At 43.4% G+C, this 70,974-nt stretch overlaps 4 protein-coding genes and 1 long non-coding RNA gene across 8 annotated transcripts in view; 4 read left to right on the top strand and 1 right to left on the bottom strand.

Moving 5' to 3' along the window:
- Positions 1-5,416: 5,416 nt before the first annotated feature.
- Positions 5,417-19,418, top strand: LOC124872136. The gene is made up of 11 exons (XM_047371852.1): positions 5,417-5,534; positions 14,172-14,375; positions 14,450-14,645; positions 14,730-14,898; positions 15,138-15,231; positions 15,314-15,349; positions 15,904-15,954; positions 16,232-16,359; positions 16,526-16,661; positions 16,865-16,935; positions 19,112-19,418. The coding sequence occupies exons 2-11, from the start codon at positions 14,177-14,179 to the stop codon at positions 19,328-19,330; spliced, it is 1,299 nt and encodes a 432-aa protein (XP_047227808.1). The 5' UTR covers positions 5,417-5,534; positions 14,172-14,176; the 3' UTR covers positions 19,331-19,418.
- Positions 19,419-24,761: 5,343 nt separating this feature from the next.
- On the top strand, positions 24,762-27,032 carry LOC124872158. 2 transcript variants are annotated; one of them, XR_007039206.1, is made up of 3 exons: positions 24,762-25,268; positions 25,343-25,460; positions 26,527-27,032. It is a non-coding gene; the product is annotated as an uncharacterized LOC124872158 (long non-coding RNA). The 2 variants fall into 2 exon arrangements; XR_007039207.1 differs by lacking the exon at positions 26,527-27,032 and adding an exon at positions 25,989-26,432.
- Positions 26,562-34,291, bottom strand: LOC124872135. The gene is made up of 11 exons (XM_047371851.1): positions 34,093-34,291; positions 32,173-32,377; positions 31,904-32,105; positions 31,651-31,819; positions 30,934-31,027; positions 30,823-30,861; positions 29,887-29,940; positions 28,102-28,229; positions 27,874-28,009; positions 27,686-27,756; positions 26,562-26,780 (listed from the first exon to the last, which is right to left on the bottom strand). Exons 2-11 carry the CDS (start codon positions 32,372-32,374, stop codon positions 26,562-26,564), a joined length of 1,314 nt encoding a protein of 437 aa, XP_047227807.1. The 5' UTR covers positions 32,375-32,377; positions 34,093-34,291.
- A 6,297-nt stretch (positions 34,292-40,588) lies between these two features.
- LOC124872143 (deoxyribonuclease-2-beta-like) lies at positions 40,589-51,604 on the top strand. 3 transcript variants are annotated; one of them, XM_047371860.1, is made up of 7 exons: positions 40,589-40,680; positions 43,188-43,285; positions 43,681-43,843; positions 44,154-44,235; positions 46,815-46,979; positions 47,067-47,264; positions 50,984-51,604. In XM_047371860.1, exons 2-7 carry the CDS (start codon positions 43,194-43,196, stop codon positions 51,370-51,372), a joined length of 1,089 nt encoding a protein of 362 aa, XP_047227816.1. In that variant the 5' UTR covers positions 40,589-40,680; positions 43,188-43,193; the 3' UTR covers positions 51,373-51,604. The 3 variants fall into 3 exon arrangements, with proteins under 3 accessions (XP_047227816.1, XP_047227818.1, XP_047227817.1); XM_047371861.1 differs by having other exon boundaries at positions 40,613-40,680; positions 43,170-43,285; XM_047371862.1 differs by lacking the exon at positions 43,188-43,285.
- An 11,807-nt stretch (positions 51,605-63,411) lies between these two features.
- The window catches only part of LOC124872141 (deoxyribonuclease-2-alpha-like), an 11,308-nt gene continuing 3,745 nt past the window's right edge, over positions 63,412-70,974 (top strand). The window contains exons 1-6 of the mRNA XM_047371858.1: positions 63,412-63,458; positions 63,527-63,718; positions 64,606-64,756; positions 64,991-65,117; positions 66,826-66,990; positions 67,072-67,257. Coding sequence (XP_047227814.1) covers positions 63,609-63,718; positions 64,606-64,756; positions 64,991-65,117; positions 66,826-66,990; positions 67,072-67,257 — 739 coding nt within the window. The 5' untranslated portion in view covers positions 63,412-63,458; positions 63,527-63,608. The remainder of the gene's footprint in view (positions 63,459-63,526; positions 63,719-64,605; positions 64,757-64,990; positions 65,118-66,825; positions 66,991-67,071; positions 67,258-70,974) is intronic.

Here is a 70,974-nt window from a genome sequence, read left to right on the forward strand (position 1 = left end):
CGCACCGCTGGTGCTCATATAAACATTAATATTTGTATTATTGGTATTTCAGGTACATGTGAACTAATAGGGATGTAAATAATCTACTTTCCTTTGTTAACCAAAACGCTAGTGCTAGCACCAGGAAGGTCAAATATTTACATGCAACTCGTCGCCATTTTGTAAGAATCCATAGATGTTCCTCTCCTCTATTTTAGTAGTCCATTACTCCATGTGATGACTGGTTAAAATAACATTAAATGTCCAAAAGATTGTTTATCTCTAATACGGGTTTTTACTAAAATAATGGTAGCTGATTGAGAATTATATAAATTCACAGATTATTGACTTCCAATTTGGCAAATCATTCTTTAGAATATTATTTTAGTAAAATTATGTTTTACTAACCTTCTAATTTTGCATTTTGACTGGTTGTTTAAAGACATACCAGATGTTGTCCTTAATTACTTTTAAAACTAATTTGACCTCATTTTCAAATACCTGAAAATAAACATTGGTTCTTGAACATAAATATCCACATTGAAATGTCTGATTATTGCAGCGTTTTATTTGTTCCCTTGTTCCTTTATTTGTACATAGTTCACTAGGTTTCTTAATTCCTTTATTTTGCTTGGTAGTTTTAGTTCAATTGTTCTAGCCTAGTAAAGAGTTTGTTAATTGAAAAATGTTTAAATTGGTTAAAGTGTTAAGAAATTCTTATATTTTGAGGAGACATTGTGAATTTGTTCCATATGTGTGCAGAGTTTACTGTTCAGTAGTTGGAAAATACTTGACAGACTGAATGGGTATTTAATACAAAATTAAATAATTGAGTGCTCGAGGGTTCATGGAAGAACAAAATATTGAGGCACATGACGTCGCCCGGTACGGCGGAGCCGGGGTCCCACCCTAGAGCCAGTCCTGGGGTCGGGACTCGTCGGAGAGCGCCTGGTGGCCGGGTTGCTCCTCGCGGGACCCGGCCGGGCCAAGCCCGAACGAGAGACGCAAGGCCATCCCCCAGTGGGCCCACCACCTGCAGGGAGAACCGTGAGGGACCGGTGCAAAGAGGATTGGGTGGCGGACGAAGGTGAAGACCTCAGCGGCCCGATCCCCAGATACTTAGGCTGGCTCTAGGGACGTGGAATGTCACCTCGCTGGGGGGGAAGGAGCCTGAGCTTGTGCAGGAGGTCGAGAGATATCGACTAGAAAGTCGGGCTCGCCTCCACGCACATGGGAGTTTGCCCAACCGGTTCACATGTGTTTTGTGGACCTGGAGAAGGCATTCGACTGTGTCCCTCATGATGCCCTGTGGGGGGTGCTCCAGGAGTATGGAATCGGGGGCCCTTTATTAGGGGCCATCCGGTCCCTGTACGAGCGGAACAGGAGTTTGGTCCGCATTGCCGGCACTAAGTTGGACCTGTTCCTGGTGCATGTTGGACTCCGGCAGGGCTGCCCTTTGTCACCGGTCCTGTTCATAACTTTTATGGACAGGATTTCTAGACGCTGCCAAGGGCCGGAGGGGGTCTGGTTTGGGGACCAGTGGATTTCGTCTCTTCTTTTTGCAGATGACGTGGTCCTGCTGGCCCCCTCTAGCCAAGACCAACAGCTGGGGCGGTTCGCAGCCGAGTGTGAAGCGGCTGGGATGAAGATCGGCTCCTCCAAGTCCGAGGCCGTGGTTCTCGACCGGAAAAGGGTGGCTTGTCCTCTTCAGGTTGGAGGGTAGTTCCTGCCTCAAGGGGAGGAGTTTAAGTATCTCGGGGTCTTGTTCACGAGTGAAGGAAGAATGGAGCGGGAGATCGACAGACGGATCGGTGCGGCTGCCACAGTAATGGGGGCGCTGTGCCGGTCCGTTGTGGTGAAGAGAGAACTGAGCCGAAAAGCAGAGAACTGAGCCGAAAAGCAAAGCTCTCAATTTACCTGTCTCTCGGCTGGCCTGGGAACGCCTTGGGCTCCCCCTGGAGGAACTGGAGGAGCTGTCCGGGGAGAGGGACATCTGGGCGTCTCTGCTGAGTCTGCTGCCCCCGCGACCCGGTCCCAGATAAGCGGAAGACGACGAGTACGAGTACGAGCAAATTATTTCACGACAGATGCCGTGTGTCTGTCTGCCTGGGGCGACTGTGGCCTTCTGGAGTCGGGTCCACTGGTTCTTTGCTGCTCTTGGGTGCTGAGTGTTCAACTTTTCATTCAGGTCAGCCTGCATTTGGTTCCCATAAAACACCTAACATGACACATTTAACAGGTCAGTGAAATGGAAAAGACTCAAGAAATGACATTTTAAACAATATTCACCTTCATTTTGTCAGAGTTCAGGAAGGTTTGTGAAAAATTATATACATGTGAGAAACTTACAAAGAAGGTAAATCACTTTATTAAATGTTAAGTATTATGTAATTATTGATTGTGGACTCAGAGGACTTCCTGATTTCTGGAGGAAACTTCATATTCAAACTGTTTCTTGCTGGCCTCGTCCAAATTCCAGTTTGCTAGAAGATAAAAAACACACAAATAAGTGTAGAAATAGGTATGTCCACAGCAACCAGCCCAACACACCTCTGGGAGCCATATGCTCACAGACGGGGTCCCAACACTCTGGGACGTGGCTCAAGCACCCACACAAAGGCAGGCAGCCACTGTGGGCCCCCCCATAGCACTATCAGAAACCCCCAGTCCCTGCCAAGCCAGCACAGGCAAACCCTCTCAAATATAAACCCAGAGACCTGTATGACCACTCACAGATATATCTTTATCAAATGTGAGGTGCTCAAGAATTTCCTGAAAAACATGATAATGCTGCAGTGTCCTCAGCTGTCTAATGAGAAGCAGCAAGAGTTCTGATGAAAATTAAAAAGAGAGATCATATTTCTCCTATTTTAGCTTCCCTTCATTGGCTCCCTGTTAAATCCAGAATAGAATTTAAAATTCTCCTCCTCACATATAAAGCCCTTAATGATCTAGCTCCATCATACATCAGAGATCTGATTGGTCCATATGTTCCTAACAGAGCACTTTGTTCTCAGACTGCAGGTTTACTGGTGGTTCCTAGAGTCTCTAGAAGTAGAATGGATCAGAGTTTATCTGTTCTTTCTTTCTAGATGAAACGACTAAAGGAGCTACATCCATTAACATTTACTTTTCCTTCCCATAGAAAGTACTCCTGGATCAGTGCTTCTTTGTTCTCTTTGTGTCTCTGCTCTGTTCTCTCTAACCCCCAGTGGGTCGTGGCAGATGGCCGCTCACACTGAGCCTGGTTCTGGTTCTGCTGGAGGTTTCTTCCTGTTAAAAGGGAGTTTTTCCTCTCCACTGTCGCTACATGCATGCTCAGTATGAGGGATTGCTGCAAAGTCAACACCAGTGACTGTCTACTGTCTCTACATGCTCATCCAGGAGGAGTGAATGCTGCAAGTCACTGACTGGATGCAATCTGCTGGGTTTCCTTAGATAGAAAAACTTTTTATCCAATTTGAATAAATAACTGAATCTGACTGAACTGTTCAATGATTACGATTAATTGGAACGTATGAACGTGACTGTTGTGAAGAACCTTGAGACAACATGTGTTGTGAATTGGGGCTATATAAATAAACTGAATTGAACTGAATTGAATTAATGAGAAGCTGGTAAAGCTGGACTTAGAGAAGAGTCATTGGCTACAGTAGCTCTAGTGTAAAGCACTTTGACTGGAAAGGTGCTATATAAAATTCAGTCCATTTACCATTTAAAGCATAACCAAATCCAAAAAAACTAACTTGGCAAAACATAAAGACAAAAACTAAAGCATGACCAGGAAAATAATAAACAGAAGCATGATTCAAAACCTATCAAGAATAATAATAATAAGATGAAGAAGAACCCAAAAACACCCACAATTCATGACAGGTATGAAATTGTTGTAATACAATCCTTCTAAGAAATCTAAAAATTTCTGGTCATTGGTGTAAAAATGCTTTAGTCAAATTTTTATATACTAATAATTATTGGCTTTTGCTGGAAATCCTTCTGAGAAATCTGAAAATCTATGAAAAGTAATGAAATCACACATTTAGGTAAAGTAAGATAGGAGGGAAAAATAAATCATATTTCAGACTCTATTCTTAGCAGAACAGAGTCTGAAATGGTACAAAAAACCTCAGCAGGGGTAAGCAACACACACATAAGTAAAGATTTAGCAAGGATACGGTGGAAACTTGAGGGTGTGAATATATAAGTCTGAGTGTGTTTGCAAGAATTAGACTCTCAACACTGATAGAAGCACCATTGTCCTTGAGAAGAGAGGTGGAAGTTTTATCAATCATAGTCCTATCAGCACACAGCTGGTAGGGGAGTGCTGGGGAAGAGCGACGTGTTTATATAACATCCAGGAGATATTTTATCGACAGCCAGTTAGCAGAAGTTGCCAAGGCCACATTGGGGCGCCAGATTTAGAAAAACAATAAATGTTGTGGTTCAGGCAGTTGTGAATTTCCAACCACCTTAAGAGTTTTACTGGTATGTCTCAATTCCAAATCCAAATAGCCAAATTTATGGTACTTTCTGCAGATCTGGAGCGTACAACGTCTCCAAGATTATATTATTTAACCTCTGAGTCCAACTGCTGCCAGGCTGCGATTCTGTTCAAGAATCGTGTCCAGCTTGCGATTGTTCATCGCTCTACAGACGCCATCCAACATCGCAGGCAGCTTTGGAATGCTTTGAACTACGTTTTGCGAATCACTCGATAAGCCAGGTAACCACCAACTCCAAAAAGCAGAAATCCTGTTATCAAAAGTCCAAATATGTAGACATCTTCTACATCGTCGACCGACATCGTAGTCAGGAACACAATCTTCCACTGCTGCCAAGAATCCATTGTGTATCTACAGAAGAACGTCCTGTCTGGACAAGAGGGTCTCCTTTACCCTGTCTTCCCGTCGAAAACATTTGATAAATTGCGATGAGAGTCCAGCTGACCAAATCCATAATTTACAAGTTTGGAGGATATGCAAAGCAAGGCTCTGAGAAAAACAAAGATAAAACGCAGAAGCAGGGATCAGCAGGGAGGGAGGGAGCAAGTAAGGGAGACCATGCAGACTCCATGCAGAAAGAGGCCAGGCTGGGAATTTAACCAAGAACTGCCTTGCTGCCACGCAACAACACTAACCGCTGCCGCACCATGCAGCCCTACAACATTTTAGGATTCTTTATAACTGTTTATAAAATAAGAAATGCCAGTTAATGTTTATAATAGTGGATCAGCAGCGGATGAATGTGTGATCATTTTAGCTTTGTAGAACAGAAGAGTTGCACAAAACATTTTTTACCTTTTTGTTGTTAGTTGAGGTTGGAAACGTAGAATAATTTCCTCTGTGGTTAACCTTTACAACAGAACAGTTCTGGTAGCGTGAGACCGTGGTGTGACTCTGCAGTGGAACGTGACGTGGATCCAGGAAATCCTGCACTTTAAGTATAAACACTCACACAGCTGGAGCTGCAGAGCACAGAAGGCTGCAGAGGAGTCCCAACGACTTACAGCTTGAACTCAACAATGTCCTGCTGCTGTTGCTGAAACAAGCATCAAGGTAACACCTCAATGTTTTAGCTTCAGGTTATAATGTTGGTTTAGCTGCTGGATAGTTTAAAACTGACTCACACTGTTGTAATGTGAGACTATCCTGCAAACTCTGTTACTATCTTAGTCACTTTCAACTCGGTTGACATTCCTGCTAAATGTAGATGTTGAAGTTTACAAAAACACTCCGGTTTAGTTTTTACAAAGACCCTGCACCCGGTGTTATAGTATACAGTATATTATTATCCGAAAGAAGGCAACGTGCTTTACAAAAGAAGGTATAGGAAAAGAAAATACTTTAAAACACAAGAATTACATTGAAACATCAGTATGAAGTTTAGTCATGAAAGAACAAATGCAACTTTAAACAGATAAACCCACTGACTCAGAGACGGTAGGCATCAGGGATCATGTGGTGACACAGAAATATTAAACTGTGAGTCATCAGCATACAAATAGGAAGAAAAGTTGTAATACTGTTAAATCTGACCGAGCAGCATCATGCAGATGTTGCATAAATATGGCTCGAGGATAGAGCCTTGAGGTACCCCACATGTGGTCATTGTTTGCTCCGATATGTAATTACTGAATGACACAGAGTGGTTCTGTCCACCACATAACACCAGATATATATCAATGTCCAGAGGCTTCATGTCCTAAACAGTGCGTAGCAACTTCTGGATGAGACCGACCCCTATGGCTGGCATGGCCCGGTTCAGGGAATTTAAATACCCGTTCTGTCGGTCAGCTCCCTCTGAGACGCTCCGGTTGAAAGGACCGCAGGGTAGTGAGAACTGGAACTGGTACCGGTGGTTTTGTTTCCCTCTGTACCACTGAAGCCAGCTCCATGCAGAGCTCCGAAATAATTGCCCTAGGCAATCTAAACCAGCTGATGAGTCATGCATCATCATGTGCAAGCAGGTCAGTAGGATCTCTGAAAAAAATGCTCCCTCTTCCATCAGTGATGTCCTCCAGGTGAACCAAAGCTGTCATCGTTCCACAATAACGCACAACTTTAGCAGCTATTTATGGACATGTGAGACTGTCTCCAGCTTGTCCACCTCAGGACTCAACAAACCAAACCAGTTAGGAGTTAATCTGCTGATTCGACACCGTATAATTCTTGGTGAGAATGAAAGTGGCCCCGTGCAGATGCGGTGCAGATGCAGTGCGGTCGTGCTGCAGAAAGCCACTAACAGTGGGCCAGCCCGGCCCAGCTCTGGCTGCGGGAACGGCGCTCCCGAGACCAGAAGTTTACGTGGGTTCAAGTGCTTTCGTGGAGTTCACGCGAGAATTAGATGATTCTCTTGCATTTTATGCTCCTCAGCGCTCTGACCGATGAGCATTTCCATCTACAGGTGACTGTAGATGGAAATGGAGGTGACTCCATCCGACTGAGGTTGTTTCCATCATTTTCTGAGGTGTGTTCTGTTATTGAGGCTGAATGTGATTCAGTTTCATTGTTCTGGTTTAAACCATAAAAGCTCAAACTCATTGATGGAGTCATATTTCAGTGGAGGTAGGTGAGTTTTAGTTAATTTTTGTAAATGCCAAGCTCTGTGTAAAACATTGCACCCCAAGATTTTTGTGCATAATTACGCTTCGTACATGGGGCCCCTGAGCAATTCTGTCAGCCCTGACATCCAATAAATCCCAGACAGAATTTTTTGATGCTTTGCTGTTAAGACGCTTGTAGTTAAAAACCTCCGGATGGCGTCTTAGTGCTGCTGTGTGGAAAACCTGACTGAAAGTTTTGGAAATATTCTGTTTTGGTAAAGGAGGGAATTTGTTGATGAATAAAATTTTCAATGATGTCCAAGACTGTTCGATTGGAGCTGGGCCAGCATTCACATAGTATTGAGGGATCCAGATTAGGTTTTTCAGAACCATAGGGAAATAAACTGATGGGTTTACTATCTGCAATATTTCAGAGAGAAAAAAACTGGTGGTGGGTTGAAGGACATGAACGATGCCTTTAAGAAATCCTTCAGCAGTTAAAAATAATCTGGATAAATGAGACATTCTTGCATGACAGGAGAGATCACCTAGCTACCATGAAACCAAATGCTGCTGGCTTGGTACCAATAAAGTCACTGCAGAACAAGTTTGTTGAGATTTCAGGAGGTACAGGTGGGGAGGACTAAGCGCACTGCTGGGGCATGTTTCTGGCATCAAAGAAGGTTTTGTTCCAAACTGCATGAGCAAATCTGACTGGCAGAGAGTATATAGCTCACATATTGGGAAAATAATAATAATTTTCCCTGTTTTGGGGAAGAAATTACATAATTAAATGCAGACTGGATTCTGCCTAAACCATTATTAATGATACAGTCTGAGCTCTACCTGCTGGTAGGCCAGCTGACAGATCTGGACTGGGTACAAAATCATCTGAGATGAGCTCCACCCACAGCGTTCTGTAACTAAATTAACATTTATCACATAAAGACATGGTTGATAGACATAGATATTTCTCCTTCTTTCTTCGTCCTTGTTCTCCCTTTCCTCTGCCTCCTTCTCCTCCTATTTGCTCCATGTTTTCAGATTTTTGAGTTATCCTCCTAAGAACATTTTCTAGATGGTACTCCTGCTCTAGAAGGGTTAGTAGGAAGAGTAGTCGTCTTGCAATCGGAAGGTTGTGGGTTCAATTCCAGCTTCCTCCTGCTGTATGTCGATGTGCCCCTGGGCAAGGCACTTAACCTCAAGTTGCCTACCGATCTGCGTATCGGTGTTTGAATGTGTGATTGGGTGAATGTGGCTCTAGTGTGAAGCGCTTTGAGCGATCTGTATGACTGGAAAAGTTCTATATAAGTTCAGTCCGTTTACTTTTTGGTAAACATTTTATCACAATCTGCGTTCCAGTGAAGTTTGGACATTGTTTAAAACCTGAACAAAACCAGAATCCAATGACCTGCTAATTCTGTTCAACCAGCAGCTGAATCCACCATGAAGACCAGATATTAAATGTTCAAACTCATAAACTTTATAGTTTTATTGCTAATATTCCCTCATGTTGAGTTAGATGCAACAAAGCTGGACTGGGTCATGTCCACCACTGTGTTTCATCACCTTTCCTTCTAACACTCAGTCAGCGTTTGGGAACCGAGGACTAAATGTTGGAGCTTTGGAGGAGAAACTATATCCCATTCTTGCTTGATGAACATCTTCAGTTGCTCAACAGCTGTCATATTCTGATCTTCATAATACTCAACACATGTAAAATGGGAGACAGATCTGGACTGCAGGCAAGCCAGTCTAGAACCAGAACTCTGTTAGAACGAAGCCACGCTGGTGGAACATGAGCAGAATGTGGCTTGGCATCGTCTGGCTGAAATAAGCAAGGATGTACCTGAAGATATGTCGAGAATCATTGTTGTTGAACCGTTGGACTATTTGCTGACACAGTTGTTCACAAAGTGGTGAATATCACCCCATCCTTGCTTGTGAACGACTCAGCCTTTCAATGCTCCTTTTAGACCCAATCATGACACTCACCTGTTTCCAGATAACCTGTGAGATTATCCAAACAACATTCTTCAACTTTCCCAGTCTGTTGTTGTCCCAGCAAAATAAATGAATGTTTGCAATAAAGTTGATTAATTTGAACAGTAATTATTTTGTCTTTGTGGTGGTTTCAGTTGCATACAGGATGAACAGGGTTAGCAGGTCATTATATTCTGTCTTTAGGTTTTACACAAGGTCTAATTGGAACTGGGGCTGTAAATCTTTTCATGGGACAACACTGAAGTTTGTTTATTTATTTAAAACAAACAGAGACAGCGCACATTAATAAACATCTTAGTTTATTAATGTTATCTTAGCCGCATTTTCAGCCGTAGTCTCTGGTGCAGGTGACATGAGCACTACAACAGTTCAAATACAATATGTTCCAGTGTATGTTACTGGGTCCTGCCGTAGTGAATGGCCTTTACTCTCCACCTTTAAACTGGACTATATTCTTCTTCCATCTGAATTAATGCGGCCCGAACCATAGCGCGCACCCCCACAGTATGTATATATATCAAAACGGTCTCGAGATGTGTGATATTGCTTTTATTGCTGTTTCGAGTTACCATGGCAACATTATTAGCGAAAAACCATGCCCCAAAAAAAACCCATAGAAATGAATGGAGTCGGGGGAGAAAGGAATCATAAAAATGTATTGTTTTTGAGGCTCTGGTGTGTGGCCATACTTTCACCTAAAAACACAGTTTAGCTTTCAGTTTATAGAGAAATCCCTCATTTTTTAAGAATTGAAAACGGTATGTTGATACCTGCTACAGATTCCCTAAACTTAGACTTCAAGCGCCTCAAAGCTTGCCAGATAATCCCACTGCTACGGTGGAGATGCCAGTTAACTAGAATGTAGGAAGCTGGTTTTTTTTCAGGGGAAATTATTTTTAACTCGTCCTCATGGGCACAAATCTTGCTCTACAGTCACTATTTTCGGTCAGTTTGAAGGACCGGGCCTCTGGTTTCACACAATCTCTTTGTAATTGCTCTAGGTCTCATGGTTTTCCATCAAAACCTTCCCGATCGCCAGGAATCAAAGAATTCCAAAGACCTTTCTCATGTATTTTCAGTGATTGGGGAGTGTTATGTCCCGGGGGCTCAGGTCTCTGGGTTCATGGCTGGATCTGCTCGGGCGTAGACGGCTGCCGGCAGAGCTTATGGGCTCGTTGCTGCAGCTCCCTGGGGCTTCTGCACTGTGGCTGCTGGGTGGTTCCCCTGAAACTCTCCCCTGCTCTTCTCTGTGAGGGTTGTGGTAGTCCCGGCGATGGTTCTCCTGGGGTTCCTGTGCTCTGGGGGGCATTTGGATGTCTATGGCACGGATCTCCTCAGGTCCCAGGTCCAGGGGGGCAGGTCTGTGGCTCCTCACACTCGCTATTGCATATTTTTAAGGAGAAACCTTGTATACACAAGCGCTCTCACACTCAGACCCACAGGTGTTTAGATTCAGGTGTCAACAGATACACAAATGTTCTATATTGAGCAGCATTTACCTCTAAATACATCGTGCATTCATTAGTACCGTGCACTTTTCGGTAAAAAACCTGTTAATATGAACGTTTCTGCAGGTGTAGAAGCAAGCAGGGTGTTATTTTGTATTCGCTTCATCCTTCTTCCTCTCCTCCATTATTTTCTCATTCTCTCCCTTTTTTCTTTTTGCCCCATCTCTCTCTCTTTCGTGCTTCTTTTTTTTCCCTTTCCATATCTGTCTCCGTGTCCGTAACAAGTGAAATAATCCCAAAGCAGTTTCTAATAAAGTTTCTTTTTATAAATATCAAGCAGAGCTTTAAAGCGTTAGCTGTAATGCTCCACTTGTGAAAGTAAATCTGTTGGGCTTTTTCTTGGCACTCAGACAACAATTCTGAGCGCTTCTCTGCCAGAAAGGACTCTGTAAAAAAAGAAAAAGATCAAAACATCCTCTACAAAATAAAAGCCTTCATATGTAACACATCCGATAATTACAGCATTTGTCTTAATAATACTGCTGAGAGTCAATCAGTGATGGAAATGGGTCTACTTTATCCGTTCAAAACAAGGCTTCCTGACTTCAAAATAAAAGCATCAGCATTCCTTAGTTACTTTTGGCATTTTAAGCCTATAATACAATGTGATTTTAGCATAGTTCTCACACATTGGATGCAATCCTACACTTAGCCCAATGCAAGTAGTCAAACAAGAACAGGTCTAGGTGGACATCTTTGCCTTCTACTCTCCATCCTGATGCACAATGGTACTACCTCAGCCTAAGAACCTTTGGCTTTGGTCTGAGAAGCACACATCTAGAGGCAGGCCCTATCTAAATTCCTTCAGAAACTTTCTACTTGTTGTCACCTTTGTTTCAGTAATTTAACTTAACTCAAAAACAGGTTGATCGTGATCCACTGGAAACATACTCAAATTGGTTTGCTTTGTTGCAGAGTTCACACTGACTCCACAAAGCAAGAATAAAAACTTTCTGCAGTTTGAGCCCCATCTTGTGTGATATTATCTTTCACAAAAATGTCTAGGCACTTTTTTCCTTCACTATGTTTCCTCTTCAACTTATTCATGTTCTCCCAAATCCATTTGGAATTGCCTTTTGCTTGACAAAAGAATAGCCTTTGCTTTGCTTATTTCTCTTGCAACCTTTCTCCGAAGTCTAACAAATTTTAATTGATCTGTGGTGAGCTTGGATAAATCACCAGTAAATCACCTCCTATCGATTACTAGCTTTTATTTTTCTTGTAAAAGTATTCTTTACAGCTTTGACTGTGGACAAAAGTGCCTGACAATCCGAAATTGTATCAGAACAGTACAGAATATGGTTCCATCTATTCCTTTATTGCATTTTTAAGTTATTTTGATGCCCCTTAGGTATTGTTAATCGAGTAGCATTTCTTGCTCCAAGACTAAAACACCTTTTAGACAATTTCCTAAGAATAAGCGTTAAATTATGGTCAGATCATGTTAATTATGTTGAAGGTTTTAACAATTCTCTCTGGTTTTTTTGTGAATGTTAAGTCCATCAGTGTTCTAGAGGATTGGCTGATTCTTGTTGACCCCTTAACTAACTGTGTCAGGTCAAAGGTTTTTCTAATTCATTGAAGATGTCATGATTTGATGGTTTTTTGCGTCTTTGTTTGGGTTCAAGATATTCTTATTTCTAGTTTACGTTTTGGATCTTGTTTCTGTTTATTATTTTCCTGGCTGTGCTTTAGTTTCTTATTGTGTTCTAGTTCATGTTCTTCTTGATTAGATTGTGTCCTTGAATTTCTGTTTTGCTCCAGCCACGTGTTCTTCTCTCCGGTCTGTTTGCAATTAGCTTCATTCGGTCCACCATGAGGTGGATCTTCACCTTCATTCCGTCCACCTCATGGCAGAGGAGCACTTTTGCTGCACTTATCTTCCCAATTACAGTTTGATATCACATCTTTATCAAAACAACACTTGTAGTAGAAGGTCAAATTGGTCAAAAATAGTAAAGACATTTGAGCAGGTAGTGTAAAGTTCAGCCCATTGCATTCGAGACCACTTTGTCCACTCAGTCTGAGTGCCACTAATGGTGTCTGGAACAATGGTGTCTGATAACTTTGTTGCTCTCACATTTAATATTACAATTTACATAATTGCTCACATCTATTGTGATAAAAATCATGACCAGCAGTGGATAACTACCACAGGAACCTGGGCCTGGTGGTGGATAACTACCACTGGAACGTGGGCCCGGTGGTGGATAACTACCACTGGAACGTGGGCCCGGTGGTGGATAACTACCACAGGAACCTGGGCCCGGTGGTGGATAACTACCTCTGGAACCTGGGCCCGGTGGTGGATAACTACCTCTGGAACGTGGGCCCGGTGGTGGATAACTACCACTGGAACGTGGGCCCGGTTGTGGATAACTACCACTGGAACCTGGGCCCGGTGGTGGATAACTACCATTGGAACCTTGGCCCGGTGGTGGATAACTACCACTGGAACCTGGGCCCGGTGGTGGATAACTACCACTGGAACCTGGGCCCGGTGGTGGATAACTACCATTGGAACCTTGGCCCGGTGGTGGATAACTACCACTGGAACCTGGGCCCGGTGGTGGATAACTACCACTGGAATCTGGGCCTGGTGGTGGATAACTACCTCTGGAACGTGGGCCCGGTGGTGGATAACTACCATTGGAACCTTGGCCCGGTGGTGGATAACTACCACTGGAACCTGGGCCCGGTGGTGGATAACTACCACTGGAATCTGGGCCTGGTGGTGGATAACTACCACTGGAACCTGGGCCCAGTGGTGGATAACTACCACTGGAATCTGGGCCTGGTGGTGGATAACTACCACTGGAATCTGGGCCTGTTGGTGGATAACTACCTCTGGAACGTGGGCCCGGTGGTGGATAACTGCCAATGGAACCTGGTCCGGTATTTGAAAACATCCCGGTCTCCGTGATCATGGAGACTGTAGATGGGAAAACTTGAATCTTTCTTACGGGGAAGAGATGAGACTTTGAAACATTGTAAAGTAGTCAGTGTACAACTTGTATGACAGTGTAACTCAACACAAAACCGCAGGCAACAAAAGTTATTGCACCCCTAAGTGAAAATGTCTAAACTGTGCCCAAAGTGTAAATATTTTGTGTGGCCTCCATTGTTTCCATCACTGCCTTAATTCTCTGGGCCATGAAGTTCACTAGAGCTTCACAGGTTGCCACTAGTGTCCTCTTCCACTTCTCCATGAGGGCATCATGGTGCTGGTGGATGTCAGAGACCTTGGCCTCCTCCACCTTCTGTTTGAGGATGCCCCACAGATGCTCAGTAGGGTTTAGGTCTGGAGACATGCTTGGCCAGTACAGCACCTTCAACCTCAGGTTTTTTAGCAAGGCAGTGGTCGTCTTGGAGGTGTTTGGGGTTGTTATGTTGGAATACTGCCCTGCCCTGGCTAATTGGCTAACAACTCACCTGTTGTTTTGAGAGGAAAACAAATTCACACAGCTAAACAAGCTGTACACTGACTTCAGTGTTGTCCATTGAAAACATATAATAAAATGTTTACCAAAATGTAGTGGGGTGTACTCACTTGTGAGATACTCCCCTACACTGATAACTGACTTTAGTGTAAGCAGCCAACCTGTAGCTTTAACTGTCTGCTTCACTTCTGTATCCAGAGACGATGTTCGCTGCTGAAACCAAAGCAATTATCAGATCTGTGGGAGCTGAGAAGAATCTCATTTCCAACACCAATTTAAATAAACAAATGGACCTTCTGACTGTAGTTAGAATCAAGAGGGGTCATTTCTGGGAATTTCCTAAGTACAAGAAGATCGATTGCACCTTACCTGATCTCCTGGGTGAGGAGAAGTTTTCACCAGGTGAGTAATTTGAAGCAAACTGACATGAAAACATTAGAATCCGATGTTTTCTTGACATTACCATTTCCTGCCAGACTCTGAGGAGAAGGTCTTGGTGGAGGATTTCCAGACTCGGGTAGAAACTGGTGGGAGCGGCAAACTGGAGGGCGGATATGAAGGTAAGGCTGAAGTCTCAGTCAGCTCTGACATTGTGGATGGTCTGGTTCAGCCCGTTAGCATCAAGATAAAGAAAGTCAACCTTACAGCTGTGAGGAGCAAGTTCAGCGGAAGGTACCGCCTGTTTTACCTCAGTTGTAATATGCTCTGGGTCACAACAGGTTCTAACTGCTTTCTGGTGCTCATGTTCTCCTTCAGGACAATTAATAAACAGACCCTGAAGCTGCTGAAACTGAAGGAAAAAGACAAACTGGCATTCGTTTATGAGACAGTTTACAACACTGGACCTGTGACGATGATCAGGAAGGGAAATCAGCAGGGATGCCTCTCAGCATCGTTTCAAAAAATGGCAAAAATGTGTGTGTCGGTGAGTAAAAAATGCTGAAAGATCATCTGAAGATCTGCCTGCTAAAGCTGAAAGGGGTCATTAATAATAATCTGGTCCTGGCTGTAAGAACACATCTTTGGTTGTTTGCAGCTGGCCAAGAATGCACAGCTTCTCAGCTTCTCTCCTGGATCCAGAATCTCCTCCCTACAGCAGAGTCATTTCAGTTTTTCTGTAGAGATTTATAAACAAAACTTTCTGGGTTTGACTTGTTCTGTCAGGTCACTAAGAAGGAAGACACCACCTTCACTGTGCCAGAAAACTCCACCTTCGCTTTCAGCCTGGTGGAGATCAACCTGGAGGATGGGGAGATGGGTAGGAGCATTTACCATGCTTATCTTCACAGAGCTGTAGATGTTGTTTTGGGTGGTTAATTGTTTCTTCTTGTGTTCTGTAGAAATCCAGTTACAGAGCTGGGATCACAAACGAGGAGGTAGACCTGAGCTTAATTTGATGTTTCTTTTACTGTGTAAAGCCTTGATTTGTGGTCATTAAGGGTCCAAATGCAGGCATGAGACAGGAAAGATCACCATACAGTGGAGTTTTTCATGATGAATCAAAACAACAAACCCACAGAAGTGCAGGTGATAGGATGAGGAAGCAACATGGACGCAAGAAACAGAAGAATCTAACATTAGCTGGGAGAATCCTCAAGAGTCCAGAAAATCACAAGAAATAACCCGAAGCTGCGAGCAGAGGGTTTCAAAGAAGTAGGGCCAGAAACATGAGATGTCAGACCTGAGAATGGCCAGAGGACAGGCCAGTGGCCGATAGGTCACCAGAACGAATAAAGAGTCTTTGGAAGGTGACCCAAAGGCCACTAGATCCAACAAAGAATTTCTGCAAGAAAACAAGCTTGTTTCTTATTATTTGGAGGCCTAAATTGAACGAACACTCTGAGAATGGTCTACAGAACGTGAGCTCCTTCTGGTTCGAAGACCAGATGTTGTTCTGATTTTAAATTGCCGTCATCCTTTCTGTTTGCAGGTCTGACCAGCGACGCCCTAAACTGTGAGATAATGGAACAAGTCCGAGACAGTAAGAACTGGACTTTAACTGTTTATGTGAAAATTGCTCTGTGTCTTCTATCTTTCATCAAATCCTTAAAGATCTCACAGACACTGAGATATCCTGGTAAAATAGAGAAATAAGTCCAAACTTCACAGGTTTGACTCTTTTCCTCACATTAGTTGTTTAGTTTTTTCTAAAACTGAGGAACATTTATGCCTAAGTTGTCTTGTTATCCCAATAAATGTTTAATTTATCAGACTGAAGGTTTATTAGAGGAAACCAGTCAAACTGTTCTTATATGCAGGGATTGAGATGAAGGAAAGTCTTCTGATGCCGCTTGAAGGTCTTCCTGAGTCGACTCGTGGTGATCTGCTGAAAAGCCTCAGAGAGGTTCTAAAGGAAGAAGATGCTCTGAGTGAACTGGAGGAGACAGTAAGAACTCCTTAGAACAGAAGCATCTCTAAGTGCAGCAGCATCATGTCCCACACAAATCTCCATCACATCTTCTCAGTCTGGATCAGTTTCTAACCTCCAGACTGTAATTATTCTGGTCTGGATCAGTGGATCATTATCTTCTTCCTCATTCTCTTCATCTCAGCTGGATCAGAGCAGCAAGGGGTCCTATGAGTGTCCTCAGTCTGTGGCTGTCTCTTCCTTCATGGACCTCCTGGACAAGTCCAAGGTGTCCACACAGGTGAAGGATGCAGTTCTCCTGCTGGTCAGTGCCATGGAGGGTGAGTCAGCTGAAACGTTAATGCTCTTCTTTGATCAGAATAAGCACAGAAGCTTTAGCTTTAAGTTGTTTTCAGATCTGAAGCTGCAGAAAGTCTCTGATGTTTGTCTGTCCTTATCTGGAGACATCTATGATGTAACATCTATCTGTGTAGATTCAAAGAACTCTGAATTTTCCTTACTGAAAATCTTCTTGTTCCTGCAGCTCTGCCAGAGGAAATGCTGCGACCTCTAACCTCTTGTGGACCTGAGATTCTAACAGTCCTCAGCCAGCTGGTTCGTCCACTCTCACTCAGAAACTTTCACGTTTCACCAAAGCATCTCACAGTTTTTACCTCACTGACCTGGACATAAAAACTACAGATCAGATCATGTTGAATGAATTTAAATTCAAACAGAACCAAACATGAAACCATCACCATTTAGAAAAACCACCATGTTTGTTTTAGTTATTGAATGAATCATAAAACAAATAAGAGTCAAGATTCATTATTGTCATTGTGTCACCATAAGGAAATATATTTCACAACGGTTAAATTCCTGATATAGTTATCTGGACGCTGAGGATCAGTGTCCCCCAGCAAGACCAGAAAACCAGGAGAGATTCATTGATGGATGCCAGCAGGTGGTGGGAGAAGATCTGAGCTGTAGAAACGGACAAGTCATCAAAACATGAGAAGAACATGGTGGGCAATAGCACCACAGTAGGCATGGCCACCTTTACGACATAGTTGTGGTCCTCATGTTGGAGGAAGACTCAGGAGACATCCCAGAGAGATGACCACTGATGGTCTTTGGGAGGTGCAGGAGAAAGACCAATCTGGGTCCTGAAGCAGTGACGATAGAAGGTCTCCAATAAGCTCAGAGCAGTGGTGGCAGACGATGTTAGAAATCACAGAATGACCATTAATGCGGCTCCTCTAATGTTTCAATCAAATCTCAGGAGAACATCTGTAGCCTCAATCATTTGGACTTTCCACAAGAGTCTTTAACAGGTTCTGCAGTGGCCTTCACTGGTTCCTGTATTTTACTCTGCATTAGCTGTCAGTGTAGAACAAACCCATTTATGGTTAGAAACTTTTGGAAGAACATGTTCCTCCACTGTACTGTAGATGTGGAGTGCACTGGTTGAACTGGTCACTGTATTTAGAATGAAGTTGTGCTGAATCTGGTTCTGGTTAGAAATGAGACATTGTCCAGATGTTTTCAGTAATGTGCTGTCCATTGGCCGACAAACTGCTTACCTTCTGAGAGGAACACCAAGAGAGTGAAGACCCTCAGCATGTTTTGCTTTGTTTGTGGTGCGAAAGCTAAACTATCTAAGGGTTAGCAGGCTGTCTGTTCAGCTGGTGTGAACATACCTCTCAGCCTGAGGCCAGTTATTTGTTCTGTGTTGCGTTCTAAAGTTGTGAAAACTTGATTTAAAGTGTGGTTTTTATCACGGATCGGCCATAACGCGCCGTCAACGCTCATATGCATATCGATCTTTATTAATGGTATTTCAAGGTACAAGACTGACTTCAAGAAGTGGTGAACTAGCCTTTGTTAGCTACAGCTGCTAACGCTTGATGCTAGCACCAATAAAGTCAGATGTTTACACCTGACTCATCGCCATCTAATGAGTCTGTAGACGTTCCTCGTCGCCATGTTAGTACTCCATCTCCCCATGTGTTGGCTGGTTAAAACTTTAATAATCAACTGTCCAGAAAAGTTTTAAGTTTCTTATCTACAAAATAAGATTTGCTTAAATATTATATTACCAAATGAGGACAGCTAATTAAACAATAAGAATCATTTATTTAGCACATTGTTGTTTCATTCAACAAATCATCCTTTATAATATTTTATTAAAATAAGGTTTTATCTGCTCTTCTGATCTTGGATTGTGATTGGTTGTTTGGAGGTATACCAACTATTGTTTTTAATTAGTTCTAAGACCAACCTAACCTCATTTCCAGGTTCCTCAAGATAAACATTGGTTCTCAAACATAGATAAAACTGAATGGTAATATTGCATCGTTTTATTGGTTATGGTTTTAACATTGGCCCATTTCCCTTGTTCCTTCATTTGAACATAGTTTATTAGTTTCTTTATTCCTTCATTTTGCTTAGTAGTTTAGTTGAACTGTTTTAGTCTAGTAAAGAGTTTGTTAACTGTAATATGTTTAACTTGGAGTTTGATTATTTTTGTATTTGTCTATTTCCTCTATTTTGGAGAGTAATTGCTGTGAATTTATTCCAGAGTGTTCAGTTTTCTGTTCAGTAATGCCAGTGCTCAAATCACTCTTTCATCTACTATTCTAATACCATGTGTTAGAACAACACACATGTGTCTGTGTTGGGCATGTGTTCCCAGGACCATACTTGACAGACCCAATGGTTATTTAATTAAATATTAACTGATAGAAGCATCCTGATTGCACAACAACCACGCATCTATGTGTGTCTTCAGGTGGAAAGCCTGAAGGACGAAGGTGAAGCCTGTCTCCCAGAGTCTCCACCCGTCCCCCTGCAGCAGGATGGGGAGCTGCACTGGGCAGCTAAGCTGCTCTGCTCCTGTGATGAGACGCTAACAGAACTAGGTGAGATTTTGGACCAACCACCTGAGGTTCTGCTGGAGGTTCTGGCTCTGACTGTGTTGGGAGTCCACATGCTGCAGCCCAGAGAGTAAAGCTGGTTCTACTGATTAAGGTTTTACAGTGAAGACTTTTTAAATAAGGCAAATATTCAGTTAATAACGGGCAACTTCCTGTTCATATTTCTGTCACAGTGCCACCGTCTGTCAGAAAGGTTAAACGGCACTAAAAGCTACGTTTCTGTAGTTTCTATTCATTTTCTACAAAGACAGAAACAGATTTTGTGTATTTGTTATGCAATGAATGAAACCTGGATTTGAATGAAAATAAAAATATTTTCTGTCTCCTCTAGATGATTATTAAAGGCATTAAAATATGGAACATCTTCACTGATTAACTTCTTCATGAAGAGTTAAGAAACAGTTTCATTTAGTAAACATAAACCAGAGTATAAATACCTCAGATCGATATGAATATAAAATTTAAACTAAACACACACCATTTAAAAATGTTAAATAATCTTTAAACAATGAAAAGCATGAATGAATCCTTTAATTCTTAGTGGGGATTTCACTACAATAATCTGTTTATCGCATCTACACAAGAACACAGAAGGATTGTCCTGGATGGTCCTCTATATTAAAACACCATTAGTGTCATCATGTTCTTTATAACAGTGCAGACCAGATGCAGCTGAACAACAAGGATACCTGCTGGTGAAAGGTGAGAAGCTGCAGAACCAGATGTTTTACACTGAGGTGTGGAATTGGACTCTAGATGGCTTTAGGTGCGCTCTCTGTGGTTACACACTTGTTTAATAATTCTGCTAGAACTCGGGTCAAAGCTCCTGCCTGTCCGGCACCGATCTGAACAATCATTCAGAAGGTCTGTTGTAGAAGAGAAGAAAGATTTCTTAAAACACAAAAAAACTTTTAAAATCCTCTAAATTTCTTCTTTAACTTCAGCTTAAATAAAACTGAATGATTAATTTCCAGAGACCTTCACCAGATTACCAGCTCAGGTCCATTAGAGAAAGACAAATATTTGGAGATGTGGAGATGAGGAGGCCTAGGTCTTTCAATGTTTCCAGCAAGATGTTGCAGATCTTCTATAAGTCTGTTGTGGAGAGTCTGATCTCTTCTCCATCATCTGCTGGTGAAGCAGCATCAGAACCAGGGACTTACAAAAGCTCAACAAGCTGATAAAGAAGGCTGGTTCTGTTCTGGAGACTCCTCTGGAACCTCTGGAGATCATTGTGGAAAGAAGGATTCTTCATAAAATGAAGAACATGATGGAGAACCCTGAGCATCCTCTTCATCAGACTGTCCTACAAAAACAGGGTGTCTTCAGTCAGTAACTTCTTCAGATCTGCTGTAAGACGGAGCGCTACAGGAGATCCTTCCTGCCCACAGCCATCAGCATCTACAGGGGTTGAACAATGAAACTGAAACACCTGTTATTTTAGTGTGGGAGGTTTCATGGCTAAATTGGACCAGCCTGGTAGCCAGTCTTCATTGATTGCACATTGCACCAGTAAGAGCAGAGTGTGAAGGTTCAATTAGCAGGGTAAGAGCACAGTTTTACTCAAAATATTGAAATGCACACAACATTATGGGTGACATACCAGAGTTCAAAAGAGGATAAATTGTTGGAGCACGTCTTGCTGGCGCATCTGTGACCAAGACATCAAGTCTTTGTGATGTATCAAGAGCCACGGTATCCAGGGTAATGTCAGCATACCACCAAGAAGGACGAACCACATCCAACAGGATTAACTGTGGACGCAAGAGGAAGCTGAAGGGATGTTCGGGTGCTAACCCGGATTGTATCCAAAAAACATAAAACCACGGCTGCCCAAATCATGGCAGAATTAAATGTGCACCTCAACTCTCCTGTTTCCACCAGAACTGTCCGTCAGGAGCTCCACAGGGTCAATATACACGGCCGGGCTGCTATAGCCAAACCTTTGGTCACTCATGCCAATGCCAAATGTTGGTTTCAATGGTGCAAGGAGCGCAAATCTTGGGCTGTGGACAATGTGAAACATGTATTGTTCTCTGATGAGTCCACCTTTACTGTTTTCCCCACATCCAGGAGAGTTACGGTGTGGAGAAGCCCCAAAGAAGCGTACCACCCAGACTGTTGCATGCCCAGAGTGAAGCATGGGGGTGGATCAATGAGGGTTTGGGCTGCCATATCATGGCATTCCCTTGGCCCAATACTTGTGCTAGATGGGCGCGTCACTGCCAAGGACTACCGAACCATTCTTGAGGACCATGTGCATCCAATGGTTCAAACATTGTATCCTGAAGGAGGTGCCGTGTATCAGGATGACAATGCACCAATACACACAGCAAGACTGGTGAAAGATTGGTTTGATGAACATGAAAGTGAAGTTGAACATCTCCCATGGCCTGCACAGTCACCAGATCTAAATATTATTGAGCCACTTTGGGGTGTTTTGGAGGAGCGAGTCAGGAAACGTTTTCCTCCACCAGCATCACGTAGTGACCTGGCCACTATCCTGCAAGAAGAATGGCTTAAAATCCCTCTGACCACTGTGCAGGACTTGTATATGTCATTCCCAAAATGAATTGATGCTGTATTGGCTGCAAAAGGAGGCCCTACACCATACTAATAAATTATTGTGGTCTAAAACCAGGTGTTTCAGTTTCATTGTCCAACCTCTGTAGAACAGTCCTTTGAAGAAACCTGCATAATGTGAACTACAAGAACATTTAATTTCCCACTGGGATTAATAAATGATTTATGAATTGAATTTGAGATGATCACTTCTGTCTGGGTCGTGTTCTGATTGGCTGATTCTGGAATGAGCTCAGTGATGCATCATTAGAGCAGGAGGATTAATTACAGACAGGATTCTCATCCTGGAGGTTGGACTTTCAGGAGGAGGAGAATCTCCTCCTCACGAGGCCACACCTCTGACTCCTCTCTGGTTGCATCTATATCCTCCTGTTCTTCCTGGGGAAACCGCTTGCTCCAGATCACAGGTCAGTCCTCACTCCTCTGATAACCGGGCCCAGCTGGGCCTGCAGCTCTGCTGCTTCTCCTTGAGCAGAACCAGAAAGATACTTTTAACATATCACCTGAGAACAAAAGGATGTGCATTTATTTTAGCCCATACAGTGCTAGCCTTGGGGCCTAGTCTAAAAGTACCAAAAGAATCCTGTTACTTTGAACCAGAAGAACCTTCAGAACAAATGGACCTCCTCTGGAGCATCAAATTGAGCTGAGCACTTCTAAAACACACAGAGAAGCTGGAGATCAGGAAAGCTCCTCCAGAAGTGAAGACCAGTAGGTTCTAAAGAGCCTTTTCGGCTGGTTCTGGTCATGTTTTCATCCCAGTTCGTCTGATCACTTCCATCTGGATCAGAACCTATCTCTGTTACACAGTAAGTATTTAAACTGAGACACCAAGACAGAATAATGTGTATATGTATGTAAAAGTAAGCCCAGAATTATTCATACCCCTGGCAGCTTTAGACTGAAGATCATTTTTATTTAACCAGGAAGTTGGTATCTACCAGGAAATGAGGCGGGCTTCTCCCAGAAGATACTAAAACAATATTAATGGAGGAATATTTAACTCTTAGCTGTTTTATTTAAATTTTAATAAACTGGTTAAAAATGAACCTTCTTCTAATTACTGAGCAGCTTTTGTCCTGTTTCCTCTGGTGTTCTGATGATTCATCTTTGGTGATGAGCTCCAGGTCTTAGAAGTTTGGAATTCCTCCTCACCTTCACCCTTCAGGAAGACCTGCCTGGGTCCAAGATTTACCATCCTGGGCGATGTCTTCAAATGTTGTTTCAATATTTCCATATAATGTTCTTTGCTCATGAGGTCATCTATTCTAGGAAGGGGACCAGCCCCTCCTGCAGCAAAGCAACCCCACAACATGATGCTGCCACCTCTGTACTTCCTAGTTAGGATGGTGTTTTAAGGCTTGAAGGCTTCTCCCTTTTTCCTGCAAATGGACATCAGGTCCAAACTCTTCAGTTTTAGTCTCATCAGATCACCGGACCAGTGCATCTGCAAACTGTAATCTGGCTCTTTATGACGGTTTCTTCCTCTCTGAATAGCCTTTCAGCCCATGTTGGTACAGGACTCAAAATGATGCTCTGAGCAGCTTCACAACGTCTGTAGCTGTTGTTCTGGGTTACACACAAATTTCCCACCCGAATCCATCGATCTCAGGGGCACATAACCTATCTCCTTCTTGAAGCAAGATGGCTGGACTGTTCCATCCTGTTAATTGCAGCATATACACTCACCGGCCTCTTTATTAGGTACACCTTGCTAGTACCGGGTTGGACTCCTTTTTGCCTTCAGAACTTCCTTAATCCTTCATGGCATAGATTCAACAAGGTACTGGAAACATTCCTCAGAGAGTTTGGTCCATATTGACACGATAGCATCACACAGATGCTGCAGATTTGTCGGCTGCATCCATGATGAGAATCTCCGGTTCCACCACATCCCAAAGGTGATCTATTGGTCTGAGATCTGGTGACTGGAGACCATTTGAGTCCAGTGAACTCATTGTCATGTTCCAGAAACCAGTCTGAGCTGATTCGTGCTTTATGACATGGCGCGTTATCCTGCTGGAAGTAACCATCAGAAGATGGGTCCACTGTGGTCATAAAGGGATGGACATGGTCAGCAACAATACTCAGGTAGACTGTGGCATTGACACGATGCTCAGTTGGTACTAAGGGCCCCAAAGAGTGCCAAGAAAATATCCCCCACACCATTATACCACTACCAGCCTGAACCGTTGATACAAGGCAGGATGGATCCATGCTTTCATGATGTTGACACCAAATTCTGACCCGACCATCCGAATGTCGCAGCAGAAATAGAGATTCATCAGACCAGGCAACGTTTTTCCAATCTTCTATTGTCCAACTTTGGTGAGCCTGTGTGAATTGTAGCCTCAGTTTCCTGTTCTTAGCTGACAGGAGTGGCACCCGGTGTGGTCTTCTGCTGCTGTAGCCCATCTGCCTCAAGGTTAGACGTGTTGTACGTTCAGAAATGCTCTTCTGCATTCCTTGGTTGTAACGAGTGGTTATTTGAGTTACTGTTGCCTTTCTATCAGCTCGAACCAGTCTGGCCATTCTCCTCTGACCTCTGACATCAACAAGGCATTTGTGTCCACAGAACTGCCGCTCACTGGATATTTTCTCTTTTTTGAACCATTCTCTGTAAACCCTAGAGATGGTAGTGCGTGAAAATCCCAGTAGATCAGCAGTTTCTGAAATACTCAGACCAGCCTGTCTGGCACCAACAACCATGCTACGTTCAAAGTCACTTAAATCACCTTTCTTCTCCATTCTGATGCTCGGTTTGAACTGCAGCAGATCGTCTTGACCATGTCTACATGCCTAAATGCATTGAGTTGCTGCCATGTGATTGGCTGATTAGGAATCTGCGTTAACGAGCAGTTGGACAGGTGTACCTAATAAAGTGGGTGGTGAGTGTTATGATTCTGGCCCGTCTGCCTGCTCTGTCTTCATGTAATCAGCTAATCTGCTTCACCTGTCTGCTGCTGCACTGGAGTGCAATCAATCATGCCATGCACCTGTTTTTCTGCAGTTATATTCAGCCCTCAGACAGGCAGACGGTGCCAGATTTTCGAAAACCTACCAGTTAGTAGAAGTCCAGCATTCCTTCCTGCCTGACCACGTTTTTTGACCACTTTTTGCATCTTGGATTTCCCTGTCTTGCTTGACCCTCATTGGATGTCTCTCGCCTCTGGATTACGACCTTGTTTCTGCCTCTCGACCAAAGCCTCCTGCTTCGCCCCAGGATTTGTCTGCCTGAGTCTGCCTCCCTGGTTTCACCCAGTTACTGCCCTCCCTTGACCACCGAGTCTTGGATCTTTCCCCCTGTCGGCAATCCGACTTCTGGCTGCGGCGTGTTCTGCACCGACCCCCCCAGTCTGGAGATCGCCAGGACCGCACCCCGCAAAGGAGCCTATTCTGATTCCTCCGTCCTACACGGACTCTGTTAAGGTAGGTGGCTTCTTTGGATTCATATATATTTACCCAAGCTTTTTCAAGCCACTAACCTGCCTCTCTGTTCCCAGTGATCCTGGGTCCCCGGCTGGTGGAGTCCTGAGTATCTGTGCGCTGCTCCTGAATAAATCTTTTAACTTTTATTCTGTTTCTGGCTGAAATTCTGGGTCCTCCGTCCTGAACCTCACAGTGAGTGTAAATGTTTGAACAAATTTGTCCATGATGTCACACAAGGTGTGTGTGAGGTGTGTCTCCAGTTAACTCAAATGATCTGAATTAACCTATCGAAATGGCTAAGCCATGACATCATCATCATCTGGGCGGTCCCAAACAGTTTAAAGGCACAATATAAACCTTTGGTTTTGAAGGAAGTGACAGTGGATCTCATTATTCTGGTATTTAGCAACAAATAATTATTGTTATCCTAATTGAGTTGAAATGAGGTTCGGCCCAATTGAAGATCCGACACTGAGGAAACAAAGTTAAGTGTCTTTTGTGTAAATATCTGATTTTCATTGTACTGAATGCAGTATGATACCAGAACACATTTTAGTAAATATTAGTTGTTTCTGTTTCGCCAACATTAGAGCATAAAGCTCCCAGATCCCTGACATTACTGTCATATAATAACTTCATTTTACTGATTCATCAGAATCAGTTTTATTAGCCAACATTGGAGTTCATTCAATGTTTCTCTCTTAACTTTGGAACCACCAGAACCTGCTGCTCTGCCTCGATCGTTAGAGGAGAACAGCTGGTTGGACCCGACCTAATGGGCCCATCAGTTGGCTGTAAGAACTGAGGAAGCAGAGCAGATGAAGGCACTCAGAGGGCTGCAAGTCAGTGAGACCTTTCAGAGACTCTGACTATCATGACTTGAGGACCACAGTGGCAGCAGGACATCGACAGACGCATGACGCTAGATGAACATTTTGATGAAGAGAACCAGGACATGTGCAACCGTCAGTTAAGATCTGTTGGACCTGGAACCACTATGTTGCCATGGTTACACCTGGGAAGCATCAATGTGTCTTTCTCCAGGATGAGAAACGATCAACCAGAAAATTATTTAAAACCAAGAAAAATACAGAAAATCTGTTTGAACCAAAACTTGATTTTAATGAAGAAAATAAAGAAAATCAGTAAAATTTTATAAAATTATATAAATATATAAAATTTCTTCTGGAAAATTTATATTTGTCTCATTTTTATACAGAGACAGATTATTCATGAAGTATATTTCCTTGATTTAAAGACTTCAGTGTGAAACCTCCACCAGTAGAACCAGCTTTACACTCTGGGCTGCAGCATGTGGACTCCCAGCACGGTCAGAGCCAGAACCTCCAGCAGAACCTCAGGTGGTCGGTCCCAGCTGTTGCTCAGCTCTGTCAGCGTCTCATCGCAGGAACAGAGGAGCTCAGCTGCCCAGCGCAGCTCCCCGTCCTGCTGCAATGGGGCAGGTGGAGACTCTGGGAGACAGGCTTCACCTTTGTCCTTCAGGCTGTCCACCTGGAGACACGTGGAGACAGACAGAGGCAGGTGAACAGGCAGAAAGACATGAAGAAAAGTAGAGACACACTGAAACATGGAGAAAGATGGAGACAAAGACAATGTCCCACAGTCTAACCCTAACTTTGGTCATTTAGTCCCTCTGATGTCTTTATGTCATAGTTTCACTCATTTTCTTCTCTCATTTAAATATCTTCAGGTTTGTTTGTATTTCTGGAGTTTAGACAAACTAAAAATAAAAAATAAAATGTTTACTGATTTGTTTTTAACAAAAATTACAATATTTATGTGGGCTGCACGGTGGTGCAGTTGGTAGCACTGTTGCCTTGCAGCAAGAAGGTCCTGGGTTCGATTCCCGGCCGGGGGTCTTTCTGCATGGAGTTTGCATGTTCTCCCCGTGCATGCGTGGGTTCTCACCAGGTACTCCGGCTTCCTCCCACAGTCCAAAGACATGCCTGTTAGGTTAATTGGTAACTCTAAATTGCCCTTAGGTTTATGAATGAGTGTGTGCATGGTTGTATGTGTGATGGACTAGTGACCTGTCCAGGGTGAACCCCACCTGTAAACTGGTGAACATAGGCACCAGCTTCCCTGCGACCCACTATGGAATAAGCGGTAGAAAATGACTGACAATAATTATGTGACTCCAGAAGATTTTCCACAAACTAATCAGAGACTTTTTCTGTTACTACAACTACTGATTTTGCAGAAAATGATCCAAAAAACAAACATACTTCATTTTCAGACCTCAAATATCACAAAACCCGAGTTCAACTTCTCTGTCGTATAAACTTAAGTGTATAGAAGTCAATATTTGATTAATGATTTCAGGCAATGATAAATAATAAATAAATAAGATTCAGCTGAGACATGACGTGGACGTCTCTGAGTGAAAATGGACGAACCAGCTGGCTGAGGACTGTCAGAGTTTCAGGACAGCAGGAGGTCAAAGGTTGCAGTTTCACCTCTGGCAGAGCTGCAGGAAACAGAAGAAGAGTTAAAAGATGCAGAGCTCAGAGTTATGAGTCACAGACAGAGGATATTACATCTACTGAACAGCTTCTTCTGATGATGCCAGCCTCAGGTGACTCACCATCCATGGCACTGACCAGAAGATGAACCGCATCCTTCACCTTTGTGGACACTTTGGACTCATCCAGGAGGTCCATGAAGGATGAGACGACCTTGGACTGAGGACGCTCATACTCTCCTTTGCTGCACTGATCCAGCTGAGATGTAGAGGAGGAGAAAAATGTTCCAATGATCCAGAACAAATAATTTACTGGAGGCTACACAAGCTGAGAAAAAACATCAACCATACGGTTTCCTCCAGCAGACTGAGAGCATCTCCTTCCTCCAGAACCTCTTGGAGCTTCTTTAGCAGATCCTGGCGAGTCGACTCAGGAAGAACTGTAAGCGGCTTCAGGAGAAACTCCTTCATCTTGATCCCTGCAGGAGAAACAGGACAAGTTGACTGAATCTGATCCATTCTGGATTTATTACGGAGCTAAAATAAAAGTTTAATTCATGATATAACTTTTATGTAATTGAAATGATTTATGGGACGGTGTGAGCAGAGTTGTGCAGCAGAATCAGTATCACCCAGTACTTATGATGATGAAGATGATAGACAAGTCTGTTTAATCACATTCATACAGATAAGTGCCTTAAAGAGAAACAAAGGTCACGACAATTACGTTTTAAAAATTAGCATCACAGTAAAACAGTGAAGATGAATTCATTTGGTTTTTGCTGTCAAGCAGATTCTTGTTCATGTGAATGAAGGACATAGTAATAGAACATTTAGGTATGCTGCAAATAAGCATAATAATAATTAATTTCCAATAGATAATTTTATCAAAGTTGCTGTTGCTAAGCAGGGCTTTGAAACTGAATAACAATATCAGTTTCTCTACAACCATTAAGGTCCCTGATCACAGTATTTTACATATAGTACTGTGCAGTACAGTACTATATAGTTCTGTGTGTTTTTATCAATCTACAAAATGCTAAGTGAGTGAACCCAAACATACAGCCAAAGTCATTAAGAACGACCTTCAACAAACAAGACATACTGGAAGTGATGGTCTGGTCCCACAGAGCCCTGATCTCAACATCATGGAGTGTTTCTGGGATTACATGAAGACACAGAAGGATGTGAAAAAGCCTCCATCCACAGAAGATCTGTGGTTAGTTCTCCAAGATGTTTGGAACAACCTACCAGCCGAGTTCCTTCAAGAACTGTGTGCAAGTCTACCTAGAAGAACTGATGCTGTTCTGAATTCAAAGGGTGGTCACTGGTCACACCAAATATTGATTTGATTTAGATTTCTCTTTTGTTCTTCACTGCATTTTGTTGATTGATGAAAATAAATGATTAAAGCATTTCTGAAAGCTTTCTTTGTTTACAGCATTTTTTCACACCTGCCTAAAACTTTTGCACAGTACTTTACATGATGATACTGACTTACAGTCAGGACTGTGATCATGAGGTGACACAGAAATATAAGTGGTGTGTCATCAGCATACGAACAGTCAGAGATTTTGTAGTACTATCTAATGTGAGCTAGGGGGAGCAAATGGAGGACTAAAAGGTGCCCGAGGAGGGAGCCTTGAGAACTCCATGTGATCCTCGTTTGCTAAGAGGCATCGAGGCTTCTTACCTGCAGCAAACCCTCACCTAGAGGACATTCGTTGGCTACTTAGATAACTTTTTACCAGCTGGAATCATAAACTGAACTTGTCTGAGCTGCACTGTTACAAGCATTTAACTGGAATACGTGCAGCAGAACCTGGGTCAGTCTCTATGATGGATCTGATCATATTTTACAGGATCTGAATAAAACCCGTTGCTCCTGTAAAGTGCTGTGAGATCACATTTGTTGGGAATTGATGCTATGCTGATAAACTGAATAAAATTTAATTGGACTAAAACATTTAAGATGACATAAACTAGTCTGATGAAGATCTGAACCAATGTAGCACCAAACCAGACGACCCGCCCAGATTCCAATTGACCAATCAGGATGAACTGTACTGAATACAGCACCGAGGTCCAGTGATGACAAGTGTTTAGTAAAATGTTCCCAGGAAGCGGCTCTCTTACCTTCTCTGACTTGCTGCATGAGATCTGAGTCAATGCTGTCATGGGAGAACAGACCTGGAAACAGCGTGGAAGCAGATGATAGGAGGAGGAGCTCCTGTTAATTATGGATTCATTTCCAGCTCAACTGAATTCATGAGATTGTTGTCATTAATTATACAAAAGTAATTTTGTACATGAAAGTCAAACAAAATAAAAATAAAATGTCTTCAAATAGAAAAGCTGGAAGCTTAAAACCCACCAGATCTCTGAATATCTGATCTGTAACATCATAACAACCATGTCCTCAGATGAGAAGATCTCAGTTGCTCGTGTTCAGTTACAAACTGTCAGCTTAACATGAGCTTCTGAGGATCTTGACAGAATCACATCATTTCCAAAAAGAAGATGAGACATTGAAGACACCCTCATCCCCATTACTAGGTCTATAAAATCTGTCCATGAACACCACAAACAGCACTGCAGACACTGAGTCCAACCTTCACCAGCAGTGCTCTGTCAAGAACATGGGCACAGCTCCAGTTTTGGTTGGATTGGGATGTGAGAAGAATCCAACTGGAAGCCTTCACCTCCTAATCAGTCTGCTGCAGAAACTCCAACAGGGCATTGTCCTAAGGCTTTTTGAAACACCTGCGGACTGGACCACCACCTCAATAGGGTCAAAGGTCTCAAGAAGGTGACCTAGTTGCTCACCAAGGAGACCTCCAACCTTCAAGCACGCAGTTGCATACATTGGCTGATGGTTCTCCTCTGAAAGGTCAGAGCTTCTTCTGCAGGAATCTGCTTCTAGAACCCAAACTACACTTGCATCTGAGCCCAGCTAGTCCAGATGGTACCGCTCAGCTCCACACTCACACCAGCTAAGGTCAGTGTGGGATTTCAACATAAACTGGATCGGCTGGACTCATCAGCCTCAGACAAACAGTTGAAGGAACTTACCTGAATTCTTCTTGTAAGTCCAGGATTCAAACGGTATTTCTAAACACAAGAAGAAACGATGACAAAACTGCTAGAACAAATACAGCAAAGTCAGGGAGAAATTGTTCTTACCCATCTTCTCCTTCTCAAACATGATCTCCTGAAGTCCAAAAGCAAAGGTGGCTTTTTCTGGGATAGTGAAGGTCGTCTCCTCCTTCCTGCTGACCTGAAAACCAGTTAAATAACAGGTTGTCTTCAGTTACACAAACAACACAAACCAACGTTTTCCTGCAGCCAGCAGAACATTTGACAACAATGATGCTGTTCTTTCATACAGAGTCCTGAACACGTTATTCAAGATGTTCTGAGGTCCTCATGTGTTGAGTGATGAAGGTTCTTCAATCTCTGTCCTTCAGAGGCATCATAAGAAACCAAAGATCTTTCCTGCTCTAGGTACATCCTTTGAGACGAGCTCAGACCAGCTTCAGACTGAAAAATACTTTAATCCTCAAATATCCCGTCCACCACTGGAGGATGATCACAGACGGTTGGTAATGATCCATTTACCACCAACCTGCTCATACGTTGGTTTAAAGAACCTATGGGTTAGAAGGTGGTTTCAAGTGAGGATTGATCTCCTCTCCTACATTCACCTTAGAATTTAAACATTTTACTTGGCAGCTGATGATGAAGTGGAGAAATGATGGAATGGATGGAGGAGGTTCAGCTGAGCTGGTGGGCCGACAGACCTGACCCATAGAAGGTTTTTGATTTCTTCTATGAAACATTCTGATTTGTTTCTGTTCTGCTGTGTTGGTAATATTTCAAACTTTCTGCAGGTTCACTCACCTTGAAGAGCAGATTCATGATCTTCTGATATGACGCTGAGATGGATCCTCCCTGATCAGACGTTTTGATCATTTGCACAGGTTCTGTGTTATAAACCGTCTGATGAACAAACGCCAGCTTGTCTTTTTCCTTCAGTTTCAGCAGCTTTATACTTTCATTTTTAAGCTTCCTGAGAAAGAGCATCAGCAGAGGAACCCATGAGAACCAGTTCAGGACAACAGCTTGATAGGACACATGCTACATCATGCTGTACCTGCCGCTGAAAGTCTTCCTCACAGCTTTAAGGTTGGCTTTCTTCTTCATGATGTTGACTGACTTAAACAGACCATCCACAGAATCACATTTTGCAGAGATTGCAGCTTCACCAACAACTTCGTGGCTCCCCTTCAGTTCAGCAGTCCCATGGGTCTCTGAAGAAGTCTTGAAGTGCTCCACTAAAAGTTCTTCCTCGACCTCTGGCAGAAAGGTTAAAGGTCACAGAAATGGTTCAGGTATTGTTTGTGTGTCTGTCAGATTACTCACCTGGAGAAAACTCCTCCTGTTCCTCCATGAGCTCAGGTAAGGTGCACTGCATCATTGTGTACTTGGGGTACTGGAAGAACTTTCCCTCGCTGACTCGGACCAGAGTCAGAAGATCAACTTTCTGACTTAAATTGGAGTTGGAAATCAGATCCCCCTCAGCTCCGACACTTTTAAGAACTGCACTGGTTTTAGCTGCAAACATCTTCTGTTGGGATCAAATGTTCTGTTATTCTGTTGTTGCCACTGAGCACATCAGAGTCAAAACAGATTCAGTTTATAAATTTATATTCAGCTGAGACAGATTAACATTTTATTTCTAAATGAAAACAGTTTTATCTCAAACATTAAATACTTTCAGATTCCTTCTCCTGTCTGAAGACCCGAGGTTAGACAGGCTAAAGTTGCCCGTCTCCGTCCTGCCAGCTTCAATGAACACACAACGGACATTAGTTACTGCCAGGTGCCAGAGAAGAACAGAGCGAGCAGACTCAAGACAACCCGTGAGGGATACCAAAGAGGAAGCTGCCTGTCTTCTTGGAAGATGACAAGATGTTTGACCTTCTGGAGAGGTCATTTATAGAGTGGACGGCAGCGCACTGAGTGGGGATATGAAACAGAGCAGCTGAGGACGACTTACTGAGCATCAAATAGCAGAGAATGGACCAGTGTGGTGGGTTGAAGCCGCAAAGCCTGCTAGAAACCACATGCAGGGCAGAACCCAGTCCAAGAATCATCTGTGCAGTTATTTAGGTTCCAGTTAAGATGGGGGGAGCCGGTCCTGGTTGCATCTAGCAGGAGATACTCTGCTGCTGCCTGTGGAGGGCCTTGCTGTATTGGAGGCTACTGCGTTGGCACCGACACCAGAACCGAAACTTGGACCCCAGCAAATCTAAACTTAGTAGACCTTCTCCATTCTATTCTGTCTGCTGTTTGGTTGGTTGGCTTAATTAGTTTAGATTACAGCTGCTCCTCCAAACACACACACACTGATTAGTACATCCTGCCCAGGAGATAAGACCCCAACAGACTGCTCACTAAACTCAAAAGAGGACTTTGGATCACTGAGCAACAGTCCGGTTCTGTTTCTCCTCAGCCCAGACCCGTCTGAGTGTATGTTACTAATTTTCTGAGATGTACCTATAGTCTGATCTTGGAGAATCTGAGTTCGATCCTCCAATAAAAACGTTGGTTTTGCCCGTTTCTGCTGAGTCCGTGAGCCAATCAGAAGAGTTTATTCTGGTGGGTCCGACCAGACTCCACCAGAACGCTGCGAGGCCGATGGGAGGGAGACAGATGCAGGTCTGGTAGAAGATTTTAAAACTGATTGAGACCAGTTTAATTTTGCTCTGACTGAACAGTTTGTTTTCTTCACAGTTTAATTAAATTTACTGAACGATCTGGGTCAGAACATGGGGAAAGTTTGCTGTCCTGCTTTCAGATGTAAGGAGCAGCTGCTCCACTTTCTCTGTTGTTCAGGGACTTCTGGTGCAGTTGTGGTGCTCTACAGGTGTGTTCCTCTGGTTTGTCTCTTGGCTGGAGAACCTGTGAGGGTTTTGGACCTGGACGGTTTCTCTACTCTGGACTTAAGTTTGTGAGCTGCCAGAGCTCAACAACTGTTAGTAAAGATTCATATTTTAAAACTATTGGGTCTTCTTCTCTACCACTGATCTTAAATGAAGGTTTGCTGATAAAAAGAAGTTAATTAGAAACGTGGGGAAAGCTGCTTTAGACCGTGTTGCTGCCTAACACCGGTTTAACACATGAACTCAGTTATAAAAGCTGAAGATCTCTGCTGTCCCTGTTTAACACACTGGTTACAGCAACCTTCCAGTGTTGCCTTGAAGCCCTCAAGCAATATATGAACCAGAGAGGAACCAGGCAGAAACCTCCCAGCAGGTAATATTTAACATTCAGTCTTACCTTGGTGTTTGTCTTGGTGCCAGTAGCAGGTAGACGTTTAGCTGAAGTTGTGCGTGTTCCTCCTCTGCAGCTTTTGAAGCCTGACAGCTTCTGCAGGGTTATTAGGAAGAATTAAAGTGAAAGACTTCTGCAGCAGAACAATTTTTCTCCTGAACCCAAATGTTTCCTGTATTTAGAGCAGAGGAATGCTGCACCATGATGCTGCCAAAAATGTTCTGCATGGGGGAGGAACGTTCAGCCAGAGCCTGGACTGGTTCTGTCCTTTTGCTCCTGTGATGGACTGGCAGTCTGTTTAGGCTTATCTGCAGAGAACCGACACAGGACCAGTTGAGGTGGAAAATGTTTCCAACCTCGAGAGAGTCTAAGATGAATAATGTGGAAAATACCTAGAAGAAGTTCAGTCAGTTTCTGTCTTCCTGTAGGATCATCAGCTGCTGGTTAAATACTAGAAATATTATCAGCTAATCTGGAACTGCAGCCTTTACAATCCAACAACCATTTCTGCTCTCAGATCACTAAAATAAAACTTGTTTAGAGCTGCAAATCTGACATGACAGCTTTTTAAACAAAGAAAAATACAAAACTTTAGCAAGAACAAGATGGATCCATTTTCTTCTCTGGTATGTTGATATTTATGGAAAAGCCTTTTAAAAAAGCAGATAGTTTCCAACCTGAGGGCAAGGAAAACAGTTTTACTACTGCCTTTAGTTCTTCTTCCAACACTGCTAAATCCTGCATTACATCTACATTAAAAATGGTAAATGGACTGAACTTATATAGTCTTTCCAGTCATACTGACCACTCAAAGCACTTTACCCTAGAGCCACATTCACATTCATTCAATGATACGAACATTTGAGGTTAAGTACCTTGCCCAGGGGCACATGGACATGTGGAAGGCAGAATCAAACCCACAATCCTCAGACTGCAAGAAGACCGCTCTTCTCACTGAGCCACAGCTCCTAATGTAAAACCATTAGTTAGTTCTTCATCATCTTCAGCCACAGTTGGTTATAGCCAATGTGGAAGGTCCAAAGAACCACTTTGTCTCCAGAGCCACAGGTTCCAGAACCCTGGTTCAGAACCAAAAGGAACTGTTCTGACCCCAAGACATGTTCTCATTTACAGTTTTTAATGAACCAGAACAGTTGAAGAAAAATCTCCAGAAGCTGCCAATCTTCCCAGGAGTGGACATCCACGCAGATTCAGCTTAAGGTCAGAGCATGAAGCTCAGAGAAATGACCAGAAACCCAAGAGCTCCATCACAGACTCTACAGACCTCAGTTAGCAGGTTAAAGGTCATGACACTGAACCACTACGGCTGTTTGGAAGGGCTGCAGGAGAAAGTATCTTCTCTTTAAAAACAAGATGCCAGCAGGAGTTAGGCTGGCCCAAGCATCACGTTGGAGGGCTGATGATTTTGGTTTGTTTTGAATCCACAGGACCAAGACATGGACATAGTTAAATGGACCACGAAGTTCTCATTAAAGGGACTTTGGTCTGTGGAGCAATCCCAGAAACTGAGAACAACTGGGAAGTGTCTGCAGGAATCTAAGGGAAAAGGACAAAGTGTCCTCTGTCTTGGTCCAAAGGCCATGGTTATTTATGTTCTGTGCAAACTACGTGGGTTCTTCACACTGCCCGAGGTACTGTCTAATGTGGTTCAGGTCCATCTTCAGGAAAAGCTCTGCTGCAGAACCTGCATACTGTGCATGTTTCTGTGAGGCCTTCATGCTCGCTCTCTTTTACTCAGAATAACCCATTTATGTGTTTGGACCCGAGCCAACGTCAGCCACCCGGATTTTCTCTGGAAGAGAAAAGGAAATAACATCAGAGAGGTTTGATGGATGGGAGCCAACATTCCTGCACGCAGATACGGCCTCGGCATGTTGGAACATCTGCTGACTCCTAAAACAACATCTGGCTGCAGAAACCAGTGGTGAAAACCAACAGAATCTGTCCAGAACAAATAACCCAGTACAGTAAACAATGTACATGGAGTTAACTTCTCCAGATATGGTTAGACAGCTTCTGCCTACATCTGCTGTTTCCTGTGGAGCTTTCTGGTTTTTAAGAAAATAGTTAGTCGAGTTCATGAGACACTCGGATCTGAACAGAATTTCATTTTTCAGGTTCTAACACATCAATCAAACTGTGTCTAAAACAGAACCAGTCTGCAGAGTTTGCTTCATAATTAAGATTAAAAAACCTGTCAGCGTTGGTTCTGTTAACTGCAACCAGAAGGAGATGAATGGATCCAGCAGAGAAGAAACCAAAGAAAAACTGCAAATGCATTTTTAGAGAAAACCCAAAAGGTGTTTTTATTATTCATCGACGGTTCAGAGAAGAACCATCAGAATCAGCAACAAACGCAGCAAAAAATACCAGATTTATATGAAAGAAGATAAGTTCTCCATCCATCCATCATCCATCCATCCATCCATCATCCATCCATCCATCCATCATCCATCCATCATCCATCCATCCATCATCCATCCATCCATCCATCATCCATCCATCCATCCATCATCCATCCATCCATCCATCCATCATCCATCCATCCATCCATCATCCATCCATCATCCATCCATCCATCATCCATCCATCCATCCATCATCCATCCATCCATCCATCATCCATCCATCATCCATCCATCCATCATCCATCCATCCATCCATCATCAATCCATCCATCCATCATCCATCCATCCATCATCCATCCATCCATCCATCATCCATCCATCCATCCATCCATCATCCATCCATCCATCCATCATCCATCCATCCATCCATCATCAATCCATCCATCCATCATCCATCCATCCATCCATCATCCATCCATCCATCCATCCATCATCCATCCATCCATCCATCATCCATCCATCCATCCATCATCAATCCATCCATCCATCATCCATCCATCCATCATCCATCCATCCATCCATCATCCATCCATCCATCCATCATCCATCCATCATCCATCATCCATCCATCCATCATCCATCCATCCATCCATCATCCATCCATCCATCCATCATCCATCCATCATCCATCCATCCATCATCCATCCATCCATCATCCATCCATCCATCCATCATCCATCCATCCATCCATCATCCATCCATCATCCATCATCCATCATCCATCCATCCATCATCCATCCATCCATCCATCATCCATCCATCCATCCATCATCCATCCATCATCCATCCATCATCCATCCATCCATCATCCATCCATCATCCATCCATCCATCATCCATCCATCCATCATCCATCCATCCATCCATCATCCATCCATCCATCCATCATCCATCCATCATCCATCCATCCATCCATCCATCCATCCATCATCCATCCATCCATCCATCATCCATCCATCATCCATCCATCATCCATCCATCCATCCATCATCCATCCATCCATCTATCCATCATCCATCCATCCATCCATCATCCATCCATCCATCCATCATCCATCCATCCATCCATCCATCATCCATCCATCCATCATCCATCCATCCATCATCCATCCATCCATCCATCCATCATCCATCCATCCATCATCCATCCATCATCCATCCATCCATCCATCATCCATCCATCCATCCATCCATCATCCATCCATCCATCATCCATCCATCCATCCATCCATCATCCATCCATCATCCATCCATCCATCCATCCATCATCCATCCATCCATCCATCATCCATCCATCCATCCATCATCCATCCATCCATCATCCATCCATCATCCATCCATCCATCCATCCATCCATCCATCCATCCATCCATCCATCATCCATCCATCCATCCATCATCCATCCATCATCCATCCATCCATCCATCCATCCATCATCCATCCATCCATCATCCATCCATCCATCCATCCATTCGTCCATCCATCCATCATCCATCCATCATCCATCCATCCATCCATCCATCCATCATCCATCCATCCATCATCCATCCATCCATCATCCATCCATCATCCGTCCATCCATCCATCATCCATCCATCCATCCATCCATCATCCATCCATCCATCCATCATCCATCCATCCATCCATCCATCCATCATCCATCCATCATCCATCATCATCCATCCGTCCATCCATCCATCCATCAATCATCCATCCATCATCCATCCATCCATCCATCATCCATCCATCCATCATCCATCCATCCATCATCCATCCATCATCCATCCATCCATCATCCATCCATCCATCATCCATCCATCCATCCATCCATCATCCATCCATCCATCCATCATCCATCCATCCATCCATCATCCATCCATCATCCATCCATCCATCCATCCATCATCCATCCATCCATCATCCATCATCCATCATCCATCCATCCATCCATCCATCCATCCATCATCCATCCAGCCATCATCCATCCATCCATCCATCATCCACCCATCATCCATCCATCCATCATCCATCATCCATCCATCCATTCATCCATCATCCATCCATCATCCATCCATCCATCCATCATCCATCCATCCATCCATCCATCCATCCATCCATCATCCATCCATCCATCATCCATCCATCCATCCATCCATCATCCATCCATCCATCATCCATCATCCATCCATCATCCATCCATCCATCCATCCATCATCCATCCATCATCCATCCATCATCCATCCATCATCCATTCAATTCAATTCAATTCAATTCAATTCAATTCAATTCAAAGATACTTTATTGATCCTTGAGGGGACATTAGAAGTCCAGTAGAACCCATCCATCCATCATCCATCATCCATCCATCATCCATCCATCCATCCATCATCCATCCATCCATCCATCCATCATCCATCCATCATCCATCCATCATCCATTCAATTCAATTCAATTCAATTCAATTCAATTCAAAGATACTTTATTGATCCTTGAGGGGACATTAGAAGTCCAGTAGAACCCATCCAAACAGACATCATGACACAAGACAAGGGGGAGACGGGTCACCGAGGCTTTGCTGCCCACTTACAGGCGCTGCCCTTGCTAGATGAGAAAAGAGGCCACATTAGGAAAGTAGAGGGAAAAAAATCATATTTCACACTTTATCTTTAACAGGATACAGTTTGAGATTGTAAAAAACCTCAGAACAAAGAAGCAACAAGTTGACAAAACAACATCATGCTGGGAACGGTGAAGGTCTGATTAGTGAGGAGTCAACCGTTTATTAACTTGATGGTTGCAGTTTGGAGAGAAGAATGCAGCAGATCGCATGTCGGATGCTTTAAAGTGAAACAGCAGGTTGATTCCACGTCCATCACAGAACAAAGACACCAACCAGGAATTGGAGATGTTGTTTGGCTGGTTCTTCAGCAGTAGCTCAGCTAATGGCCCCCTCCAGGAAGCTAGATCATTAAGGGCTTTATATGTTAAAATAATAATTTTAAATTCTATTCTGGATTTAACAGGGAGCCAATGAAGGGAAGCTAAAATAGGAGAAATATGATCTCTCTTTTTAATTTTTATTAGACTCTTGCTGCAGCATTTTGAATCAACTGAATACTTTTAACTGCATTTTAATGTATTGCATCTAAGCCTTTCATGTGCAGGTTGGACTCTCTGGTCAGACTCGGTTCTGCTCTTCTCTTCCAGAATCTCTCTCATTATCAGACTCTCCTGACTTCCTGTGGTCCTTTCAAGTCTTTTACTCTGTCTGGTTCATGTTCGTTTCCTTCAGACTGTAGCTGTTATTGTCCAGCTGGTTCTGGTGTCAGCTAGGATCAACTCCAGTAGAAACCAAAGCCCAGAAAGGTTAGGCTGTTTATCCTCTGAGCTCGTGTAGAGCGTTAATGTTTCTACAGCTGCCACCAGAAGAAATACTAGAAGAACAGGTTTCTCAATGAAGATATTCATATTAGGGTAGATTTTTACCATGCGTTTATTTAAAATGATTAAATATTATATTATAGATTAAGCTGAATATGAAACTAGTCAGAGTTCAGTCAGTGGTGCTGCTGCTCACAGGAGCTGGAAGCTGATACGTTCAGTCTGGGAAGGATTTTCTATCCTCTTCATTATATTCTGGTTCTGCTCCTCTCTTAGCCAGGTGCTCGATCCAGTAGAACTGGTTCTAAACTGGTTTATCGGCCTAGATAAAAGGTGATAAAATAACAGCTCTGAATGAAGCAGTAACCTGATGAGTGACATTAGTTTCTGTCTGTCTGCAGCTTGACCCTCACAGACACATCAGATCATATGAACCAAACATCATTTCTGTCCTGATAGACCCACGTTTTACACGGGTTCTGGGTCCTTATTCTACTCTTTCCAGAAACTGAAACTCAGCATAACTCACCGTAATAATGAAGCAGAGAAAAACTGTTTCGTTTAGGACAGTTTGTTGGTTTCTACTGAGGGACAAAGTTTCTTCTGATTATATTGACAGAAAGAAGCTGAACTAAGCTTTATTTGTCTTTCTGTGGACATGACTGTGAGCCCAGTAATGCAAACTGGGTCAGGGACACAGAGCGGAATAAAAGCAACAACAGCTTTCAGGGTCCATGAGAAGACGGGGGGAAACAGACGGACTGAGGAACTCTGATCTCTTCTAACTGTAGGTGATTTCATTATTTTATTCTCAGGTTTAGCAGCAGATTCATGTTTTTTGACAAGTGATTTAAAAACAAAAATGTTCCAAAATGAATTTGATCACTTCATGTAATGAGGAGGTGGGATGCTGTTGTGTGTCCAGTAGGACAGTCAGCTGGTGAAGCAGCATGTTATGTGATGGCAGAGAGCACTGGTGGACATTGGAACAGTTAGATCTTCTCAGGAGGTTCAAGCTGAAGGAGAAATCCTCAGACCAACACACCTGGTTATGTAGAGCAAAGCAGCATCATGGCTGCTTTTGCACTGATGAACAGAAAATATTTATTATGGATGGCTTCATGAAAACTGTAGGTGATCTTATTTTGAAGGGACCTTAGGATGGAAGCTGGGTGAATAAGGAGCCAAAGTCCAAAACAACCTAAAAAGACCTGAAGGCCTGGAGATGTATTGATCCAGTCCTTTTAAAACCGTTACCATATAAATAAAATCATTCATGTTTTTCTGCTTCAGCATAAAAGAGAAAGAAGTGAGGAGATCATAAGGTTTGATGAACACTACAAATAAAGATATTTCAAACACTTGGAGATGGAAATGATCTGCATGGTTCTCCAGGAGCAACAGAACATTTTGGGACCCAAACATATAAAACAGTAGAATGTTCGTTCGTTCGTTCGTCGTCTTCCGCTTATCCAGGACCGGGTCGCGGGGGCAGCAGACTCAGCAGAGACGCCCAGATGTCCCTCTCTCCAGACACCTCCTCCAGTTCCTCCAGGGGGAGCCCAAGGCGTTCCCAGGCCAGCCGAGAGACATAGTCCCTCCAGCGTGTCCTGGGCCGTCCCCTGGGCCTCCTCCCGGTGGGACGTGCCTGGAACACCTCCCGAGGAAGGCGTCCAGGAGGCATCCGGTATAGATGCCCGAGCCACCTCAACTGGCTCCTCTCGATGTGGAGGAGCAGCGGTTCTACTCCGAGCTCCTCCCGGATGGCCGAGCTCCTCACCCTATCTCTAAGGGAGTGCCCGGCCACCCTACGGAGGAAGCTCATTTCAGCCGCTTGTATCCGTGATCTCGTTCTTTCGGTCATGACCCAAAGTTCATGGCCATAGGTGAGGGTAGGAACGTAGACCGACCAGTAAATTGAGAGCTTTGCTTTTCGGCTCAGCTCTTTCTTCACCACAATGGACCGGCACAGCGCCCCCATTACTGTGGCAGCCGCACCGATCCGTCTGTCGATCTCCCGCTCCATTCTTCCCTCACTCGTGAACAAGACCCCGAGATACTTAAACTCCTCCACTTGAGGCAGGAACTCCCCTCCAACTTGAAGAGGACAAGCCACCCTTTTCTGGTCGAGTACCATGGCCTCGGACTTGGAGGAGCTGATCCTCATCCCAGCCGCTTCACACTCGGCTGCGAACCGCCACAGCGCATGCTGTAGGTCTTGGCTAGAGGGGGCCAGCAGGACCACGTCATCCGCAAAAAGAAGAGACGAAATCCACTGGTCCCCAAACCAGACCCCCTCCGGCCCTTGGCTGCGTCTAGAAATCCTGTCCATAAAAGTTATGAACAGGACCGGCGACAAAGGGCAGCCCTGCCGGAGTCCAACATGCACTGGGAACAGGTCCGACTTAGTGCCGGCAATGCGGACCAAACTCCTGCTCCGCTCGTACAGGGACCGGATGGCCCCTAATAAAGGGCCCCCGATTCCATACTCCTGGAGCACCCCCCAACAGGGCATCACGAGGGACACAGTCGAATGCCTTCTCCAGGTCCACAAAACACATGTGAACCGGTTGGGCAAACTCCCATGAACCCTCGAGTACCCTGTAGAGGGTATAGAGCTGGTCCAGTGCTCCACGGCTGGGACGAAAACCACACTGTTCCTCCTGAAGCCGAGGTTCGACTATCGGTCGGACTCTCCTCTCCAATACCCTGGCGTAGGCCTTACCAGGGAGGCTGAGGAGTGTGATCCCCCTGTAGTTGGAACACACCCTCCGGTCCCCCTTCTTATAAAGGGGGACCACCACCCCAGTCTGCCAGTCCAGAGGCACTGTCCCCGACCGCCACGCAATGTTGAAGAGGCGTGTCAACCATGACAGCCCTACAACATCCAGAGACTTGAGGTACTCAGGGCGGATCTCATCCACCCCCGAAGCCTTGCCACCGCGGAGCTTTTTAACCACCTCGGTGACTTCAGCCTGGGTGATGAAAGAGTCCAACCCCGAGTCCCCAGCCTCTGTTTCCACCACGGAATGCGTGATGGCAGGATTGAGGAGATCCTCGAAGTACTCCTTCCACCGCCCGATAATGTCCTCAGTCGAGGTCAGCAGTCTCCCGCCCCCACTATAAACAGTGTTGGCAGAGCACTGCTTCCCCCTCCTGAGGCGTCGGACGGTTTGCCAGAATCGCTTCGAGGCCAACCGGTAGTCCTTCTCCATGGCCTCACCGAACTCTTCCCAGTAGAATGTCTCTGAATGAAATGAGGTGAACTTCCTGCAGCTTTTTACTCTGTTTCAGTGAAAGATGTGGAGCTTCTTCCTGCTCGTTGGTCTTCTCTGCTCCAGCTGCCAAGCCTCTGTGACCTGCAAAAATGGAGATGGTGCTCAAGTGGACTGGTGAAAAGTCTTAACATGCATATGATTTACCTAATGATCATTATAGGATAATTCTTATTAAGAACTCATTTAACACCAAAATGTACTTTGTGGCCAAATTATGAAAGAAAAAAGTAAAATGTTGGAAGAAAACCTGGATTAACTGTTTCAGAGAAGCGTTCAAAACATCCTCGGAGCTCCTGATTGAGGAAGGAAAACAGCCCTCAGTAAACATGGAGCCTGACAATTAACCTGGTTGGAAACAAGCTAACTGATCAGCGTTAATCTCCATGGTAACATCAGAGTCACTATGACACTGAACCTGAAAAAAGATGGATGAACTCAGGACAAGAACACTATCAGTTAAAACCTTATGTGTGGTTCTTGGTGTCACATTTAGTTTTCTTCTTCTTCAGGTACATTTTATACAAGGCACCCAGAATGTCCTATGCTACCACCTCTGGCTCGGAGTATATTTACATCGATTCAAATGGAAAGAAACAGTTCAACAACATCAACAGCCCTGAAGGTGTTCTTGCAAGAACTCTTCAGCCTCTCTTCAGACCAATAAGAAACATGGTGAGGATCTGTTCCAGAGCTGGACTAAAACACATGTTCTGCAGAACATGGGCATGTTCTACAGAGCATGCATGACTTCTCTGCTCCAGCGTCCTCCCAAAGTCCAGAACCATGCATATTCCTATTAGGGGGGATTTCTAAATCCAGAGCAAAGGTTTAAAATTTTGGGTAAAATGAGTAGCAAAAAGGGATTTTATATGTGCTGAATCTTTGTATCAATAGCAGCCACAGATAGAGAGTACTTCTTCATGGTTGGTTGAGCAGAAAAAAGATCTGTGAGCTTTGAATGGATGATGGTTTTGTTTTGTAGGAGGAAACCTTTGGATTCATCATCTACAGTGATCAACCTCCAGGATGTAGTGCAGATCCAAAGAAGTTTGGCCACAGTAAAGGTAGAGAGAACATCTGATTCTTCTCAGACTGATGGGCAGCAACAGTTGCTCATCTAAGGTCATTGCTGATGTCTTTCCATCTTGGCATTGTGTTAACACGCACCTGTATCCTCCAGAGCAGCACCTGCTTTTACAGAGGTGCTCACGCTGATGAACATCAGTCACTCCACGCATCTGATCTGCAGCTCTTTAGCGAACGTCTCATGAGCCTCTCAAAGACTGAGTAACTGGGGCTTTCATCCTGCTCTGCTCTGTTCATGCTTCAACACCTCATCCTGCAGCTCTGCAGCTCATTGATCATCTGCTGGCTAACCTCTATATACAAAAAATAAGAATATTTCTCAAAGGTTCATTTATTCCAGCAACTCCATCAGTGAAACACTTTATATAGATTAATGTTTTCCAGCCTTTATTTAATGTTAATTATTTTCTGCTTCCAGCCAATAAAGCATTTAACTTAAGAATATTACATCAGGCTAATAAAAAATGTGGGCTTAATGAGAAGTGTGTCTTAAAAGTTGGCATTTACTAAAAGCACCTTTAATCTGACAACCGACCCTCATCAGAACCAGGTTCTGGTTCATGGAATATGACTTCTCCTTTCTCCCTGCTGCACGGCAGATTGTTTGTAGCCTTCAGTCTCAGCGATCCAGCCTTGTCATGGATCAAGATGTCTAATTTCTACTCATCCCTTTTAGATATCTAGATATTTAGATATCTAGAAGAGAGTCTGTAAGAGGACTCTCTTCTATCCACTGGGTTTTCTGAGTTGTGGATTGCTCTGACGCCATTTTTCCTTGTATTGGATTGTTTCCTGAATGCCAGCCTGCTTCTACCCTCTCTTTCCTTTTCCCTTCAGAATATTGATCTTTTTTCTCCAGTTATAGCAGGACATCCAGATCGGCATCCTTAGATCCATCCCATTTCTTTTCATTATATGTGCCTTTTCATCCCGGTCCTCCTTTTCCCTGACATAAGCCCCAGCCAGAAGACCGTCTCTGAGAAGTATTTGTGCACCCCGTCCCAGAGCTCAAGGCAGCCTATTATCACCGTCTGCTACCATGTCATCACCAGCTCTTGACTCAAGCAGTTTCTTTCACCTGGTTTCTCACGGCTGGGTTCCTCTCTCCTGGGATATCACCCAGTGCACCCTGGCTCCAGCACCATGTGCTGCACCTTTATCTACAACATCATCATCCAGAATGCCAGCTCCTTCTCTCAAGCCATTTACAGCATCATGTTTACCAGAATCAGAATCAGCTTTATTGCCAAGTTTGTACACACAAACTAACAAGTCATTTGACTTTTCTGTCAGTGAAGATTTTTTATTTTGTTTAAAAATACATACAAATGACTTAACAATAGAATACAATGTGAGATCACTCAAAGTACACTACCTGTCAAACGTTTTAGATTAGATTAGATTTAGATTACTTAATGGGTCTCTTTATTTTCATGACTATTTACATTGTAGATTCTCACCAAAGGCAACAAACCTATCAATGAACACACATGGAATTATGTAGTAAATAAAAAGTGTGAAATAACTCTAAACATTTTTATATTTGATATTCTTCCAAATATCCTCCCTTTGCTCTGATTCCTGCTTTGCTCTCTTGGCGTTCTCTCCATGATCTTCATGGTTTTCCAAAGAGTCTTGAAAGAACTTCCCAGAGGTTCATTGAGAGAAGGTCAGAGGTTCATATTTCAGTCATCACAGGAAAGGGCGGCTACTTTAAAGAATCTAAAATATAACATATTTAAAGTTCTTTTACAATTTTTCATTTGCTACATAATTGCATATGTGTTCATTTACAGTTTTGATGCCTTCAGTGAGAATCTATCAACAATGGAAATACTCATAAACATAAAGAAGACCATTAAATGAGAAAGGGGCTCTGACCGGTAGTCTATGCATGGTGTTGTTCTGGAGCTCTAACTAGTACGAGTTCATCAGAGAAACAGCCTGGAGGGAGAAACTGTCTCCACTACCATCATCCAGTCTGTCCTGTCTTCATCCATCTCAGTGTGGTTTGGATCATCCACCAAACAGGACAGGTCCAGACTGCAACGAATAATCAGGACTGCAGAGAGAATAATCAGAGCTGACCTTCCCTCCATCCAGGACTTATACAGGTCAAGGGTCAAGAAAAGAGCTGCTAAAATCTCTGCAGACCCCACACACCCTGCACACAAACTATTTAGGCTTTTACCTTCAGGTGGCGCTACAGAGCGCCTTGTTTGTTGTGTGCACAAACTTGGTAAAAAACAAAGCTGATTCTGATATGCTCTAGTATTGTTTGGTTTACTTTGTCTCTCGTCATGACAGCCTGTCAGCCTGAAATCTGTGCTTCATTGGGCGGCCTTTGGGCCAACCATTTGTTTTTTGGGGTTTTGATTTGTCCCTCCTTCTGAGGGCTCTTTCGAACAAACGAACCAAAGCTCAGGAGGTCATCACTAAATATTTAACCCTGTTTGTTTTAGGAAGCTATAAATATCTGCATTTTATTGGTATCCTACAGCTAGTCTGATCTGCTGCTGAGATCATTTAAACATTCAGTCTTTGTTCTTTCCTGCAGGAGTTGTGATGGTGGACAGAACCAGTACCGGAGTCTGGATCTTACACAGCACCCCACAGTTCCCTTTCAGAAGAGACCTGCACAACTTCTGGCCTCAGAGTGGAAATAAAAATGCTCAGACTTTTATCTGTGTGACATTTAACTATGACCAGTTCCGTGAAATAGGTATGAGTTCATTGAAAACACTGCAGAATTAAGGGTTTATTACTGGGAGACTGACTAATAATTTTAACTTGTGTTAAATATTTTCAGGAAGACATCTGCAGCACATCCATGCATTTCCATTCGAACATTATATTCCAGACATTTTTCATCAGGAGCTTCAAAGTGCTGTGAAATGGACAGAAGAAGCTCCATCTATCAGTAATCGTGTTAATGTTGCTTCGCTGACATCAAGAGGGAACAAAGCCTTTAAAATCTTTGCTAAACAAACCTCAGATGAGGAAGAGGGTGAGATTTCTTGGTGTTTAATATTCTATAGTAAAATCAGTTATACAGTAGCTAATTCATGTTACATTTAACTGGCCTACTGTTTCTGACTGAACCGTCTTCTGGAAACTCACACCTTTCATTTCCTTCATCTTTAATCTGGAGACCGAGAGATATCAGCTAGAAATAGTTGGGCTCACCTCCTCTGGAAGCCCTGGAACCCAGCTCATTGAGAGAGGCTGAACTCTATAGGGGCTCGGGTGAGTTTGCTTGTCTCCCTCCAGCTCAGTCGTCTCATGTTAGGGTTTACCCTGGTGGATGGGAGAGTCACATGTTCCTTCAGGTCAGGGAGAGGTCTCTAACTGTTGTTTTGGCCTATAGGCTGCGCAGCGGTGTAAACTTCAACGCCTACATGGGAAACCACAGCGACACCTGGAGGAATGGCCTCCCCGCTCTAAACCAGAGTGGTGTTTCATTGTTGGACTTCTGTTCCAGTCATGGATTGTCCATAAGAAACACCATGTTCAAGCATAAGGGTGCCCTTCAGTGCACTTGTCATCAGGACACCAAAGGCGAGAGGTCAAAGATTGACTTTGCAGTTGTGTCTTCTGACCTTTGGCTGCATGGACCCTCGGTTGAAGAGAGGGGCTGAGCTGTTTGCTGATCACCACCAGGTGGTGAGGTAGATCCACTGGAATAGGAGGAAGCCAGACAGGCTTGACAGGCCCAAGCATATAGTTTTATTGGGCCTGGCTGGCTTGTGGAACTCCTGAGGCAGCTGATGGATACTGTGAGGTCCGACCTGGGCAGTAGCAGAGGCCCAAACTTGAGCCTGGGGGGGAGTTTAATGAGGCCATAGAGAAGGACTGTCGATCGGCCTCGTAGCGATTCTGGCAATCCATTCGGCACCTCATGAGAGGGAAGCAATGCTTCACCAACACTGTTTACATCTCATAGTGTGTCATGGAATAGTCTTAGAAGATTTCTCAAACTGAACAGTGTAAGAAGGCCATAAAACTCTAAATGGATCAGTACCAGACAGAATAAACATAGAATTCCTCCAATCAGGACAAAAGCACCATATATACATCCATGCTGCATGTCAGTAAAAGGAGCACTTTAAGATGGGTTTGGTTCAAGCTGGGCAGCAGAAGATGGAGTCTCTCAGGGACACCCTGATCTCTTTTGGTCCACTAAAACTGATAATGAGACAGAAACTGTCACATTCAGGTTTGGGGTTGGACCGAAGCGCAGACAAGAGCTCGGGAGCAGCATTTCAAGCAGTCTTCAGCTTTATTCAAAAAAATGAAAACTAACAAAAAAACACTACCAGAGTCAGACATCCAAACTTACAAGTCACTGCAGGAACATGCGGAACTCAAGTATGGACGAGGGCAATGAACGTAGGTGAGAAACGAGAGGAACCAACGGGGAACAAAGAACACAGACCAACCAATATACAGAAAGATGTGAGAGGGGAACAAAGGGCAGATAATCAAATGTTGGAATTATTAATCTGAGAATATTATTTAATATTTTATTTTAATATTTTATCAAATAATATTTGGGTCATTTAAGGATTGTCCTGTGAATACCAGCCCAGTAAGGTGATGGTATTAGGACAGAATAGAAAGGTGTGAGACGAGCTCTAACATTATTGAACAGCATAAACTCTGCACATATATGGAATAAATTCACACAATTTCTTAAAATACAAGAATTTATTAACAAAAATAAGTCAACTCAAAGTCAAACATATTTCAATCAACAAACTCTTTACTTTGCTAAAACAATCCAACTAAACTACCAAGCAGAATTAAAGAATAATGAAGACTAATGGACTATGTACAATATAAACAAGTTGATTAAAGATGATTGGAAATCATGACCAAAAAGAGTGATGCAATATTACCATGAAATGTTTATGCTTGAGAACCAAGGATTATCTTGAAGAATCTGGAAATGAAGTTAAGTTAGTCTTGGAACCAACTTAGACAATAATCAGCAACATTTAGACAACCATTCACAATGCAAGATCAGATTAAATATTATTTTAATAAAATAATGTTTTAAAGAATGATCTGCTGAATAAAACCAACCTTCTGGATGAATAATTTTCAACGGTGTCTAATTAGCTGCCTTTATTTATTAAAATAATATTTAAAGAAATATTATTTAGGAAATATTTTGGAAAAAGGCCAAATCTTTCTGGAGAAATGGGGCTTAATGGTGTTTACTTAGTTATCAACTCTAGTAAATGATGTTTAGGAACTTTTATTCACTAGCTTGAAAACTAACAACCTTTCTGTTAAATACTCTTTAGTAGCAGCACGTGTTCTTACCGGTTAGCATTTGAGCTAACAAAGAAGCGGATAGCTTAGCACCAGAATCAACACATACCTTTAAAATACCAGGGTTAATATAAGGGTTAAAATCACCCTTTAAATAAAGTTTGTCTTAACTTTAAAAACACTTAACCTTATGAACCGTGGTGAGGAAACGTTGTCCAAGGGCAATGTTTGAAGAAGGTATCCACAGTGTACAAAGGGTTAGCTTCCCGCTAACCTCCTCAGCTTCTCACAATCAGAAGGTGCGTTCGCTCTCTGAACAAAAGGGTTAGCTCCGGAGCTGCAGCTGGGCGGCTCGTCCTGTCCGCTGCGGTCTCTGCTGTCTTCTTCCAGACTGGGAGACCGCGTCTTTGCAGGAGTTTCTCTCGAATACCGTTTGCTCCTACAGGGCTCGGAGAGACAGTCAAGCAATGCTTGTACATTAATTACCCCCATTCATGAATGAAAATACCAGATACACAGACAGTATTTCATCCGTATTTAACTTTGCATATGATCGATGATCGTATGACATCCTTGGATCCAGTTGAAGAGTTTATGTCTATTTGCCAGCAAAGAGACATCAGCGCGCTTTTCTCCCCTATCCGGTCCCTCTGGAAGGCCGTGTGGAAGAGGGCGGATGTAGCAACAGCTGTGCTTTTATTTGGGTAGTGGTGTCACATGAAGTCCGCAGTTATCCCGTTTCCTGGCTGTGCCGGAAGAAGGTTAATGCACTTTGTTTTGAAAGTTCCAGAAAAGTCCGTACCGGAGTTTAATGTTGAAATCCATGGCTGTGGGTCCCAACAAAAGAAACAGGGAACAGGTGTGACAGGGACGCAGGGAGACAGAGGGAGCAGGTGAACCTAATATGAAGACTAACACAAGAGGGAAAGGACTAATACAGTAAAGAGAAACAACCCTATGCAAAACTAAAGACAAAGATAAAATAACCCAAAGAAGCATAAGAAATCTAGAATAACCAAGAACTAAAGGGTAACTGAGAAAACTGGAGAAAACCCTGATTACAAAGTAAACAAACCTAAACCAACCCTAAAAGGATCAAACTGAGAAAGGAACAGAGGAAACGAGGACTGGAATAAAAGTAAACAATAATAAGGCTAACCTATAAAGGAGGGACTAGAAAATAACGATGAACAAAGCTAAGAGGGACAAAGAATGTAAGAGAAACACACACTGGGAGGGAGAAGGAAACCACAACAGTCAGGAAAGTAAAAACAGTAACCAAACATGAATACAAACCAAAAACGAGAAACATCTAGCTAAGGTAAACAAAACACAAAACCACAAACAAAGACCAAAATGTCACACCACGACAGAAACAACTTTCTCATTTTACTTCAGTCAGTCAAAGGAGGAAAGCTAGATGTCTGATTATGTCTCTTATTCTTGCAGATGGAGATCTCTACATCAGTATTGCCAAGGACATCATGAGTGACGTGTACGTCCAGACATGGGGCTGCCAGCGGGACCGTTCAGATTCCTACTGTCCCTCCAGCAGCTACAAAGTCACCAACATCAAAGACGTGACCTTAAAGGATCTGTGGACATGGAAGCCTGACAAGGACCATTCCAAATGGTGTGTAGCTGTGGATAATAACAGACACTGGACCTGCATCGCTGACATGAACCGGGCCGCATCTCAGTACCTGCGGCATGGGGGCGCGTTGTGCATCCAGGATCAGCAGGTCCAAGTCCAGTTTCGGGATTTTGCTAGGCATCCTAACATCTGCCGGAAACGTCCTGCCAGTATACTGCCACCTGATAGTTATTCAGACTGTTGATTGCGACAATTTTCACTTTCTACAGATAGGTTAGATCAACATGACCATAACCTCCTGAAAAGGTATTCCACCCTCAGTTTACTGTCCCTGATTTGGACCACTTCAAGACAAACAGAACAGAATGTCAGTAGAAATGAATCTCGGTAAAATAACTGCTTGTTTACTCTTATCTGTTGGTGTGTTGATGCGGAAAACATCGAATTTAATAAAAAGCAGCTGCTCTCTGATATCAGCCACTGATCTGTTGTTTCTGGTCTGTCTGAGTAATGACTGTCCTGTGTTGCAAAGTTCTTTGTCTTTAACTCCTGTAAAATGTGCTTAAGGAGGAGAAATGACAGAGGAGACAGGTTTTTGGAACCCAGAAGACAGAACCATGCTACTAAAATCACAGCAACTCTATGAGATGATCTGCTTTCCAGAAGCACTTTGACCCTTTAGGTCACCTTTTAATGTTTCCATAGACTCTGAGCTCATGTTTCACACCATCATCCCTATTAAGAACACTGCAGAACCTGATCTGTGTTTGGACTGTTTTAATCCTGTGAAGCTTCCTGAGTTATCAGAAATATTATCTTTATTTAAACCTTCAACTTGTATGTTAGACCCAATCCCAACCAAATTATTTAAGGAAGTGTTCCCTCTGATTACCAGCCCCATTTTAGATATGATTAATCTATCCTTAGTAAATGGATCAGAACCACAGGTCTAGGCTGGTTTAAATGTTATTTATCTAACAGATATATAATAAATCATCTTCGATTCCATCTATGGAGTACCACAGGGTTCAGTACTTGGGCCAATTCTCTTTACTATATATATGCTTCCAATACATAAAATCATCAGGCAGCATAGGATAAATTTTCACTGTTATGCTGATGATAGTCAGCTTTACTTATCCATAAATCCTGATGAGCCCAACCAGTTAGATAGACTACATCTTTGACTAGGACATGTCATTTAAATCCCATATTAAACAGGTTTCATTTGACACTTCGTCAAATGAAAGAAAAGAAAAAGAATATAAGATAAAAATAAAAACTATACAATTTTTCCAACAATAGCTACAACTCTTTTGAATATTTAATCCTTAGTTTTTCTCATCCAAATTGCAAAGTATAGTAGATCATTATCAGGCGATGCTGTAACAACCTTTAAAGAATCTGTTCCACTTTTAATTTCCTCATTATCACTGAAAAAGCACAGTGGAGGGCAATAATTTTGTTTCTGCCCCTTCACAAATTGATTCTTTTGTTCATAGTGTTTCTTCATCATTGCGTGATGCATTAGACAATGCAGCCCCCTTGAAAAAGAAGGTAATCATTAATAGGAGACTAGCTCCTTGGTTTAATTCAGAGCTGCGTACTTTAAAGCACAATGTTAGAAAATTGGAGAGAAAATGGCGCTCTACACACCTAGAGGATTCCTACTTAATCTGGAAAAATAGCCTACTGTTGTATAAAAAGACACTTCACCAAGCTAGAACAGCTTATTTCTCATCATTAATAGAAGAGAACAAGAATAATCATAGGTTTCTCTTTAGTACAGTTGCTAAACTTACACAGAGTCAAAGCTCTGTTGAGCCATCCATTCCCTTAGCTCTTAGTAGTCATGACTTTATGGGATTCTTCTTAAATAAAATAGATTATATTAAAAATAAAATCTTTGACATACTCCTGAAGATGATTACTTCATCCTCAGCAAGTGAGACAACATTGGAAATAGCTGCAGAACCTGATTTGTGTTTGGACTGTTTTGATCCTGTGAAGCTTCCTGAGTTATCAGAAATATTAGCTTCATCTAAACCTTCAACTTGTATGTTAGACCCAATCCCAACCAAATTATTTAAGGAAGTGTTCCCTCTGATTACCAGCCCCATTTTAGATATGATTAATCTATCCTTAGTAAATGGATCAGAACCACAGGTCTAGGCTGGTTTAAATGTTATTTATCTAACAGATATATAATAAATCATCTTCGATTCCATCTATGGAGTACCACAGGGTTCAGTACTTGGGCCAATTCTCTTTACTATATATATGCTTCCAATACATAAAATCATCAGGCAGCATAGGATAAATTTTCACTGTTATGCTGATGATAGTCAGCTTTACTTATCCATAAATCCTGATGAGCCCAACCAGTTAGATAGACTACATCTTTGACTAGGACATGTCATTTAAATCCCATATTAAACAGGTTTCATTTGACACTTCGTCAAATGAAAGAAAAGAAAAAGAATATAAGATAAAAATAAAAACTATACAATTTTTCCAACAATAGCTACAACTCTTTTGAATATTTAATCCTTAGTTTTTCTCATCCAAATTGCAAAGTATAGTAGATCATTATCAGGCGATGCTGTAACAACCTTTAAAGAATCTGTTCCACTTTTAATTTCCTCATTATCACTGAAAAAGCACAGTGGAGGGCAATAATTTTGTTTCTGCCCCTTCACAAATTGATTCTTTTGTTCATAGTGTTTCTTCATCATTGCGTGATGCATTAGACAATGCAGCCCCCTTGAAAAAGAAGGTAATCATTAATAGGAGACTAGCTCCTTGGTTTAATTCAGAGCTGCGTACTTTAAAGCACAATGTTAGAAAATTGGAGAGAAAATGGCGCTCTACACACCTAGAGGATTCCTACTTAATCTGGAAAAATAGCCTACTGTTGTATAAAAAGACACTTCACCAAGCTAGAACAGTGTATTTCTCATCATTAATAGAAGAGAACAAGAATAATCATAGGTTTCTCTTTAGTACAGTTGCTAAACTTACACAGAGTCAAAGCTCTGTTGAGCCATCCATTCCCTTAGCTCTTAGTAGTCATGACTTTATGGGATTCTTCTTAAATAAAATAGATTATATTAAAAATAAAATCTTTGACATACTCCTGAAGATGATTACTTCATCCTCAGCAAGTGAGACAACATTGGAAATAGCTGCAGAACCTGATTTGTGTTTGGACTGTTTTGATCCTGTGAAGCTTCCTGAGTTATCAGAAATATTAGCTTCATCTAAACCTTCAACTTGTATGTTAGACCCAATCCCAACCAAATTATTTAAGGAAGTGTTCCCTCTGATTACCAGACCCATTTTAGATATGATTTCTCTCAAACCTCCAGTCGGTCGTGGCAGATGGCCGCTCACACTGAGCCTGGTTCTGATTCTGCTGGAGGTTTCTTCCTGTTAAAAGGGAGTTTTTCCTCTCCACTGTCGCTACATGCATGCTCAGTATGAGGGATTGCTGCAAAGTCAACACCAGTGACTGTCCACTGTCTCTACATGCTCATCCAGGAGGAGTGAATGCTGCAAGTCACTGACTGGATGCAATCTGCTGGGTTTCCTTAGATAGAAAAACTTTTTATCCAATTTGAAGAAATAACTGAATCTGACTGAACTGTTCAATGATTAGGATTAATAGGAATGATTGAACCTGACTGTTGTGAAGAACCTTGAGACGACATGTGTTGTTAATTGGCGCTATATAAATAAAACTGAATTGAATTGAACTAATTTATCTTTAGTAAATGGATCAGAACCACAGGCTTTTAAGGTAGCTGTAATTAAACCTTTACTTAAGAAACCTTCGCTTTATCGAGATGACTTGAAAAATTACAGACCTATATCCAATCTTCCATTCTTATCTAAAATTCTTGAGAAAATAGTTGCTAATCAAATGTGTGAACATTTATACAGCAATGACCTGTTTGAAGAGTTTCAGTCAGGTTTCAGAGCTCATCATAGCACTGAAACAGCTCTGCTGAAAGTCACTAATGATATTCTTCTGGCCTCAGATAATGGACTTGTGTCTGTTCTGGTTCTGTTAGATCTCAGTGCTGCATTTGATCCAGTCGATCATAATATTCTATTAGAAAGGCTGGAATATGCTGTAGGGATCAGGGGAACAGCGCTAGGCTGGTTTAAATCTTATCTGTCTGACAGATTCCAGTTTGTTCATGTAAATGATAAATCATCTTTAAACTCCAGGGTTAATTGTGGAGTACCACAGGGTTCAGTACTTGGGCCAGTTCTCTTTACTATATATATGCTTCCAGTAGGTAAAATTATCAGGCAGCATAGAATAAATTTTTACTGTTACGCTGATGATACTCAGCTTTACTTATCCATAAATCCTGATGAGCCCAACCAGTTAGATAGACTACAAGCATGTCTTGAAGATATAAAAACTTAGATGCTAGAGAGATGAACAATAACAATAAGTTTAGCATTATGTAAAAATATGGATCAACAAAAAGGCAAAATTAATCAGATAATCTTGTTATTAAAGTACGACCCAGAAGTCAAAGGCCATCCTTTCTATGTATATTATTCTTGGTCATTTAACACAAATGTTCTATATTTTTCCTGGCATATTTTGTTTGGCATATTTTCCCATTTATTCCAATGATTAAAAAATGTTTAGGTTTTAATTAACTGTGAAGGTTGATTTTTCCATTTTGTAAATATCGACGCAATTTGAGCCCATTCTTGGACAGTTGGTTCCTTCTGTACCATCCGCTTTTTTCTTTTCCCTGCTGCCATAAGTATATTCCAAAGGTATCCATCTATTTATTGTCTTATAGCCCAGAAATATGGTTTCAAAGCATGGTGAAATGGAGTTTATACGAAAATTCAACATGGAAGACTCACCACCCCGCCACGTCCAATCACTCCTCACTGGCTGCTCCAATCAACGGCAGGTCCGCACTTCTCCTCGGCCAATCATCTCCCGGGGCATCACTTTTAAAGACTTTCTGCATGGAAGACACCGCTCTTCAGCTGAGCTTCGACGATCAGCTCCAACATGTCCGACTAGTTTCTGGCGACTTGGCAGTTCCCCGCACTGTTACGTTACGAATCCCACCCTCCTTCCTCCTCCTCCGCTCGTAGGACCGTTTCGACTGGCCTCCTGTCTTGATCGTCGCAGAGGTCGCCCTGCCTTCTCCCTGGCTCCCGCTGCTGGGTCATCTGGCCCGGCTTCTGCAGCGGTTCTCCTCCGATCTCGTCTCTCAAACTGATCTTCCCGCTCCCCGGTCTTCTTCTACTAAGGTCATCCCACAATCTTCCCTGCTTCATTCATCTCATCCATGGATTCTCTCCAGAACTTCATTTCATCTTTTACTCAGCTTCTCCGGGAGTTCGCCTCCAATTCTGCCACTTCCTCTTCTCCGCTCCGCCAACGTTCAACACGCTTCTTGGCTCCTCCCACTGACGTTCACCATGGCAATGCTCGTCCTGGCTCGTCTCTAAGGGTGAGATGTATCACTTCATTCTCTTTTCTCAACTGTTTCCTCATACATTTTCCCTTCCAGCATGCCGTGTTTCCCACTCCTCGTTTACATCCAGGTAGATCATATACTTCCATGCATTCTAACATCTCACTCAGGCTCTGCTCCAAATCCTGCAGGCGCAGCTCATTAATCTGGTTACTCTCATTTTTACCATCTCCTGAGGTTGACCACTGTATAGCTTCCCTGATGGCTTTAATGCTGTGTTTAAATGATCTACTCCCCACCTTTTTTAAGAATCACCTTTGGTGAACTTCCAGCCGCCTTTAAGCATTTCAGAGACATCTTCTGCTCTGTTATCTGAGCATAGAATAAGTGCGATACCCATCCGTCCCTCATAGTCGACCTACATTTCATACATGGCTTCCAGATTTTTCTATCAATATCACAAATCCTTCTCCACCAAAGCTGCATCCACACTCGCTCAATAATGAGTCTGCCTAGACTGGTTTAGTCTCGCCACTGAAATTTCATCATGACGCTATCTACCTCTGATTCCTGTGACTCAGTCGGCCATCAGAGCACTCTTTGTTCTTCTCTTCCTTTCTTCCAGCATTTCTGTGCCAGCCAAACTCAGACTGCTGGCTTCCAGCTACACTCTCCTTACGAACTGGAAACAGTCTATCCCTTGAGTGCTTTTACCACGTATATTTATTAAATTTGTACTCATCGCCTTCTATATTTTCTCTGTACAATAAAATAAATGCAAAGCAAATTATATTAATTGTCTGTGACTTTACTTAGCTTATTATATTAAAACTAGTAAACCTTCGTATTAGCTCCCTCTACTGGCAGCTTTTAAAAGCAACCTGTTTGCTCCGTAGAATATCTAAATATTCATTTACGCATTCGAACATTTATACCAACCTTCTTCCCTTATTAACCAGGCGCTAAGGAACCATTTACTATTTTGATATACATCTTATCTATATCTTTTCCCGTCTAATCGTGGAGCACACTTTCTCTCTGCATATCGGGTCGGCGCTGCGTTGTTCAGTTTGAGACAATGTTCCGCCGTCTCTGTCCATCAGCCTACTTTTAACAGTATCTCAGATTAAGCTCCTTCTTCTTTCAAACCTTATTCCTTCGCCTGGCAAACCTTTGAAAAACTTAATAAATTTTACATTGCTAATAACACGTCATTGTACCTGGTTTACATTCAGTCCTAGCTTTCATTACTCATTGTTTTGAACACCACCGTTTTAAGCTCCCCTACAGCTGCAGCCTTTTAGTTGGCATCAATTTTTATCGAAACATCATCTTTTTGAGCCCACTCCGAGCCTTTTCACTCATTACGCATTAAATTCTCCTCAAAGGCTTCTGAAAACATTGCAGTCCGCAGCCTGACTCCCGGAGATCTATTACACTTCCCCTCCGTGAAAATCTTCTTATGACCCTTAGCTCCGGCGGTTTTTCGCCTTATTTCAAATCTCTTCTCTCCAGCGCCTTCCTCCTTGCCTTCTACGGCTTTCTTAGACTAAACGAATTTACTTCTCCTTCTAATTTATTCGTGCCATCTAGAGATTTAGCCTTTTCAGACCTCAAGTTATATCCAGACTATTTTAAGCTGTACTCCAAACAAACCAAAACTAAGTTACATGTTTCATTTCCATAGCTCGCCTCGATGGCCTGTTTTCTACTTTCCAAGCCGTGTTCACTTTTGCTCGCAAACGTCACAAATCAGCTCACCCTTCATGCCCCTTTTCCTCACTCCAGAAGGAGTTCCCATGATCGCCTCCTGGTTCCTCAAATTTCTGAGGAAAACTTTGTTCTATGCAACCTTCCCCTGGTCAGTTCTCAGGTCACTCATTCTGAATTGGGGCAGCCACTTCAGCAGCTACCCAAGGAGTTTCCACATCTTTCCTACAACAACTCGGCCGCTGCTCAACTTCAGCATTCACTTCATATGTCCGCCCAAACTTCTATTCTGGGTGCTCTGCTCAATGATCTATCAGCTCTTAGGTAAGAGCTTCTGCATTTATTGGTGGTGGTTGGCCTTTTCAGTTTAAACTTATCCTTGTTATGTAAGATCATTTCATCAAACCTCATTCTATCCCCTCATTTTCTTCAAGGCGCCCATCCTCCAACATCCGTCAGCTGACGATATCTGTTATGACATTTCTTCTCATCGCTTCATCCTCTCTAGATCAAGCTCCCTCTACGCCTTGTCAGGCACACGCCTCATCCATCTCGGCGCCTTGTCAGGCACACGCGGTACAAAATATCATCTACGCCATTGGCAGGCATTTCATTCAGCCTTGGCAGGCTCACCCACGCCATTGGCAGGCGTTTCTGAACATGCCTTGGCAGGCATCTCAATCTAATGCCTCGTCGGGCATTCATCTAGCCACCTTGACGCCCGGTCAGGTGCAGCCCCATCTTTGCCTGACCTGGCATCGGCCATTTACGCCTCTTCAGGCATAACTCAGGTGAGCCCATTCGAGCCTAATCCATTAAAAATGTTTGGTCTGAGTTTTTACTCCCCGCTCATCTCTGATCATTCATAACTAACTTCCTTTTCCTTCAGTTCAGCCTCAGCCTGACCTCGGCCCTTTTGAGGGAAGACGTACCTAATCATAATCCTATGGTGTTTATTCAAACCCACTTCATCCTCACCGTTTACATCTTCCTCAGGGGTCTGAGCACCAAAGAAATAATCTTTCATTAATAAACTCTCTAACGTCATCTTATTGTTTCTCCATTATGTGAGTCTTTCCAGGTTGAAATGGAGTTTAAACGAAAATTTAACATGGAAGACTCACAACCCCATCTCGTCCAATCACTCCTCACTGGCTGCTCCAATCAACGGCAGGTCCGCACTTCTCCTCGGCCAATCGTCTCCCAGGGCATCACTTTTAAAGACCTTCTGCATGGAAGACATCACTCTTCAGCGGAGCTTCGACCCTCCTCCACCCCTTCTCCACCATAGACTCCCAACTCCTTCCATACCAAGGCCTACGCCACCACCAGGATCGGATCCCGAGGGGGAAGACGTACCTAATCATAATCATAAGATGTTTATTCAAACTCATTTCATCCTCAGCGTTTACGTCTTCCTCAGGGGTCCGAGCGCCAAATAAATAATCTTTCCTTAAAGAACTCTTTAACCGTCATCTTGTTGTTTCTCTATTATGTGAGTCTTTCCAGGTTAAGTGTAGATTTGGAAGATATGTTTAATGGCGTTGCTAATATCATTCCCAGAAGATGTGATTCTGATAATGATGTGCGCTCTGGCATCCACAGATTCTCCAACACTGACTGTTTCCTTGTGAGACCTGAGCACTTTGACGGTGGGTAATAAAGTAACGCGATGCACTTTTCTAACAGGATTTCTTTTTGTGCACCTCCAAGGTGATACATTTGTTCCCATTCTCCGTCGGATATTACAAGACCTGGCTTATTTCCCCATTTATCTTTAATATATCTAGTTGAGTGGGTATTAAAGTTAGTAATAATCTTACATATTTGCGATATTATTTCTTCAGGTTTTGATCTTTAAACTTTATTAGTTCAATCAGTGGATTATATTGGTCTGTGTTGTGTTTGATGATTATGATGAAGGTATCTATTGAAATCTTTTTTTCTATTTTGAAAGGTGTCAGGGTCTGAACTGCTGATCATGCCAGTAATCGGTTTCCTCACTAGGTGTCGCAGGAGTCCTGGAATCTGGAGGCTGACAGGTGCAGCCTATCTGGTCATCAGCCACTGTGCTATAAGAAGGAGGACTGCCAGCACTTCAGCAGCTGACTGTTTTGCCCCCTGTGGTATTACACCCAGTTCTCCTCGAATCTTTTGTCTTCAATGTTTGTCAAAGCTAAGCTCCTTAGTAACTCTACTCCTACCACACAGGTTTTGCTCTATGCATTGTTACCTTGGTTTCGAAAAATCTTTGGAAAGTCCCACGGACCGTGAACCTCACCGGACATCTTACCTTGGCTGGCAGTCCGACCGGATCAGAGTATCGTTTCATTTGCGAACCTTGTCCACCCTCCTTGAAGGATTACCTCCCTGGCTCCTGTCGGCACCTCACTCTGGATCAGCACTCAGTCCCGACGCGTTCTCTCCCTGGTGGACACCGACACCCCATCAGTAAGCATATCTGCAAACTGCGTTTTGTTTCCATTATCTATTACTTACCCTTGTTCCTCCCCATCACAGTTCAGCCTGGCGTCCTTGTCACCGGACCCTCGTTCTAGTCTTTAAATAAAATAGCTAAAATGTCCTTGGTTTCTGAGTGCTCTCTGCATGTGGGTCAAGTCAACAGACAGAACTATGACAGAACAGTCAGCCCAGCCGGACCCAGCAGAGGCACTCCTTAGGGCAGTTTCTGATCACAGTCAGCAGATAGATTCCCACAGTGCGACCCTCCAGTCGCTTCTTGAGCAACAGCAGCGGGCTGGTCAGCAAATAGATCAGATGGCTACTATGTTACAGCGTGTTCTGAACCCTACATCCTCCACCGGCTGTCGAGACATCGACCTCTTTCTCAGGTGCGTGATGTCACTTCCCCTAACCCAGAAAAATTTTCTGGTGAGCTAGGAAATTGTGGTGGCTTTCTTTTACAGTGCGTTTTGGTGTTTAACCGATCCCCTCATGCTTTCCCTCATGACGATGCTAGGATTTCGTTTATTTTAGGGCTTTTGACTGGTAGAGCATTCCGTTGGGCGGAGACGCGTTTCACCAACCCCTCACGTTTTGACTGCACGTTTGATCAATTTGTGTCAGAGTTTAAGCAGGTTTTTGAGGTGGCAGTGGATCAGACCGCTGTTGCTCGCCAATTATGGACCATGAAACAACGTAACCGGCCCCTGGCTGACTTCACCATAGATTTTTGTACTGCAGCAGCCGCTTCAGGCTGGAATACTACTGCCCTAAAGAGAGCCTTTTTCCATGCTCTAGATGAGGCTCTAAAAGATGAGTTGGCCCTAGTTGATGAACCGGAGGAGCTTAATAAGTATATTGCCCTGGCGGTCCGTTTGGACGCCAGGATGAGGGAAAGGAGACGCACTCTTGTAGAACGAAGCGCTCAGAGGTCCATAGAATCATCCATTCCACGCTCCTCCACTCCTTCCGACTGTGCTATCGAGCTTCTGCCCGGGGCTCCATTACCCACTAGCCGCTTATTTAAGATCTCTCAGCCCGAACGTCTAGTTATGGAGAAATACTTAGCTGACTCATTAAGCTGCTGGCCTCATCCGCCCCTCGTCTTCTCCCCTAGGAGCAGAATTCTTCTTTGTGGGTAAAAAGGACGGTAGTTTCCGGCCATGTATAGACTATAGCGGACTAAATGCCATTACAGTTCAAAACAAATATCCATTACCCTTACTCTCTTCAGTCTTTGAACCGGTACAGGACGTCACCATTTTCACCAAATTAGATCTCAGAAACACCTATCATTTAGTACATAACCGCCAGGAAGATGAATGGAAGACCACCTTCAAGATGCCTGTGGGACATTTGGAATATTTGGTCACTAACCCTAACCCTATTGATAATCTCATCATTCCACTGAATTCTAACTAGTGAAGCTGAGTCACTGGTACGAAACAGCTTTAATCCACATTTTCAGGTGCTAATAATATATTGCTTTTACTGGTACTGAAGTTGAACTAAGTAATAACAGTCCATTGTAGTCTAATTAAGAAAGCTGGGTCATTGGTGTAAGAGCAGCTAAAGTCCAAATTACTAATAATATTTGGTTTTTGCTGGTAATCTTTCTGAGAAATCTTAAAATCTATGAAAAGTAATGAAATCACACATTTAGGTAAAGTAAGATAGGAGGGAAAAATAAATCATATTTCAGGCTCTATTCTTAGCAGAACAGAGTCTGAAATGGTACAAAAAACCTCAGCAGGGGTAAGCAACACACACATAAGTAAAGATTCACCAAGGGTACGGTGGAAACTTGAGGGTGCGAATATATAAGTCTGAGTGTGTTTGCAAGAATTAGATTCTCAACACTGATAGAAGCACCATTGTCCTTGAGAAGAGAGGTGGAAGTTTTATCAATCATAGTCCTATCAGCACACAGCTGGTAGGGGAGTGCTGGGGAAGAGCGACGTGTTTATATAACATCCAGGAGATATTTTATCGACAGCCAGTTAGCAGAAGTTGCCAAGTTCACATTGAGGCGCCAGATTTAGAAAAACAATAAATGTTGTGGTTCAGGCAGTTGTGAATTTCCAACTACCTTAAGAGTTTTACTGGTGTGTCTCAATTGTGAATCCAAATAGCCAAATTTGCGTATATCTTCCTCTACTTCCTCCCTGCCAGTCTTTATCTTCTGCAGCAGGTCTGAGCTGATCTGGTGCTGTCCTCCTTGGCTTCATCTGACCTCCATCAACATGACCAATGCTGGCATACAGTGGGCTGCTACATCTCTGCAGCTTGTTCCTCACAAGTAAACCAGAACCAACTGAAATGGACATGACTTCTGTCCAGACTGAAGACCATCTGACCAGAGTTGTAAAGGCGGCTGTTCATAGCTGCATTTACTGTATTCTCCATGTTACTGGAACCAGTCTGAGTATCATCTTAATTAGAGAATCAGAACTCGCCCTAACCAAAGAAAACACCACTGGGTCTTGGTTCTGTTTGTTAAGTATGATGGACAAAGTCTGTTCTGTGTCTGCCTTGTTTGTCTTTCCTCCCACTCTTGTTGGTTTTGTGCCCACTAATGTAAACTGGGTCAGGGACACTGGGAAGGCATAAAAGCACCGAGAGCTGAACAGCCCACAGTTTCAGCATCACTGAGAAGAACCCGAGGACCTCTGAAACATCTGAGTCCTGGATGAAAGTAAGTCAACTTCCTCATTTTCTCTAGATCACCTTTAGGATAAACCCACCATCTTTAACTTTCCACAGTTTCTTCTGCAACTTTCCGAACATCACGGAGGTTCTGAAAACAAGTTTAGAAACAGAACCTGAGGATTCTGTTTGCAGAAACATGTCATATCTTCATGGAGCCATATCTTCCCTGCTAACCTTCACTCTGTTTCTCTGGAGCACTGAAGGTCAGGTGACCTGCAAAGATGAGAACGGCAGCCCAACGGACTGGTGAGAAAAATGCAGAACGTTTTTAGTTGGGTTCTGTCTTTTTTATTTCTTGTTGGGATTTTTTTCCTTATTAAATCTGCTCTTAATGACGTATTTAAAGTAGGGATGTTAATAGATGAATAAATATTAACTAATTAAATCAATAAAAAATTATTAATTGCATTTCAAGTCATCTTATGATTAAGGTTATTTAAGTCATCAGTTTAAACCAAAGGGACTCGTTTTCTTTTAGCTTGACATCCTTCCTAAAATTTGTGAAATAAAAACAAAACTTGTAGTTGCATAAAAATGCACAACATAATAACTTAAGTGCATCACCTTACATTCATTTTGTGGTTCAGAACATTGATTGTTTGGAAATAAAAAGCATGAATTAGTGTGATCTGTTATTGTGTTGTTGGTGTGCTCTGTGTGAAGCCCTCTTCCCTCCAACGCTGCTTCCAATCTGGCTGCAGCGTCTTTAGGTGAACGTCAGTGATGAACCGCTTCAGTGAAAACTAAATGCACCCTTGAAAAGCAAACAGGTCATGTTGCTGTTGTCCAAAGCACCATCTTATAACAATTAAAAATGAAATTCTCCATTTAGAAGTGCAAATAGTTAACGCAATAATTGAACAGCCCTAATTTAAACTAATTTAATGTGTAAAAATAAAGACAAATATCAACAGTAAAACTTTTACATTTTTAATCATACAGCTGATAATTACTGCAATCAGTGGAGTCCAATCCAAACCAGACAGCGGTTCTGTTTAAGTTAAAGCTGCAGACTTCCTTCATCAGGCTTGATCCACATCGCCCCCTGCTGGGATTAAGAGGAAGCTATGGCTTCTTGTTCAACCATGAAGTTGTTTCTGTCCTCTAATCTAAGCCCATCTGTCCCCAACCAGGTACATCTTATACAAAGCCCCTGTAAAAGCCTCTGGAGATGGTTTAAAGTATATTTATATTGATTCAAATGGGAGACAAAATGGCAACAAACTTATCAGTGATCCTACCGGCATCCTGGCGCACACCCTGAGACCCATCTTCTCCTCCCTGGTGAGAATCCATTCCCCTTCCTATTGTCTATGTTCAGGGCATGGTACACAGCTCCTTCTCAACTAACCATCAAACATTAACTTAACTTCATGATCTGAGTTTCTCAGATGGTTTTCTAGATGTTTTTATCTAAAATTGCACCTTAAGCATGTTGAATGTGGGACCGGTCCCTAATTCTCTGCTGGAACCTGTTGGATCTCCTGTTTGTGGTGGTTAATGATGCTTCATCTCCAGGTTTCGGACTTTGGATTCATCAGCTACAATGATCAACACCAGAAATGTAATACTGGAGCAACGAGCGCAGCAGAGCTGAACGTTACAGAAGAAATGCTGGCTGCGTCAGACGTCGGCCACAGTAAAGGTAAACAGCGCTTCAGTGAAGAATGTTGGCACTAAATCACACATGGAGACGTTTAAACATGTTTAAACATTACTCTCTGAATCCAACCCCACAGGAACATGACATCACTCCAGACCAACAGTACTTAAAAAGAACTGAAACTGTGATGCAGAATCAATGGGGTAAAAAATAAGTACACCCTTGGTGCTTTCATAGGATTTAGGAGGAAAAATAGCAGCAAGTTTAATTAACTGATCATCGTCAATCTGAGCATCTCCATGAAAGCAGAAGTTTGGGTAGTTTTCTGCTCCAGAGCAGCCAGGTGTGTGTTAACACAATGCCAGGCTGGAAAGACATCAGCAATGACATCAGAGCAGCAGCTGCTGCTGCCCATCAATGTGGAAAGGGTCATAAGGTCATCTCCAAACCATCTGAAGTCCGTCATTCTACAGAGATAATTCTAGATAAGTAAATAGAGATTATTCCCGGGAGGAAAACATCTCAAACAGCTGCTGATCTTCCCAGGAGTGGACATCCCAGCAGTTTCAGCCCAAGGTCAGAGCGGGAAGCTCAAAGAAATGACCAGAAACCCAAGAGCTCCATCTCAGACTCTACAAGTCTCAGTAAGCCGGTTAAAGGTTAAAAGTCATGACAGTTAGAGAAAGCCCGAAGGAGAAAGCTTCTTCTCTCTAAAACTTCCGTCAAGGAGTCTGAACGCGATGCAGCAAAGTTTCCAAGTTCATCAGAATCAGTGCACAGATGAAGCAGAAGAAGTCGAGGATCGGATCGGGTTAGAACCTGTTGGAAGAAAGGATCTCAAATGGCAACAGATGCTTTATAAGGTAACAGATGTTCAGGTGAAAGTCACAGAGGGAGCTGCACAGACCATCAACCAGTCAGAGGTGACTGGGGAACAAAACCAGAACCTTGACATCCAAGGAGGGATAGTCAGGTGAAATCTGGTGAAAACCGCGGAGCCACAAAATCTGGAAAGTTGAGACACGATGGCAACAGATGATCTGATAAAAGCCTGAGGAGAACCAGGCAGCTAATCAGCAGACAGCTGCAAGAAGCGATGAACAATGAGGTTGGAGAGAGGATGCATTCAAAGTTGGCTCCAAAAACAGAGCCAAACCACCACATGCCAACTGTAAGGAACAGTGGTGGGGAGCTGATGATGCGGGCATTGCCTGGTGTCCAGCTCCTGTGGCTGGACACCTGGGTGAACCAGTGATTGGACCATGATCTCCTCTATAGGCCTAGGAAACTGACCAAACAGTGTTGAGACTCAACAGTTTGGACAGATCGTCCCTGATGTCCTGTTTGTCCCTCACAAGATGCCAAAACTGGGGGAGCCCATAGAGACAGCTGGAGTTCATGGAAGTAGATTTCTGTGAGGACATTATAAGTATTAGGTGTCTTACCTACAGTTGATGAGAAATAAAAAGAAGTTCTGAAAGTCAGAACTGGGCCCGGACCGGAGCAGAGTGTCGGATAGTTACTCCACGCAGGATAAACTCATTGGGATGGTCAAACCGTTTTCTTCTGGGCTAAGATTAATATCTAAACTATAGCATAAAACATCTCCTCATTTTCTACAGAATACTATTAAAATCATTCCTGCTCTCATTTTAGCAATGAAACAGAGCACAGGTAGACCTACTGAGCCCAGCTACTGACTGACTGACCTCTTCAATGCTCTGCTTCTTTCCATGTACTTCATTTCCAGGAGTTGTGATGGTGGAGAAGAATAGAAGAGGAGTCTGGCTCCTACACAGCACACCACAGTTCCCTATGGAGCGAGATGCCAACAACTTCTGGCCTTCCAGTGGGAATAAAAACGCTCAGACATTCATCTGTGTGACCTTCAACTACGACCAGTTTCCAAACATAGGTAAGGAGCTCAGCTGAAGCTGCACATGTTGGAGATGAGAAGGTCCAACAGCATCTCACGTAGATTCTTGTCTGCTTTCAGGAAATCATCTGCAGTTCATCGGAGCGTGTGTGTTTGACAGTAAGATTCCTAATGATTTTCACCGAGAGCTTAAAGATGCTGCTAACGGAGTCAAACTAGATCCCAACACTGCATTTGTGGCGCTGCAATCAAGCGGAGGTCAACCATTTAAAAGCATCTCTAAAAACAAGAACCAAGCAGCAGCAGGTGACCTCTGACCCTGACCAGGTCCAAGCCTCTTACAGAGCAGCTTTAAGGCTGTACACCATAGAAACCAGTCTGATTATTGGCAAATATTGATAAATGTTTTTAATTATTATGATTGTTGGCCTGTATGTGTCCGAGCATAACAATATGACCGTTATGGTGCAGAGTGTATGAATTCAACCAGCAGACAATTTCTCTTCAACAGGTACATGATTACAGAGAAGCAAGAGTGATTGAAGTCAGTGGTACTGAGCACAACACCGTTTACCACCACCTGCCTTTCTATTTACCTTAACAGACACTTGTGTGTGTTTTTCTCTGTGTGTGAGGGCCGGCAGGGCTTCCTTCAGCATGAGGTGGGTCTAGTCTCGTAATAAGATGGCTGCTGTGGCCACAACGAAGGAGTGAGTAACAAGGTGGCGGATCTAATGGACCACATGTGGCATCTATGATCAAGTGCTCTGCACCCGTGGTACTGAGGAGAGCAGATCTTTGGAAGAACAGGATATTCGAAACTCCCCAGAACAAAGTCCGGTTTTATTAATAAAATTAAGTTTATTTCTATAGCGCCAATTTACAACACATGTCGTCTCAAGGCTCTTTACAAAGTTGGTTCAATCCAGTCATCCAGATTCCAAGTCAGGTTCCAATTAATCGTAATCATTGAACAGTTCAGTCAGATTCAGTTATTTATTCAAATTGGATAAAAAGTTTTTCTATCTAAGGAAACCCAGCAGATTGCATCCAGTCAGTGACTTGTAGCATTCACTCCTCCTGGATGAGCATGTAGAGACAGTGGACAGTCACTGGTGTTGACTTTGCAGCAATCCCTCATACTGAGCATGCATGTAGCGACAGTGGAGAGGAAAAACTCCTTTTTAACAGGAAGAAACCTCCAGCAGAACCAGCACCAGGCTCAGTGTGAGCGGCCATCTGCCACGACCGACTGGAGGTCAGTCAGTCATTTTCTACCACTTATTCCATAGTGGGTCGCGGGGGAGCTGGTGCCTATCTCCAGCAGTCTAAGGGCAAGAGGCAGGGTCACCCTGGACAGGTCGCCAGTCCATCGCAGGGCAACACACAAACAACCACGCACACACTCATTCATACACCTAAGGACAATTTAGAGTGACCAATTAACCTAACAGGCATGTCTTTGGACTGTGGGAGGAAGCTGGAGTACCCGGTGAGAACCCACGCATGCACGGGGAGAACATCAGAATCAGAATCAGAAAAGCTTTATTGCCAAGTACGTTTTTGGACATACAAGGAATTTGTTTTGGCGTAGTCGGTGCAATACAATACAAATTAAACAGTATAAACATATCTACAATATAATATAAATATAAGTGCACAGTTTTAAGTGAGTGAGAGTAAATATAGAGCAGTATAAGATGCAAGAGCAATACAACAGTGCAGATGATCATTGTGCAAGTAAAGCAGGAGTCCAAGCTGAGCGTTAATGTAACTCATTGAGTTACAGGTTAAAGGGAGAGTGTCAGGGTGGTTTCTGGGCTTTGTTAACCAGGCTGGTGGCAGATGGGAAAAAACTGTTCTTGTGGCGTGAGGTTTTGGTCCGGATGGACCGCAGCCTCCTGCCAGAGGGGAGAGTCTCAAAGAGTCTGTGACCGGGGTGGGAGGGATCAGCCAGAATCTTCCCTGCCCGCTTCAGGGTCCTGGAGGTGTAAAGTTCCTGGAGCGACAGTAGACTGCAGCCAATCACCTTCTCAGCAGACCGAATGACACGCTGCAGCCTGCCCTTATCCTTGGATGTAGCAGCGGCGTACCAGATGGTGATGGAGGAGGTGAGGATGGACTCAATGATGGCTGTGTAGAAGTGCACCATCATAGTCTTTGGCAGGTTGAATTTCTTCAGCTGCCGCAGGAAGAACATCCTCTGCTGGGCTTTCTTGATGAGGGAGCTGATGTTTGGCTCCCACTTGAGATCCTGGGAGATGATGGTTCCCAGGAAGCGGAAAGATTCCACAGTGTCAATTGTGGAGTCACAGAGGGTGATGGGGGCAGGTGGGGCTGGGTTCTGCCTGAAGTCCACAACCATCTCCACTGTCTTTAGAGCGTTGAGCTCAAGGTTGTTCTGGCTGCACCAGTCCAACAGATGGTCCACCTCCCATCTGTATGCGGACTCGTCACCATCAGAGATGAGTCCGATCAGGGTGGTGTCGTCCGCAAACTTCAGAAGCTTGACAGACTGGTGACTGGAGGTGCAGCTGTTGGTGTACAGGGAGAAGAGCAGAGGAGAGAGAACACAGCCTTGGGGGGAACCGATGCTGATGGTCAGGGAGTCAGAGACGTGCTTCCCCAGCCTCACGCGCTGCTTCCTGTCAGACAGGAAGTCAGTGATCCACCTGCAGGTGGAGTCGGGCACACTCAGCTGGGAGAGTTTCTCCTGGAGCAGAACTGGGACGATGGTGTTGAAGGCAGAGCTGAAATCCACAAACAGGATCCTGGCGTAGGTTCCTGTGGAGTCCAGGTGCCGGAGGATGAAGTGAAGGGCTAGGTTGACTGCATCATCTACAGATCTGTTGGCTCTGTAGGCAAACTGCAGGGGGTCCAGGAGGGGGTCGGTGATGTCTTTTAGGTGTGAGAGCACAAGGCGCTCAAAGGACTTCATCACCACAGAGGTCAGGGTGACGGGTCTGAAGTCATTAAGCCCTGTGGTCCTTGGCTTCTTGGGAACAAGGACAATGATGGAGGACTTGAAGCAGGCTGCCACATGACATGTCTCCAGTGAGGTGTTAAAAATGTCTGTGAAGACTGGAGACAGCTGATCAGCGCAGTGCTTCAGGCTGGCTGGTGAGACAGAATCCGGACCAGCAGCTTTCTGGGGGTTCTGTCTCCTGAAGAGTTTGTTGACGTCCCTCTCCTGGATGGAAAGAGCCGTCCTCGGCGTGGGTAGGGGGCTGGTGGGGGGGAACTTCAGGGTGGGGGTTGGAGGTGCCAAGGCCCCTCTTGAGGTTGGAGAGATGGGGGTGGTGGATTGTGGCTGCAGCTGTTGGGGGGCGTCGTGGGAGATGGTTGCAGGACTGTCCCTTTGTCTTTCAAAGCGGCAGTAGAACTCGTTCAGGTCGTTGGCGAGGCGTCGGTCGTTGATGGAGTGGGGGGCTTTCGGCTTGTAGTTGGTGATTTGCTTGAGCCCTTTCCAGACAGACGCAGAGTCATTGGCTGAGAACTGGATTTGGAGCTTCTCAGAGTACAGTCGTTTGGCCTCTTTCACTGCCTTGCCAAACTTGTACTTTGCCTCTCTGTATATGTCTTTGTCCCCACTCCTGAAGGCCTCTTCCTTATCCAGTCTTAACCTTCTGAGTTTAGCTGTGAACCAGGGTTTGTCGTTGTTGTAACTCACCCTGGTGCATGATGGTACACAGCTGTCCTCACAGAAGCTGATGTAGGAAGTCACAGCCTCTGTGTACTCGTCCAGACTGTTGGTAGTAGTCCTGAACACATCCCAGTCTGTACAGCCTAAACACGCCTGGAGATTCTCCACAGCCTCACTGCTCCACTTCCTTGTCGTCCTCACAACAGGTTTGCAGAGCTTTAGTTTCTGCCTGTATGCAGGAATCAGGTGGACCATGATGTGGTCGGATTGGCCCAGTGCAGCACGTGGGACGGCGTGATAAGCGTCTCTGATGGTGGTGTAACAGTGATCCAGAATGTTGTCCTCTCTGGTCGGACATTTTATAAACTGTCTATATTTGA

Source organism: Girardinichthys multiradiatus, chromosome 8 (genome assembly GCF_021462225.1).
Source record: "Girardinichthys multiradiatus isolate DD_20200921_A chromosome 8, DD_fGirMul_XY1, whole genome shotgun sequence".
NCBI lineage: Eukaryota > Metazoa > Chordata > Actinopteri > Cyprinodontiformes > Goodeidae > Girardinichthys > Girardinichthys multiradiatus.

Excerpts from the sequence above, each read along its gene's own strand:
- LOC124872136 (XM_047371852.1), top strand. The coding sequence starts at position 14,177 with ATGTTCGCTGCTGAAACCAAAGCAATTATCAGATCTGTGGGAGCTGAG. Across the intron at positions 14,899-15,137 it reads TGGCAAAAATGTGTGTGTCG|GTCACTAAGAAGGAAGACAC; the intron begins GTGAGTAAAAAA and ends TTGTTCTGTCAG. Across the intron at positions 15,955-16,231 it reads AATGGAACAAGTCCGAGACA|GGATTGAGATGAAGGAAAGT; the intron begins GTAAGAACTGGA and ends TCTTATATGCAG.
- LOC124872135 (XM_047371851.1), bottom strand. The coding sequence starts at position 32,374 with ATGTTTGCAGCTAAAACCAGTGCAGTTCTTAAAAGTGTCGGAGCTGAG. Across the intron at positions 31,820-31,903 it reads AGGAAGACTTTCAGCGGCAG|GAAGCTTAAAAATGAAAGTA; the intron begins GTACAGCATGAT and ends GCTCTTTCTCAG. Across the intron at positions 26,781-27,685 it reads TGACAGTCCTCAGCCAGCTG|GTGGACAGCCTGAAGGACAA; the intron begins GTTCGTCCATTT and ends ACGTGTCTCCAG.
- LOC124872143 (XM_047371860.1), top strand. The coding sequence starts at position 43,194 with ATGTGGAGCTTCTTCCTGCTCGTTGGTCTTCTCTGCTCCAGCTGCCAA. Across the intron at positions 44,236-46,814 it reads GAAGTTTGGCCACAGTAAAG|GAGTTGTGATGGTGGACAGA; the intron begins GTAGAGAGAACA and ends TCTTTCCTGCAG. Across the intron at positions 46,980-47,066 it reads TGACCAGTTCCGTGAAATAG|GAAGACATCTGCAGCACATC; the intron begins GTATGAGTTCAT and ends AAATATTTTCAG.